The sequence below is a fragment of the Halichoerus grypus genome, chromosome 2, assembly GCF_964656455.1.
Source record: "Halichoerus grypus chromosome 2, mHalGry1.hap1.1, whole genome shotgun sequence".
NCBI lineage: Eukaryota > Metazoa > Chordata > Mammalia > Carnivora > Phocidae > Halichoerus > Halichoerus grypus.
In genome coordinates this window covers 203,264,391-203,319,837 of record NC_135713.1, presented here as the reverse complement: position 1 = coordinate 203,319,837, position 55,447 = coordinate 203,264,391, and the positions used below count along the sequence as shown (strand labels likewise).

Below are 55,447 nucleotides of genomic sequence, written 5' to 3'. Positions count from 1 at the left end.
CCCTCGGGGTACGCACCGCCCCCGCACGCTGCGCATCTTGGGTGGAGGTCAGGGGATCAGGCGATATCAGGACTCCTTCCTCGGGTGCCCCCACCCTTGCAGGCCGCGCTGCCCTCCCTGTCCCCAGACCCGTCGTTCCAGCGCTGGGCGCACATTGCGCTGAATGATCTCGCCCCATCTGTCCCCCCTCCCCCAGTCTGAAGTCAGTGCCGGGCGGGATAAGGCGCGAGTGAGGTCATCGGGTGCCCATCCCCCCTCCCCTCCTCCCCCGCCTCGTCCCCTATATACCATCTGAGTGTGTCCCAGACAACTGTCTGCTCTGAGAGGGGAATTATTTTAGATTCTCACCATCCTCGTGGTCAGGAAGTGCTTCCGCATGCCTACCTCAAATCCCTGCAGTTTAAAACCTCCAGGCCTGCCATCGGTGGAGTGACCTTTAGGGTCCTCCTGTGGCCTCCCCCTTTACTCCTTTAAGACCTCCCTGTGGGGGGCGCCTGGGTGGCTCAGTTGGTTAAGCGACTGCCTTCGGCTCAGGTCATGATCCTGGAGTCCTGGGATCGAGTCCCGCATCTGGCTCCCTGCTCAGTGGGGAGTCTGCTTCTCCCTCTGACCCTCCCCCCTCTCATGTACACACTCTCTCTCTCATTCTGGCTCTCTCAAATAAATAAATAAATAAATAAATAAATAAATAAATAAATCTTAAAAAAAAAAAAGACCTCCCCATGGGGCTACTGAGAGCATTCAGGAAGTGGACACAAGCCAAGTGCTTAGAACAGTGCCTGGGGCATGCGAGCCCTGTTCAGTGTTTGCCTTTCAGATTCTTTTTTTTAAGATTTTATTTATTTATTTGACACAGAGAGAGAGAGGGAGAAGCAGGCTCCCCACAAAGCAGGGAGCCCAATGCAGGACTCGATCCCAGGACACTGAGATCATGACCTGAGCTGAAGGCAGACGTGTAACCGGCTGAGCCACCCAGGCACCCCATCTTTCCCATTATTCTTATTACTACTTTTTTACCTGGAGGATCCATTCCTTGCCTATCACAATCTCTCTTCTGACAGGGCTCCTGAGTTGGGTTGGGGAGACCTGTCCAGGGACCTTACCTTCCTGCTGGAGCGTCCAGGGGGCAGGTGAGGCCCGCAGTTCAAGGCCGGAGCCAGGGGCCTCGGAGACTATGGAGGAGTTCCAAGCACATTTGCTCATGGCCGGCTGCCTGAGCTCCCACTGCATCTTGCTTCCCAGTATCACAGCTTGCAGCCCCACTGCATGGGATCCATCTGCCTCTGGGCAGATTGAGAGCTCCTGGAGGGCAGGAACTCTGGGTGGCCCGTAGCAGGTGCCTGATGAAGGGACAAGTGGATGCTCGAAACAAGTGGTTTCCTTGGCTTTCCTTCTCTCTCTGTCCACTTGCCCCACCTCAAAGGCTCCTAAAAGAACTACACATTGAATCTGAGAAAGAGTTCGTGAAAATGTGTGGCTCCTATTGGCTGAAGTGAACTACCAAAGTGGGTCCACCTTCTGTGACCCAGGAGTTGCTTGTATTCATTCACCCAATAAAGAATTGCTGTGTGTCAGGCCAGTGCTGGGCGCCGGACAGACCCAGTCCCTGCTCGCTTGAAGCTTATATTTCAGGAGAGACAGACATAAACCAAATAAAGAGGCAAAAAGATTTTAAATGATGGTTAAAGTTCTAGTCCACACACATTCCGCTAAAATAACAGCTGGGAATGGGAAATCTCCCAGGGAAAGGGATGTTTGAGATAAAACCCCAAGGATGAGAAAGGGGCAGCCACATGGAGAGTGGGAGGACAGATGTCCCAGGTAGAAGGAACAACCTGCACAGAAAGAGTTCGGAGGGTTTGAGGAAATGAAGGAAGACCTCTGTGTGGTGTGGGTGGAACTTGGGGGCTCAGTGGGGTGGGGTGGGGTGGGGGGGATGCCCAGCACCTGCAGGGCCTTGGAGGTCATGGCGGGGCCCAGCAAAAGCTGTTCCTAACAAAGGGCTCTGAGGTGTTTTCAGTAGGGGATCGTTTTGAGCTGCATTTTATAATGACTTGGGTGTTCCACAGATTAGGAGGGGCAGGATGGAGGCTGCTGCAGGGGGAAGGCGATGGGGGCCCTGGCAAAGTTGGGGGCAGAGGAGATGAGGGAGGTAGAAAATATTTGTGTCTGGGAGATAACATCATTAGGTCTTGGTGATGGATTGGATGTGGGGGTCACAAGAGGAGAGGCACCGAAGGTGACACTGGGTTCTGGGCTTAAGCACCTGGGAGGTGCCATTTCCTCAGATGAGAAGACAGGCAAAGGTCAGGAGAGAGAAGGATCGGGTTTGGGGGGATGAAGCGTGTGGGACAGAATCACCCATGGCAGGGCAGTTTTATTGATTTATTGTTTTTTTTTAAGATTTTTTATTTTTAAGTAATCTCCTCACCCAACATGGGGCCCAAACTTACAACCCCAAGATCAAGAGTCACACCTCTACCAACTGAGCCATCCAGGAGCCCCAGTGTCGCAGTTTTAAACATGGCGCCGACTCCTTTGACACTTCTTCCACTGGGGAGGTGGGTGTAGGTTCCCTCTCCTTGAACCTGATGGGCTTGTGATTGCTTTGACTAATAGAGTATGGTGGAAGTGACTTAAAATGTTATTCCCAGGCTCAGTACTAAATGGCCATGCAGCTTCCTCCTCTTTCTCCCGGGACACGCTCTTTTTGTTTGCACCCTTTGGGACACCATCTCGGAGCTGTGAGAGACCTAAGCCGCATGTAGAAGTTGCATGTTGGGGCTACCATCTTCACCCCCAGCTGAGTCCAGCCTTTGAGTCCTCCCAGCCCAGGCACCAGATATATGAGTAAAGAAGCCTCCAGATGATTCCAGGTCCCAGCTGTTCTGAGTGAACCCTCCCCTACCTCTTCTAGTCTTCTCAGCTGAGGCTGCAGACATCATGGAGCAGACACAAGCCACCTCAGCTGGGTCCTATCTGAATTACTGACCACAGAATTTACAATAAAATGGTTATTGTTGTATATCACGTTTGGTGGGAGGTTGTTACACCTGAAACACACATCAAATTGACAAGCCAGTTCCACGCTTCCACCTGGAGACATCACCTACGTTCTTCCTCTCCATCTCACCTGTGACTGCCTGGCTCAACCCTAGTCATCTCTCACCCCGCCCCCCCCCCAACCCCAGCTGGATTCCCAGTGTTCGGTTCACTTTATCTTTCCTGCAGCAGCTGGAGTGACTTTGCCAAGACATAATGACATCCGACGACATTATTCCCCTGCTTCAGAGGCTCCTCATTGCTCATAGGGGGAGATGAAAACTCTTTAACAGGATGTATGCAGCCCTTTATGGTCTGGTCCTGGCCCGTCTCTCCTGCTTTATCTCTTGTCTCTCTACATTTCAGCCCAAGCTGGTCTTTCTGTTCTCTGGGCAAACCAGGCTCTCTGCACTCCTGGGCCTTCCTTCCGTGTGTTCCTCATACCTGGATATGGGACATGTTCTGTGTGCCTAGTCAGCTCTCTTTCCATCATCTCTATCTGCTCCATGCCCGGAGGCTGAAGCTTTTGCATGCAGCAACAATGGGCTCCCTTGCCCTTTTGCTTTCTGGGAGTCCACTGATGGGAAACACCAGCGGGAAATCGGGGCTCAGGAGAACAGTGAAGGTGGGGTATCCATCCCATGGGTCCCTCCCTTCCAGACCCTGTGAGGTCACTGCTCCTTTCGGCCCTCTCTTACAACTGGGCACTCTTCCTCCAGATTCTGGTAACCATTCCTCCATTCCTTCCCTGCCAGGGCCCTGGACAGACTCCACTCTTGACCCCAAGGCTCTCTCTTGCCTGTATGTTTGCCGTCTCTTGGCAGTAGGAACTTGCCTTTGTAGCTCAGGCCCTAGCACCTTGCAAGGTATGTGGCCCTTAGCAGGTGCTGAGTTAATGTTTCTTGTATAATTGATGGTTGAACTCAGAAAAAGGGGCTCTAGGAACCACAGACAGGGACTCTTCCTTTACACTGGGCATAAAAGGAGGACATACCATGGTTTCCACGTAGGAAATCATAGCTAAGAACCTACTAGGGAATCTCCAAATTAATAAGGATAATTAATTTCTTTAAACTTTCAAAAGCTCTGTTTTACTACTATTTTTCCTATATAAATCCAGTCTTTTATCCTCAAAAATTTTAACTATATAAGTTTTCAAGCACACACACAAAAGTAGAGCACACAGTACAATGAATTTCCACATACTCAACACAGATTCAACAATGACCAAGATTCTGTCACATTTGCCTCATCTTGCCTGTGTGTTCTTTGTCTTGTTTTCTTTGTTATAGTATTTTATTTTTTTATTTTTTTAAGATTATTTATTTACTTATTTACTTATTTGATAGAGAGAGACACAGCGAGAGAGGGAACACAAGCAGGGGGAGTGGGAGAGGGAGTACCAGGCTTCCTGCCGAGCAGGGAGCCCGATGCGCCTGATGCGGGGCTCGATGCGGGGCTTGATGCGGGGCTCGATCCCAGGACCCTGGGATCATGACCTGAGCTGAAGGCAGACACTTAACCAACTGAGCCACCCAGGTGCCCCTTTGCTACAGTATTTTAGAGCAAATTCCAGTCATTAGGCCATCTTCCCTGTATACACTTCAGTAAGCACAAACAATAACCAACAGCATTTAAAAAACAATCGTTGGTGGGATTAGGGAGGATGTTAAGTTTAACTTGGAGACAATAAACAGGTGGTGGGGATAAACGGGTATTTTTCCATTTCCTAGATGTATTAGCAGTCACATTCCTTAAGACGATATTAATATTTTTTCCATCCTATGGGGGCAAGAGTGCCCAGGGACCTTGTAAGATTTCCTGGAGATGGACGCTAAGATTTCCTAAGGAGCAGAATGCCCAGTGAATGGGAGAAGACCATCTGAGGTTGGATGAGGATAAATGGACTCATTTAAATCCATCCCATGAAAGCTGATGGGAAGAGCAAGGTCCACGGATGACCAGTATTATCTCGGTGCCACTTGGAGTTCCTGGTTGCAAATCCCTGAAATGGCTCTGAGTGCAGCACAGGCCAAAGGGCTCACAATTACTCTCTCGAAATGACCAGTTAGCACCTGCTCTTGGTTTTTGTCTTTTTAAAGTCAAAATTATTGAGGTATAGTTTGCATACCATAAAATTCACCCCTCTTAGGTGTATAGTTATATGAACTTCAAACATGACATAGTCATGGGGCGCCTGAGTGGCTCAGTCGTTAAGCATCTGCCTTTGGCTCAGGTCATGATCCCAGGGTCCTGGGATCGAGCCCCACCACGGGCTCCCTGCTCAGTGGGAGGCCTGCTTCTCCCTCTCCCACTCCTCCTGCTTGTGTTCCCTCTCTCGCTGTGTCTGTCAAATAAATAGATAAAATCTTAAAAAAACAAAACATGATACAGTCATGAAACTACCACCACAATCATAGCAGAGACTGTTTTCATCACCCCAAAAAAGTTTCCTCATAACTTTTCATAGTCAATCTCTCATCCTACTCCCCGCCCAAGGCCACCACTTATTTGTTTTCTGTCCCACTGTTTTGTCTTTTCCAGAATGCCACATAAATGATATAATACAGTACACTGCCTTCTGTGTCTGGCACAGTGCTTTTGAGATTCATCCACATTGTTGCTGCTTGTATCAGTAGCTTGTTCCTTTTTGTCACTAAATACTAGTCCCATTGTATGGGTGAACCCCCATCTGTTTATTCACTAGATTTGGGTAGTTTCCACTCTTTGATGATTATAAATGAAATTGCCCTAAGCATTACATAGGGTTTTTGTATGGATAGATGCCTTCATTTTTCCTGGATAAATACCATGACTGGGATTATTGAGATATATGGGAATTGTATATTTAACTTTATAAGAAAATATAAATGCTCCCCATCCTCACCAGTATTTGGTATTGTTGTGTTTTTTTTAACCCATTCTAATAGGTATGTAATAATTTATCACGTTATGGTTTCAATTTGCATTTCCCTGGTGACTAAAATTCTGAATTTTTATTTTTTATTTATTTATTTATTTTTAATTTTTATTTTTTTAAAAGATTTTATTTATTTGACAGAGAGAGCGAGACAGCGAGAGAGGGAACACAAGCAGGGGGAGTGGGAGAGGGAGAAGCAGGCCTCCCGCTGAGCAGGGAACCCGATGTGGGGCTCGATCCCAGGACCCTGGGATCATGACCCGAGCTGAAGGCAGACGCCCAATGACTGAGCCACCCAGGCACCCCTAAAATTCTGAATTTTTAATGTCTCTCTGGCCTGGACTTAGGTTGGGCGATTTGTAGGGTGGACTGGATTTTATTATTATTTTTTTAATGCCAAATAAAGACATTATTCATTTGTTTTCTTGGAGCGATTAGAAAAGCCATGAAGCCTGCCCAGGATTTCATCCAGGGCAGGGAAAACCCACCTCCGGAGCAAGGACAGAGCTATCCTGTGCAGTCTGCTCCTTCAGTGATAGGGCAACATCCCTGCCCCCTCCTCCCTGTCTCCATGCCTGTCCTACCCTGCCCTCCTACCACCCTTTCACTGGATAGATGGTGCACCCCTCGCTTTTCACCTGTGGAATTCCTATTTAAGCTAAATGCCACTTTCTTTTGAAGTGTCTAGGATTGCCAGAAGCTTCCAGACATAGTATGCAAGATGATACTGTGAAAGTGCAGCCGCTTTTGGAGCCAGAGTTGGATTTGCCTTTTTGGTTTTGTTCTTTAGTAGTTGTGTGACTCTGGGCAAGTAACGTAACTGCCTTGAACTTCAGTTTCCCCTGCTGTGAAATGGGATAGTACTTACCTCAGAGGTAGATTTTTGTTGGGCTAGAGATATTGTCCTCATATCATCATCATTAATAATATTAATTTGCTTCTATAAAGACTCACTCGGCTGAAACACGGTTAATTCTTTCCTTGTTTCTTTCCCAAGCTAATGGCTCATCAAGGGCAGGCCTTGTGACTTAAGACCCCTATGTCCCTGTCCTTGACACGGTGTTAGTAAATACCAGTTCCGCAACACATTTGTTGAAATAGATGGACTTAAACGGATTCTCAGGGAAGGTAGGTGGCCAGAAAGGAGTTGTGGGACCCAGAGGGACCTCCCACTCTCATCGGACCACAGGGAGCTGCCTTCCTGGAGCCTGGAGCTTGTGGCTGGAAAAAAACAGCGGGGCTGTCTGGTGATGTGGGTTTGACAGGTCAGTAAAAGGGAACCAAGAAAGCAGATGCTCAGGGGAAAAAAAAAAAGGAATGGGGAGGACAGGGATTGACATGGAAGAAACTCTGAGGGAGAGGGCTGGCTGAGAAAGTGTGGGCCCAGAGTGGCGTGGGGACCAATGGTGGGGATGGGGGCGGGGAACGGGAGGTTGGGAGCGTTGCGGGCCCTGGGGGCTGAGTGGAAATGGGAGAGATGTAACGGGGACAGCACTCCGACGCAGAAGAGAGGGCGCGGAGGCACGGGGTCGAGCTGAGAAGGACGCCTGGCAAGCCGCAGTAGCGGATCCCAGGGGCCGACTCCCGGCGCCTGGGGTGGGCGGTGCGGGGCGCGGCAGGTGCGGGGGCGGAGCCACGTGAGGGCGGAGCCCAGCGGGGGCGGGGCCGACGCCTGGCCGGCAGGCGGGGTACGCCGCTCCTCTTCTGCGAGAGCAGCGGGGGCCGCGGAGCTGGAGCTGGATCCCGAGCCGGGGCCGGGGCGGGAGTCGGGGCCGGGGCCCGGCCAGAGCGGGCTCAAGCGCTATGGGGTCGGCCGACTCTAAGCTGAATTTCCGAAAGGCGGTGATCCAGCTCACCACCAAGACGCAGGTGCGCCTGGGGCCCCGGCCTCCCCACCCACCTGCCGGGCTGGGGGCTGGGCAGGGCCGGCGGGGGTGGGGGGGGGAGCTGCGCGAACTTGGCTCGTGAGGAGATGGGGGACCGACTGGCCTGCAGGGTGACGCTGAAGCCAGGGCCGGAGCGGGACCCGTTGTCCTATACCCCAGGGCTTCATCCCCTAACCCTAGCCCCTCACCCCCAGCCTCCTCTCCCGGGAATATCCCTCTACCCGCAGCCGCTGCTGCCACCTTAGGCTGACGTGTGCCTACTCCCTGAGCCAGCATCGCCGCTGTCCGCCACCTGTCCCGCCGCCTCCCCCCACCTCACCCCCGCTCCCGCCCCTCCAGCCCCGCATCTTCAGCTTCACCCCCACTCCCGCCCCCACCCACCCATCCGCCTCCCTGCTCCCCTCCCTGCCCCTCGGTGCCCGCGATTCCTGGACGCACAGACCCGGCTGATTCAATGCAAACAAAGCCGGGCCGGCGCCTACCGGGTCGGGGAAACAGCTGGTGCGCGGTGGCAGCGGCCTCGCTGGGCCCAGGTCGATGCCCACAGCCAGGGAAGGCCCAGGTCTTCCTGAGAACACGCAAAGAGTGGCGAGCAGCGCTGCAGCCTAGCAAAGGGACCTGTTCCCAGACCCGTGGAATCGATTCTCAGCTGGGGACCACCACTCTATGGGGCTCCTCCTCTGAGGCCCAGCAGTGGGGATGGCTGTGTTTTCAGGCCCCCTCTGTTCTCTGAGTCAGGGCTGAGAACCCTCCAGGTTGTCTTTGACTGGCTGGTGTGGGGCCTGGGGGTGTCATTCAACCAGTACACTCCCCCTGAGTTCACAAGTAGCACAGAGGCCACCTCCTTGCCCCCAACACACAGGACCTGACTCCTTCCCTGTCTACCCCTTCTGTCCTTACCCCAGAACCAGGCTGCTCTGGCCACAGAGATGCCCAGCCCTGACTCTCCAGGTCCCCCACTTTCAAGGGAGTCAGGACCTGCTGCCATCTGGGACTTTCCTCTTACCCTTACCCCCAGGGCTCTCTCTTGCTCTTGGCAGTTAGAGTGGGATTGAGGGATCCGTCCTCCCCCAGCCAGCTGATCACAGCTCCAGAGGCCAGACCTCTCTGGTCCTAACACTCTCTCGTTCCCACAAGAGAAAGGTCAGGTGCCTGGCAAATGCCCAGGGCCTCTGGAGAGTCCAGTCCCAGCTAAGAGGCATTTGATAGAAACAAGACTTTGCTTCTTGCCACTTCCCTAATGGCTCCTGGTTAGTTCTAGTACTTGGCTTTTTTGGGATGGGGCTTCTAGGTCTGTGGGCAGCAGGTGGGCCAGCCACTCAATGTGGGGCCACAGGGAGAGGCAGGAGGGAGGCTCCCATGTTTACCTACCTGGGGAAGGAAACATGTTGTTGGAGGAATGAACTATGGGCTGTTGACTCAGCCGGCAGGGTCCTTTGCCAGGCCAGCAGGATGAGCTCAGTCGGGTCCCAAAGGATCTGGGTGGACTAGATTCCTACCTGTGCTGGCCCTCTCCCCAAAATATGGTGTGTTTCCAGCTTTCCCTGGCTGCAGCCCTGTTATGGAGCTGACTGAGATGGTGCTGTTCCGTTTCCCAGCTGAGGACAGGGAGTTGGCTTGGGTCAACACTGGAACCAGATACCAGGCTGGATCTCCCTCCAGAGACCACAGGGGCCCTGTAGTGGGAAGGGACCTGGGCTGGCTGGAGGGAGAGACCCCGAAGCCTCCTGTCCTGTGTAGTGACCTGGCTTGGGGAGCAGAGGAGTGAAGACCAGATCCCAGATGGTCATTCCAGACCTTGCCACTCAGTGTCTCCAAGGAGATTCAGGCCAGCTGTCCACAGGGTGTCCTCCAGTCTCAGACCCTTAGGGGCTCTGCCACGAACACAGATGTTTGTTCTGGGCAGCAGACAAGCCGACCCAGAACCTTTTCCTATGGCCTGGGCGTGAGCTGCTGCTGCTGGGCCTTCGCCACTGGGCCTTCCCTGCCTTCCTGCACTGCATCCTGTTTTCTTCCTGCCCTGGGCTAGGCCTGACCCTGGTCCTGAGGCTTAGCAGTTTTGGCTGTGTTTCCTGGACCTTTCCTGGGGTGGGTGGGACCCTCTCTTAGATCTGCCTTTTTGGAGACTCTCTGCCATAGGCAGGGGGAGACCTGGTGGGTGCATGTGTACATGTGTGCACATGTATGTGTGTGTGTGAACACTGTGGTGACACCGTGCTCCCGAACAGGTCACCCTTAGCAGGCTAGAGCACTTATGGTCCTCTGCTCCCCCTCACCCCCCAGAAAGTTCAGAAGTTGCAGCTGGGCTCCCAAGCTGGTGGGGGGGTCTGGCCTGAGCAGGTGCTAGCGAAGCTGGGGTAAGAATATCTGTTTCCCCCCAGGGTGGCTCAGTCCCTATGCCCTGGCAGCATGGGCCTTCCGGTCTGCGGCAAAAATACTCTTTTCAAACAAACTGGCTTGGATTTTAGAAGCTTCCTTGGGTTGTGTGGGGCCCAGCTCGGGGAACTGGGACAGGAGTTGAGCCATGTTTCTCCCCTCAGAAGCCCAAGGGGCTCCAGTGACCCTGGCCAACACCTTGGAGCATCAGGCCAGCCTGGGATCACAGCCAGGTGATGGGCACCAAGCTGAAGCGTCCAGGCCACAGTGGGAGCTGGAGGGCTGGGACTCAGCCTGCTTCTCGGCTGGGCTAGCTGGGGGCCTCCTAAGTCTCCTTTTAAGTCTCTCTCCTCGTTTGGAATTCAGTCCCCAGGTGACACTTGCCTGATGAACTAAGCCAGAGGTCAAGTCCACTGGTGCTCAGATGAGTTTCTGCCCCTTTAAGGGGGTAGTGGCTACCGGGGAAGGGGAGGGAAGTGTCAGAGACGGGGAGCTTTCCATAGGTGCTCACAGGTTTTCTAGGATGTCCTTCCGCACACCAGCCCTGGCCCCCCACACTGGCAGGTGGTGCCCCTTGATCCCAGGGACTGTCAGAGGGCTGCCTTGGTTGAGGCTAGAAAACCCTAGCCCTAGGCCCCTCCTTTGGCCTTTGTTCTCCCCTAGCAACTTGCTCTACCAGTTCTGGGACCGAGCAGGCCCTGGTACCAGGCCTGTCCTGGGGGCCATGGCCACTTGCTGCCCTGTAGCTTGGAGGGGGGGCATTGCTTGGGGAGTGGGCGAGGTTACACCCGGACCTCGGCGACACTTTCAAACCCAGCTCTGAGTTTGGACAGCCCCACTGATGCTCAGGCATGCCCAGTGACTGGGTTGAAGGGGTCTCTAGGACGAATGACAACCTTTCCCTGAACAAATATTGGCTGAGAATCTGCCATCTGCCCCGACTGCAGGGTCAGGGAAGAAGGGCCAGTGGGCTAATGGGACCTCGAGGCAAGTGCATCGAGACCCCTGGAGTCAGGGCCAATGTTGAGTGACTGAGGGTGCGGACCAGGATTCCAAGGTGGGAGCAAACCTGTCGGTCCAGAGCTCTGGGAGAATTCTGGGAAGAGGGGGTTCGGAGAACAGAGTTATTATTATTATTTTTAAGATTTTATTTATTTATTTGACAGAGAGAGAGTGAGAGAGCACAAGCTGGGGAAACGGCAGGCAGAGGGAGAGGGGGAAGCAGGCTTTCCGCTGAGCAAGGAGCCCGATTCGGGGCTCGATGCCGGGACCCTGGGATCATGACCTGAGCCGAAGGCGGACGCTTAACTGGCTGAGCCACCCAGGTGCCCCAGAACAGAGTTATTTTTAAACGAGATGTATATTTTTTTCTGATGGTCAGAGTAAAGCACACTGTATGTGGATTTGTGTGGTAGCAGGGCCTGTATGGACCCTTTCAGAGAAGGGAGGAGGCCAGGATGATGGAGCAACTGGGGTCTCCGGCAGGAGCTGCTGTTCGCAAGAGTGCCTTGGGCACCCTGGCCTCTCAGCAGGCGGCTATTCAAAAGGAAAAAATAGTAAATATGCGTCCTTGCAGAAAAATATAAGCAAAAAAATAAAAACCACCCAGAGAGATCATCGCTATGAGTGTCCTGTCATTTTCGTCTAGGCTTTTATTACTATATAATTTAGCAAAGAGTGTGACCATCCTGTAGTTAGTGAGCATTTTTCATTCATTAATAGTCTTTGGCAACATGGCCCTGGTGGTTGAGTAATATTCTATTCTACGAAAGGGACTTAACTTTTTGAGTGTTTCCTGCTTGTTGGTTATTTAGGATCATTCCAATTTCTCACTATTATCAACGATAACACATCGGCGAACCTCCTTATAGGTGCACATCTCTGATCATTTCCTTAGGAAGGATTTCTAGAAGTGGCGCTTATGATTCAGATTGGTTCCCTATGCGACTGCCCGTAGGATTCAAAAGGCACCAGTGTGCTTACAGTGTATGGCCTCCATAGGACTGGTGGGACTTCGGGATTAGAAGGGTGGGCATGCGGGGAAGAGGGGACAGTTGGAGCACAGGCAAAGAGAGGTTGTGACAGTGTTGTGTTGTAGGGGTAGCAAATACAGGTGTGTGCGCGCCCACGGGCAGTGTATGTGTGCATACGTGGCGCACACGTGGGCATGCATGTAGGTATGTTAGGTAAGATCTTGGCTGATGGTCTGGCCCAATCCTGCAGGCAGCGGGGACCCCCAAAGGTCTTTGTAGAGGGAACAGTGCCTTTGGTGCTGTGCCTTGAACATGGGCTCGAGGCGGTGTGCAGGCAGGGTTGAGGTCGTAGATTTGGAGCTGGGGCCCTGGCAAGAGTGGCCTGAACAGCGGCACTAGCAGTGGGCACTGGGAGGGGCGGGTGCGGTCAGAGAGCCGTGGGGGTTGGCTTCTTTAGATCTGGCATCTGTTGGGCGTGCAGGAAGAGGGTAGAAGCTGGGGCTGAGGGGGGGACGGTGAGGCTGGGCTTAGGTGAAATGAGCACACATCCCCTGTCTTCTTCCTTTGGGGAGGGGCACAACCTGGGTCTGGCCCCCGGCACTTGACCTAGCAGCATGGTCTGGGGAGGTCCCCAGGTAGGGAGGCCTGACCAGAGGAGGATGGTGAGTTACCCTGTCCCTTGGGGACTGAGTTAGGCTTTGGCTGCCGAACTCAGTGGTTGGCTGACCTCTGACATCTGTGCCCAGTGTCTCCAGCCTGCCTGTACCAGCGGGAGCTCACAATGGCTGCAGGATGTTCCTCCTCTCCCCCCACCCCCCGCCATGGGAGGGCCCCTGGGCACCAGCAGGGATGGAATAGGGGGGCCGTGGCTTCCCTTTTGGGGCTCCTTTGTCTACAGACTGGGCAAACTGTGGGCCTGTTGACAAGAGATTATATAACAACTGTGGACACACCAAACCGCCCCCCCTCCAGCCTGTGGAAGCCACCGATGATGCCTTTTGGGACCAGTTCTGGGCAGACACGGCCACCTCAGTGCAGGATGTCTTCGCGCTGGTGCCAGCAGCAGAGATCCGGGCTGTGAGGGAGGAGTCACCCTCCAATCTGGCCACTCTGTGCTACAAGGTGAGCTTAAGGTGCTCTGCCCCTCGCTGCCACTCCCTGCTGAGCCGTTCCCCACCCTCCTGGGGAGGCTGAAGCTGGCCCAGCCCTGCGCACCCAGAGAGCAGGCCCCCACGGCACCCCCCCGTCCAGGTCTGGGCAGTCTCGAGGCTGTACCCACGTCTGACCCACTGGCTCTGCGGGGAGGGGATCCTGGCAGCCACCCTCTGTGAAGGCGTCCGCACATCAGCTCGTTCAGCTCACCCTGTGTGGTGGGTCCTGTTAATGTCACCGTTTTACAGATGAGGGAACGGGCTCTGACAGGTGGTCACTTAGCAAGGTCTCAGCCAGTGAGCGGTGGGCTGGGCTCTCCGGTGATGCTCTACGCTGCTCTCTGACCCACTTCCTGTCCCCCCTGGGTGGGATGGCCCTGTCTGCCTCTCCCCCTCTGAAGCCTGGGGTGCCCATCCTGACCCTAAGTGCAAGGTCCCCACGCCCCACCCGTCCAGCGTGCCCCTCTGCCTGTCCCCACAGGCTGTGGAGAAGCTGGTGCAGGGAGCCGAGAGCGGTTGCCATTCGGAGAAGGAGAAGCAGATTGTCCTGAACTGCAGCCGGCTTCTCACCCGCGTGCTGCCCTACATCTTTGAGGACCCCGACTGGAGGGGCTTCTTCTGGTCCACAGTGCCCGGGGCAGGGCGAGCAGGGGTCTGTGGGCCTGGCTGTGGGGCCGGGTGGGAGGTGATGTGGTGACAGGGAGAGAACCCATTCAGGGCCCATCACGTTCCTCCAAATCTCTCGTGGGGTTTGGGAAGTACAGGGGAAGGGGAATGGGGGTTGCTGCTGAGGCAGGGGGTCATCTCCCATACGGATGTCTGCCCCTTCTGCTGGGCAGACATGGGGGCAGGGCTGCTGGGTACTCTGCCTCCCCGCCCTTTCCCTCCCTGGTTTATCTCCAGGCAGCTGGCTGAGGGCAGGACCCCAGTGATTCCAGCAGGGCCGAGGCTCTAGAGTTTTCGGGTCCTGGCCTGGCTCCTTCCAGTCAGTGGGGAGGTTTCTTCCTGGGTCCCAACCCCACTCCTCTTCCTGCCCCCTTCTGCCTTAGGAGGTTTGGGGTGGTTGGGAATCTTCCTTCCTTTTCCTTCAGTCTCTTCCTTCATCCCTCTGCCCATGGGTGCCTGCCTGGGCCCAGATCCAAACCCTTTCCATCCCCCAAGTCCTGGGGCCACCTCTCCTCGGCCAGCGACCACTGAGGCGGCCTGTGTGCTATATCCTGAGCAGGGAGAGGGTGATGATGAGAATGCCCGGCCCCTCGCTGAGTCCCTGCTCCTGGCCATCGCCGACCTCCTCTTCTGTCCAGATTTCACTGTCCAGAGCCACCGAAGGAGCACTGTGGTGAGAGCCCCCCAGTCTCCCACCCCTAGGCTAGGGAGGGCTCTGGTCCTGGGTTGGGGCTGGTTGAAGTTCCCTTGGGCAGGACCCCGCGGGGGCAGGGGCTGCTCTGGAAGAGCTGGGCAGGTCTGGGGAAGGGCCTGTGACCGGCATAGCTGGAGAGGAGCCAGCTGGTGCCTGGCCCTGCCCCCTCTATCCGGGAGTCTGGGCACAAGCACCCATTGTCCTCGCCTGGGCAGTGGATGGGCGTGTGGGGCTTGGACACAGGAGGTCTGGCCTGCTCACTTCCTGTGGGCCCATGGACTCGACCTTTAGTGTTCTCTGTCCCCCAACCCCCAAGCACCACCAGGTGCACCCAATTCCATTCCCCTCCCTTCCTATCTCTCTGTCCCTGCCTCAAGCTGGACTGATCAAGTAAAAGAACCAGAGAAGAAAAATTAGCTTTTAAGAGGTTGAGAACATTAATTTCTTCCCTTGTGCATTATCACCTGGGGCATTTTGAGGGTCTGTCTTTAGGAGAATATGAGGGTCTCTGCCCCCAGGGACGACAGTGGGGGGACTTGGGTTGGCCACCCCCAGCCTGACCGCTCCCGAACCATGTCCCCAGGACTCGGCGGAGGACGTCCACTCCCTGGACAGCTGTGAATACATCTGGGAGGCTGGCGTGGGCTTTGCTCACTCCCCCCAGCCCAACTACATCCATGACGTGAACCGGTGAGTTTTGCTTGGACCCAGAGCCCACAGTGTAGCTGGACTCCAGGCCTGCCCCCCACTCCCCAGCTCGGAGAGGGAACCGTGCGTGGGGTCTTTCAAGGAGACCCTGTCCACTGGTGACCCCACAGCAGCCTGACAGGGATAAAATGAGGTCATTTCTTTTCATGGACTTGAGCTGGGGCGGGGCGGGGCAGGGTGGGCATGCCGTCCTAGAGAAGAATGGAGATCTTCAGGTACTGAACCCCCTGCCATAACCCCCCCACCCAAGGATGGAGCTGTTGAAGCTGCTGCTGACGTGCTTCTCTGAGGCCATGTACCTGCCCCCAGCTCCGGACGGTGGTGGCACCAACCCGTGGGTGCAGTTCTTCTGTTCCACGGAGAACAGGTGAGGGGCCCCTGGCCGGCCTTTCCATTCTCCTCCTTTTCCAGGCAGCCCCGAGCAGAGGCTGCCTGCCAGCCCGGAGTCTTAGTTGAGGGGAGGTGCTTCCCCCTGGTGGCGATGGCTTGTAACTTAACAGCCACACGTTTCGCCCACGCCGTCCAGTGTCCCACTGGGGGGCCCTAGGTGCCTAGGTCCTGGGTCCTCCATCCAGAGCTGTGCTGTCCAGCAGAAATATAATGCAAACCACATATGCTGATGTCAACATAAGTTGAACATTTCTAGTGGTGACGTGAAAAAAGTAAAAAAAAAACGGGTGAAATCAATTGTAATATTTCATTTACCCCAATATACACCTAATAGCAGTATTTAACATGTACTCGATATGCAACATTACCGAGATGTTTTACATTCCCTTTTCAGGCGAAAGGTTCAAAATCCCGTTGTGTAGTTTACAGTCACAACACCTCTCAATTCAGACCAGCCACGTTTTAAGCTCTCAGTGGCCACAAGTGGCTAGTACAGGGTTGTGCGGGTAGAGAGTGGCTGGGGAGACGGCGTAATGAACACCCTGAAGGGGGGGAGGCCTGGCCCACACGGGGGCACTCCTGGGCTCTGGGGGTGCCACATGGGGGGACTGAGGGTGTAAAGAAGCTACGCGAGCTCCCGCTGTGCCCAGGGTTGTGCAGGGAGCGCCCGGGGTTGTGCCCCTGAGGGGGGGTTCCCCTTCTTCCTTCCAGACTCTCATTCCCACATGGCATGCCTTATCCTTCAGGTTTTGCTGGCCTTCTGCCCAACTTTCTTTTCCTCCCCCAGAAGAGAAGGCAAGCCAGGCGACCCCCTCCACCCGCCACAGTCCAAAGCTGGCCAGAGTTTTTTTGTTTTTTTCTCACCAGCATTATCAGGCAAGCGGCCATGCTTTGCCAGTCACGTAACCTCTCTGGGTCTCAGTTTCCTCGCCTGTAAGATAAGGAGCTTGAACCCTGACGTCTTACAGATCTCTGAATGATGTCAGTCTGTGGCCTGGGAACTGGGTGATCGAGCACATGCTCTGCTCCCCGAGGGGAAGCCCACCTCCCTGGGGTACTCCAACTCCTGCTTTGAAGCCCCGAGGGAGGGCACCTGCCCCTCAGATCTGAGGGACATGTCATTATATCGTGCAGCACCACGAATGGACCCCAGTGTAAACTATGGGCTTTGATGGTGGGTCCATGTAGGTCTGTTGATGATAACACATGAGCCGCTCTGCTGTGGGATGTCAGTAGGCGGGGAGGCTGTGCATGGGTGGGAGTGGGGGGGCACGGGGGAATCTCTCTGTTCCTTCCCTCGTGATTTTGCTGTGAACCTAAAACTGCTCTAAACATAGTCTTAATTTTTTTTTAGTAGGCTTTAGCCCTTGGGGGAAAAATCTAAGGGGTGTGGACATGATTTCCCACATAACTGGCCACCCCACTCTTGGTATAAATTCCCCTGCCCTTGGCCTAGCCTGGCCTGGGTCCCGGATGCAGGTCAGGACAAGGAGAGGTCTCTTTTCCTCAGGAAGGGATGAGCCTGGTTCTGCTCTCTGGCTCCCAGCCTGGGGCTAGCACTGAAACACTTGTCGAGTGAGGGGCTGGCTCGACAGACCCTCCCGTGTGGCCACCTGAGGGGTGGACGGAGGCTGGCCGGGCAGTCTCCACAGCCTTGTTCCTCTTCTACTGCAGACACGCCCTCCCCCTGTTTACCTCCCTCCTCAACACCGTGTGTGCCTATGACCCTGTGGGCTACGGGATCCCCTACAACCACCTGCTCTTCTCCGACTACCGGGAGCCCCTGGTGGAGGAGGCTGCCCAGGTGCTCATTGTCACCTTGGACCATGACAGTGCCACCAGCACCAGCCCCACGGTGGATGGCACCACCACGGGCACTGCCATGGACGACACGGACGTAAGGATGGGAGTGGCGGGGAGGGCAGCTGGCCCTGCCAGGCTCTGGGCTCTCTCTTTAGCAGAGCTGGGCAAGGGATACCCAGTGGGCACCTCATGGTGAGCCTGGGGATGTCTGAGGGGGCTCTGCTGCCACCACCTAGGCCCGAGGTAGGGGCAAGGGGTAGAGCCACCTGCTTATCCCAGGCTCCACTCTCGGCAGCCTCCAGGACCCGACAACCTGTTTGTGAACTACCTGTCCCGCATCCATCGTGAGGAGGTGAGTGGAACACTGTTCTTGCTCCAGTGGATTCTCAATGCCCACCTGCCACAATGGTTATGGCTTTGCAGGGGGGTGAGGGGATGGAGATGAGATGGGGTAAGTGGGAGTCCTGACCCCTCCAGGAAGGAACCATGGTCCCCGTGGACTTGGCCACCCAAGTGATATAATGATGGTAGGACTTCAAGGGTTTTGAGATGCAGAAAAGGGCTGTGGCCTCAACTGGATAGGGATAACTGGGCAGTCTTCCAGGAAGAGGTGGCTCTGATGTCAGGTTTTGGAGGGGGGAAGGACAGTGGACTTAAAGGCCAGGCAGACCTGAGTTTGTGTGTCTTGTGACCTTGGGGGAGGTTCTTGTGCTGTGACGTGGGGACAGTAACTGCTTCCTCGCCTTCTTGGGAGGATTACTGGTAGCAGGTACTTAGTAAGTGACAGCTCTTTGAGAATAGTAGAGTGAACCTCTGGTGTGACAGGGTGATGGGGAGGGGGAGGGGGATGGCATCTGTCCACACGGAGTCCAGATGGGCAGGGGCCAGTTCAGGGTGTGGGTGTGTGTGTGGGTCACTAGGAGCAGCCTTGCTCAGGGACGGGGGAACCTGTGGCTGGGGAAGGGGCAGGGGTTCTCTCCAGACCTGCCCTGGGCTCAGCTTCCTGAGGGGCCTGCCTCAGGACAGCAATTGATGACAGAATCTGGGCCTTTCAGGCTCTAGAGGTGGGACCAGGCTCTGGGGGAGTGAGGAGACATTTGTGAGGGAGCTGGACTGGACAGATCCCTGCTGTCCCCCGCTCAGGACTTCCAGTTCATCCTCAAGGGCATAGCCCGGCTGCTCTCCAACCCCCTGCTCCAGACCTACCTGCCCAACTCCACCAAGAAGATCCAGTTCCACCAGGAGCTGCTGGTCCTCTTCTGGAAGCTCTGTGACTTCAATAAGGTGGGCTGGCCTCAGGTCCAGCCTGGCAGGCAGTGGCATGCCCTGAGGTGGGGAGTGGCTATTCTGGATAGCCTAGGGATGGGGACAGCATCTGGGGAGACTCCCGGGATGGGGAGAGGGTGGGGCACAGGTGTCTCCGCTCTGACCCTGCCCACCTGTTCACTCCCTTCCTCCAGAAATTCCTCTTCTTTGTGCTCAAGAGCAGTGATGTGCTGGACATCCTGGTCCCCATCCTCTACTTCCTCAATGATGCCCGAGCGGATCATTGTAAGGCTGGGGTGGGCGTAAGATCCTGGGGGCTTCCTTGTAGAGGGGCGGGTCCCCAGGAGCTCAGGCTCAGGTCTCTGACCTCCCAGGAAGGGCTTCTTCCAGTGCTTCTGAGATGGGTCCCTGCCCTGCACTCCTTCCTCCCGTGCCTACCCCGTGTGGTGACTTCTCCCCTACCCCATGCTGCAGCTCGGGTGGGTCTGATGCACATTGGAGTCTTCATCCTGTTGCTGCTGAGCGGGGAGCGGAACTTTGGGGTGCGGCTGAACAAGCCCTACTCGGTGCGCGTGCCCATGGACATCCCGGTCTTTACCGGTACCCACGCAGACCTGCTCATTGTGGTGAGGCGGCTCCCTCATCCAGGACATAGGGGCATGGGGGACGTCCTTTCGGCTGAATCTGGAGGTGGAGGGGACCCCATGGCCACCCCTCTGCCTCCCGGCACAGGTATTCCACAAGATCATCACCAGCGGTCACCAGCGGCTGCAGCCCCTCTTCGATTGCCTGCTCACCATCGTGGTCAACGGTAGGGGTGCTGGGAGCCCGCCTTCCCCATGCTCACCACCAGGTGGCGCCAGGCCACAGGCTGATCTGCCGCGCCTCCCTGGTTCAAACCTGCCCAGTCCAATAGCAATATGATGGCAGCCGCATATGTACTGGTTAATTTTTGAGGCATATTAAGGAAGGAAGGAAGGAAGGAAGGAAGGAAGGAAGGAAGGGAAAGAGAGAAAGAAAGAGGTGACAGTAATTTTATAATACATTTTATGTGATCCACGCTATCCAAAATATCAACATATAACCCCCATTAAAAATTATTGGGATATTTTACATTCTTTTTCACACCTAGTCTTCAAAATCTTGTGTGTTTCATACATGCAGCACATCTCAGTTAGAACTAGCTATGTTTCAAGCGTTGGATGGCCACAGGTGGCTCGTGGCTGCTGCATTGGACAGCGTGGGTTTGGAAGGCGTGGTCTCAGGGTGCCAGGAGGTGGCCTACCCTCCAGCGAGGACTGGGGACAGCTGCCTCCGAGGGGAGGGGCTCAGGCTGGCTGGCGTGCTGGGCCCAGCAAGGTGGGTGGCCGTGGGCTGAGGCAGGATGACTGCAGCGTGGCCATCTTTTGGAGAGGACAGCCCTGGGTGGGAGTGGTTCGGACTCCAGAGTTGGTGGGACAGAGCTCTAGCTGCGCTGTGAGCTCTGGGGCCAGAACCCTGCCTTCCCTTCCTGGTTTGCTTGCTGGGTCCGACTCACACATTTTAACTGAACACTGGTTAAGTGTAGCTGGCTCTGAGAATGCACTTTTGAGCAGGAAAGCTGCTGTCTCTGCCCCAGCCTGGGCAGGGAGGGAGACGTGAGACAAGGAAGCGCATGGATCCCTTTGTGACTTCAGGCCGTCCACACACGTCTCATCTCAGGTTCCCCCTCTCAGACTCTGCCAAAAAATAAGTTTCTGATTATGTGTGGAGTATTGTGATCCCAGTTTGATATTCCAGAAAGACTTTTAAAGATCCGGAGTTTGTCTCCCTGCCCATTTTATAACTGGGAACTCTGGGCAAGTTTACAAACCTGTCTGAGTCTCAGTTTCTTCGTCTATGAAATGGGGCTGGTTCCCTCTGCGCCCGGCCCCCCTTTCAGAAGTGTGGGGAGGAGTGGGCAAGATGCTGTGTGTGAGTGGCTCAGTAAACGGTTCGGCTGTCCACATGGTGGCGGGACGAGGGTGGGGCCCACATGGCTTCCTGGAGCTCTGCAGAGCATGGCCCATGTGGCCTCAGCCTCTGAGGGTTTGGTGTTCCGGGCTTTGTGGGGGATTTTACAAGCACGGGGCAGGGAAGGTTTGGCAGCGGGAGCATCGTGTCCTGCGTAAGTCAAGGGTGTGCAGGGATGGCTGGGTGGGTGGGGGGAGCCCCAGGAGTGAGCTGGCTCCTCCCCTGCAGTGTCCCCCTACCTCAAGAGCCTATCCATGGTGGCTGCCAATAAGCTGCTGCACCTGCTGGAGGCCTTCTCCACCACCTGGTTCCTCTTCTCCGCTGCCCAGAACCACCACCTGGTCTTCTTCCTCCTGGAGGCCTTCAACAACATCATCCAGTACCAGTTCGATGGTGAGGCGGCAGCCCGAGCCCTGGTCTGGCCTCAGGGGCGGGAATCAGGACGGGCCGTGTGCAAGGACACCTTCCCGTCCGCCTGAGGAGGGCAGGAACCTCTGCGTTGCCCCCCACAACCCCGTTTGTTCAACATGCATTTATTGAGCATCTGCATACCCAGGCCAGTGCTGGGTGCAGGGCATAGAGGGGAGAGCAAAGCAGGATGCTCCCTGCCCGTGCAGCTCACAGCTGGGGATTAAGACACAGAGGGAGGCTTTAAACAGATGGTCACCCAGACAGGTCACCTTAAATCTGGTGAAAGGGAAGCTCAGAGCGGTAGGACCCTGATGGGTGTTGTCAATGCCACACTGCCTGGTGAGGGTCTTGCCACTTGGTAGCTCCGTGACTGTGGGCACATAACCTCTCTGAGCGGTAGTGTCTTCGGCTGGAAGACAGTCATAATAATAGTGCTGGAGTCCTTACGTCTGAGGGTGTTGGGAGGATTAAGTAATCACCCACAAAAAGCATTTAGCACAGTGTCTGGTGACTTAGATATTAGCAGTTACTATTATTTCCAAAATAAGTAATATTTCCACTGATCTGTGAGGGATGAATGGAGGTGGGGTGGGGCAGAAAAAGCATTGTATGGTGTGTGTGGGGGCAACATATGCAAAGGCCCTGGGGTGAGATGTTGAACTAGGAGCAGGACAGTGTGGCGAGAGGCAGGACCAGATTGTTGGATGGGGCCTTGAAGGCCCGGGGCCGACGGAAGTCAGCGTGGGGCATGGACCGTGTTGTCCATCCTCCCTGGTGACCTGGCTCAGGGACACAGTCAAAGTAAAGAAAAGCTGGCTTGGTGTGGACTCTGACGTGCTGGGCCTGCCCCACTTTGCCAGTGTTACCCCTTAGTGGGCCGGGTTGCGAGGGGGTCTGGAAGGTACTGGGGAGCGGCACCAGGGGAGCTCAGCCCAGGAGCTCCTCTCCAGCGATGTAATGCCCTGGGGTAACCATAGCTGCACATGCCGCCAGGTGCCGCCCTTCTCCAGCCCCCTCTCTTGGGCGCCCTGTACCATCTCCTACCCCTGGGTTACACACCCGCCTGTCCTCTAAACTCCCCCTCCCAGAAACCTGCCCAGGTGGAGAAAGAGGCAAGGGGGCCTCCCTGACGTGTGGCCTGCTCCCTCCCTACAGGCAACTCCAACCTGGTCTACGCCATCATCCGAAAACGCAGCATCTTCCACCAGCTGGCCAGCCTGCCCGCCGACCCCCCTGCTCTCCACAAGGCCTTGCAAAGGCGTCGGCGGGCACCTGAGCCCTTGTCCCGAACTGGCTCACAGGAGGGCGCCTCCATGGAGGGCTCCCACCCTGCTGCCCCCGCTGAGCCTGGCACTCTCAAGACCAGCCTGGTGGCCACCCCAGGTCTGGCCTGGCAAGTGGCAGGGGCGAGTGTGGATGCCAGCATGGTTCGGGGATGGGCAGGGTCTCTGGGATGTTATCCCATCTCTGGCAGAGGGCATGGACTGAGGTGGGAAGCTGAGGGGATAGGGAGGGGGTATTGGGAGGCCCAGGAAGGTTAGCTTGGTGCAGGGTAGGGGCGGGATTGGGGGGATCACGCATAGCATGCTGAAGTGGGTGGAGGAAAGAGGGGGCCCTCGTGGGGTCCAGTGCGGATGCTTTCTCAGAGGGGCCCTGTGGCAGGTGTTCTCACACCCACCCACCCCCACTCCCAGGCATTGACAAGCTGACAGAGAAGTCCCAGGTGTCAGAGGATGGCACCTTGCGATCCCTGGAGCCCACGTCCCAGCAGAGCTCGGCAGATGGCAGCCCGGCCACGGAGGTGGGCGACGGGGACTCCTGCAGTGGGGTGACATTGGGACTTCCCTTTCTCCCTGGCCTCTGTGAGCTGGGCCAGTGCCCTCTGGGGTCACCTGCAGCAGAGGGCAGGAACCCTGTGTCCAGGACATCCTGGGGCTGCTTTCACAGACCTCTCCCTTGTTTACTAGTCCCAGGCTTAAGCCCTTGGCCTTCAGACTCCTCATCCATCAGCCTTATCTCAGCTGACTGGCCTTTACCCGACCAGCCCAGTCAGCCCCTGGCCCTAAACCTGTCATCAGGCTGGGCTGGGTCGGGCAGGGCCTGGGGCCCAGGGCAAAGGGTGCTGGGCCGGGCTGTCCCCTCTGTTGGGAGTGAGCCCCCCACCAACATGAGCCAGTAGAGAGGCCTCATTGCCCCCTGGATTCCAGGCTATGGGAGGGACTGGGAAGAAGGGCTGCTCCTCTGCCCTCCGCCTCCACTCTGTGCCCACTCCTTCCACCCCTCACTCCCATCCCTTCTCTGGGACCAGGAGCCCGACCAGGAGTGGCGGGAGCAGCGGCGACTGTCCAGCGCGTCAGCCAGTGGGCAGTGGAACCCAACATCGGAATGGGTGAGGGTTTGGGCAGATGGCTCTGAGTGGGGGCGGACAGGGGTGCCTGGCCTAGTTAAGCTCAGTTAAGGCTTGGATGGGAATGTGTCCAAATCCCAAAACCAGCCTGGGAGCCGGGCTCTGGGTCACTCCTTCCGGCTGGCTGGGTGACCTTGGCCACTCTGGGCCAGTTGCTTCCCCCGTCTACACTGTCCCAGAGTTCTGCTGCAGAGTTGAGCTTCAGCTGCTCACGGTGCTAGCTTTCTTACTGAGCTTTCCTTTCCAGCTTCTTTCCCCAAGTCGCTTGTCCACTCCCTTCTGTGTGTCCTGTGATCACTACTGATTGCACTTCCCTGGGGATAAACATCCTACTTGATCATGCCATTGTGAGGCTCCAAGGGGAGAGTTGTTGGCACGTAGTGTATGCTCAGTGAGAGGCTCTTACCATGAATAACAGTCACTGTTCGTGGGCACTGCTCTGTGCCAGGCCCTTGCTGTGGTGAGCGGGGACACTTCCTGCCTTGGGGAGCCTATGGTTCTGGGTCAGGGGTCAGGCCTATCCCATTGCCCATGGGGGCTGCTTTCCCAGCCCCAGGAACCCCGGTCCCTCCCTCAGGTTCTCTCTTGGAAGTCAAAGCTGCCGCTGCAGACCATCATGAGGCTGCTCCAAGTGCTGGTTCCCCAGGTGGAAAAGATCTGCATTGACAAGTGAGCCTGGGGGTGGCAGTGGGGGGGTGGGGGTGGGGGATGGGGGTGGCGGGCGGGAGTGGCAGGTGGGCTCTGAGGCGGGGCAAGCCCAGGCTTGGGTGGGATGTGGCTGGGAGCATGGGGCCCATGCTCCCCTTGACTTTCAGAGTGGGTTTTCCCCATGTGAGCACATGGGAAACCACCCCCTCTTCCTGGCAGGGGCCTGACAGATGAGTCAGAGATCCTGAGGTTCCTGCAGCATGGCACCCTGGTGGGGCTGCTCCCTGTGCCCCACCCCATCCTCATCCGCAAGTACCAGGCCAACTCGGGCACGGCAATGTGGTTCCGCACCTACATGTGGGGGGTCATCTATCTGAGGTGGGTCCGGTGTTCCCCTGAGGGTCTGCCCAGGGGGGCCTCGGCTCTGGGTCCCACCATGGTAGTGGGGTTCATGTCAACATAGTCAACCAGGATGGTCTTGTCTAGAGGGTAGGCACCCACTGCTTGGGGTGGGACATCAGGTTGGAAGGGGTTTGGGTTGGATGACCCTTTAGCTCCTCCCCAGTCTTTTCTGCAAGGTCTCGCAGCACTCCCTGCCCACTCCCTCCGCAGGAATGTGGACCCACCTGTCTGGTACGACACGGATGTGAAGCTGTTTGAGATCCAGCGGGTGTGAGGATGGAAGCCTACCGGGGGATGGGACTGGGGAGGGTGGGGATCCTGGTCCCCTGATGCTCCCCTGACCCACTGTTCTAGGCTTTAAATTACCACAACCAACCGGGGCTGGCAGAGGGGCTGAGTCCTGGGTGGCAGGCCCTAAAGGCCCCTGGTGGCTGGGATGATGGGGACAGGTACTGATCACCCCCACTGAGGGCTGGACTCACAGAAGCCTCCCATCTCCAGCACTGCAGGCCCTGGCCAGAGCCCCCACCTCACTCTGGCTCTCCCTCAGGACCCGTTTCTCTGCTGCCTATCATCCCCAGAGGCTACCAGGTCACTGAGCCCTCATGCCTTGCCCAACAAGGGAGCTGTGGGCTGTCCCTTGAGGCACCTGGGCAGGGGCGGGGGGGGGCCCTTCCATGCCTCCTAGCCTGAAACCACCTGGTCCAGGCCCAGCTTGCTGCCAGGGCCCGAAGGAGGAAGGGGGGTGGCCAGGCTGCTTGAGGAGACTGGGGGCTGGTAGACTGCAGAAGCCAGAATGGGAGACCTCATGCATTTTAGGGGTTTGGAGCGGGGTGTTGAGGGTCTCCTGCTGTATTCTTCCTGGTCAATGGATATAACCTGACTCCCTGTTATCCAGTATGGGGGCGGGAGAAGAGTGTGGAGGGAGCTGTTCAATCCTCCCTGCCTGGATGACTGGGGCCAGAGGGGGCAGGGTGCCCCCCCTCCATCCTCCAGCTCCGGCCTCTGGGTCTCCCTGACCCTACCTGTGTCCGTACAATCTTTGCTCTCTACAATCGGCCTCTTTACACAATAAACCACCCTCTCCACGTCCTGGCTCTTTGTGCTTGGAGGGGAGGGGCTGGGGTCATGGCTCTTGTCTTCAGGGGAGCTGGGGCCTCTGCTTCCCAGAATCAGTCCCCAGAGGGCCCTCGGCATTGGCCCAGGAACCAGAACTTGTCATTCTCTTGGGTGGGAAAATGGAGGATTGTACTCTCTCACCCAGGGCGTGGCCCCCTGGGCTATGGCCATCCAGAGAAAGAGCCCATGCAGGAGAGGAGAGAGGCTGGCCTCCCAGCCTTCTACAGGGCCCCTGAGGGGGCTCTGCTGGCCCCAGGAAGCCACCGAAACAGTACTGGGGGTCCCTGGGGCTTGCCAGTGCCCAGCTTCATGGGGAGGGGCCCAGAGGCATGTGAAGACTGGGCTGCTCCCCCTGAGCCACACCCGGGGCCTCAGCCGGGGCTCAGCTCACTGTTTGCACTGGGCTCAGGGAGATGGATGGGCTGTCAGTCCCCGCCCTCTCTACCCGATAGCTCCGAGGATACAGCAGGCATGGGGACCAGACAGCCAGAGGCTGCAGTCCCCGTGGTAAGCCAGCTGCAGAAAGTCACCTGGGGCTCTGTTCCAGAGAGAAGCGTGCTAGTGAGGGGTGGGGGCATGTGAGAGCCCCAGCCCCTCTCCTCACCTCCTCCCATGAATCAGACAAGGGAAGAACTGTTTTAGACCCCTCCTGGCTCAGAAACGGACTGTCCCAGCCCTCACCAGGAGGACTGTCCCTTCCCACCATACTTGGAGTGGCAGCTCTGTCCCTGGGAACAAATGTCACGAAGCCTGAATGTAATCGATCAAACAAACAGGGTTTATGGCAGCAGGAGAGAGCTGTTGAACCCTGCCTGGTAGCTAATTAATGAGCTCATTAGGAGACAGAGTACGTGGGGAGGGAGGGCCAGGCCTGCCTTCGGGGCTGCAAGCTTCTGGGATGTCCTGGGCTGAGCTCGGACCAAGTGCCCTCGCACAGAAGGAGGCAGACCCCTGAGGCTGGCCGGGCTGGGTGGCGGCACCCCTCCTCGACTCAGGCTTCTCGGGGTGTACCCTGGGCTGTACTGATTGTGGTGGTGAGCAGGGGCAGGCACGTCCCAGGCATGGGCATCAGAAGCTCAGTGTCCAGGGCCTGCCCTTGGTCTTGGGTTGCAGACGGTGCCCCCCACCTCAGTGAGGATCTGGGGAGGGGGAGGCTATGGGGAACCCAGTCTGGTCTAGGCGCCCCTCCTCAGAGGCCCTGGGCTACCTTCTCCCCAGCCTTGGCATTTTGGAGTTCTGCTGGGGGTTGGTCTTTGGGCAGCCTCAGGCCTCCAAGTAGACCTCCACCAGCCCCCCCACGGAGTGCATGCGGTAGAAGACCCCCAGAGGCAGGCCGAAGTTGACAATGGTGAACCACGTCCGGTAGCCATAGAAGTCCTGTTCCAGCCCGTTCTCAAACTCCGGGTGTATGCCAAATGCGGGCATCATCCACAGCTGGGGAGGAGAGGAGGGTGATGAGTAGGGGAGAGGGCTTTCCGTGCCCCAGGGGACTCCTCTCGCGGGGTGGGGGGCAGACCCTCACCCTAATATCCCCTCAGCCCTGGGCTTTCAAAGCCAGCTGTCCCCCCCACCCCATATCACAGCCACCTCCCCGGCTTCCCAGCCTGAACTCCAGGTGCACCATGAGGCCCCACTGCCACCAGCCATGGCCCAGCCTGCTCTATCAAGCTGGGCTCCCCTGTGCCCTGACCTCAACCACCTTCTTGACTCTCTCTGCTCCCTCCGCCCGGCCCTGTCTTCTGTCCAAATTCTGCCCCTTTCTCAAGACCCAGACTCAACCTTCGTGAGGCCTTCCTTGGCCCCTTGGGCCCGCACTTCCTTCTCTGAGCTCCTACTGCACTTTCGGGCCAGGTTATGGCGTGTGGTCTGCCTGTGGCGGGGGCTTCACCACCTGAGGTGTTTCCAGCGCGACGCACCTGGGTTGTGGTGTTCAAACATGCCCTCAGACCGCCCTGGTTGTCCCGGCGCTGCCACTGACAGGCTGTGGGACCACCTAAGCCTCGGTTTCCCCATCTGCCAAACAGAGGCAGTGATGGTGCCTAATGGGGCCTGCTGCACGGGGCTAGCGTGCCGAATCAGTGAGCTGCTGAGGGACAGCATGGAGAGGTGGACGTGCGACCTCAGTTGCCTCACACCCAGCACTCATCGTTAACTCCTCCCGCTAGAGAGTTTTTAGAAAACCAGGCACTTTATGATCTCTTCCTTTGGCCAAATTCAGTGGATGATCAATTATTTGGTGTCCCCGGTGTCTCTCCAACTAGAGGGTAAACTTGCTGAGGGTGGAAGTCTTACACGTTTGTTTGTAAAGAGCACTTAGCAACATGCATGGCACATTCGCTCATGCCAGGCACCTTGCAGGATGCTGGGGGGCCGCTGATCTCAAGCAGCATGGGGCTAGTTGGGAAGAGGCAGTTGTCCTTGACAATACAAGGGACAGGCCAGTTGCCCTTGGGATGGTCAACGCTCCGTGAATGCGCATGGCCAGCTCCGCCCCCCCGCCCCGCCCCCGCCCCGCCCCCCAGCTCCTCTCCACTCACCGTGATGTTGCAGAGGATGAGGAAGAGCGAGATCTCCTTGAGTGCCCGCCTCTTCCAGTTGAGGTGGCTGTAGGAGTGGATGTAGGCCAGCGAGGCCCGCCGCAGGTCCTGGCCCAGCTCCAGCAGGGAGCCCCGGCGGGGTGGCTCAGCCTCTGGCTTCTCCGCCAGGCCCTCGGGCGCCGTCTCCCAGAGCGGACGCCGGTGCAGGCCCTCGATGATGAAGAGGTTCTGAACGATGTGCTGCAGGATGAGCAGCAGGGAGTAGGCCAGGATGAGGCGGTCGAGCAGCTTATGGGGGCGAGTGGCCACGATGGCCACGATGGAAGAGTAGGCGATGCCCATCTGGCCCAGCGCGGCGCCCATCAGCAGCACCACGTCCAGGCTGCGGGTGGGGTTCTTGAGCGTGTCCAGCTCTCGTTCCTCCAGCCCGTGGATGGCCGTGCCCGCCAGGCATGCCAGGCTCATGGTGGGCAGCAGGGCTATGTAGAAGGCGTAGTAGAGGGTGAAGTACTGGCGTGCGATGGTGGGGCCACTGGCTTCGATCTGGAAGAGCACGAAGATGCACACGCCTGCCACCAGTGCCAGCAGGCCCAGCAGTGGCCCGAAGATGGCCCCGTGCAGGCGGAAGGGAGGGGTTTTGGGGCGGGCGCCTGTGTGGGGTGCCAGGCGGCGGCCCACATTCTTCCACATGACAAAGAGCACAGCGCAGCCGGTGAGGCAGTACTCGGTGCTGAAGGGGTAGAGCATCAGGTAGCCCTTCCGGAAGACCTCGCACACCGTGGCATTGAGACAGAGGCAGGTGTTGGTATCATTGCCTGGCAGGGGCAGGGCGGGAAGGGAGAGTCACTCAGGTGGGCCTTGCTTGGAGGAAACCAGCTGCACAAATCAGCCCCATCCCCCTGGAGTATGCCAGAGATGGATGGGACCCAGCCGCCCATTTTTACAGACATGGAAACTGAGGCCCAGAGATAGAAAATCAGAAATCACAGGATGGTCATTTCTTTGCAAAAGGATTCCAGGCTTCAGGCGCCAAGCTTTCCTAAAGCATTCAACACATGGTGTCTCTTTGGGGCCAAATGTCACCTCTACAGATCACTGTTCGGGCACAAGGGAGGATCTACAACTTTATAACCTGAACGTGCAGCAGCATGCACTGTGGGGTAATCAGGCATCTTGCCTCGCCATGAGGTGCCTTGCAAAGCACGCAGCATCACCTGTGGAACGCTGGTGCCCAGAGCGTTTAACTGGAATCTAATCAAGACTTTGGTCCGTACTTGCAGTTTGCAGGTAAAGCAGGGAAGAGGAGCACAAGTCAAATGACACCACTAGGCAGCCGCCTGACAAACCTCAATGCTATTAGGAAAACAGAGACTCAAGGGATGGAACAACCAAATGCATTGCGTGTTTGAACACACCATTGTAGAAGACACTTCATAGGCTGGTTGGAGAAAGTTGAATATAGATCGTTGGAGAGGATGGGGATGATGTTGAGGAATTCTGTTAGAAATTATAAGAGCATTGGGGTAGTGTAAGGAAATATACTTATTTTAAAGGGATGTGCACTAAAATGTTTTGAGATGAAATGCTGTGATCTCCATAATGTAATTCAGCAAAAAATTGAAATAAATATGGCAAAATGTTAATAATTATTACATCTAGGTGACAGGTGTATCCTCTTCTCTTACTCATCTGTATGTTCAAATTTTTTTTTAATAATAAAAGAATCGTGACGTCACTTGCCAAAAAAATTCTCTTTGCACAGCTCTTCTGAAAAATGTGTCTGAGTGTAAAGAATGTCCACAGTACACAGGCGGGTCATGACTTTGGCAGTGGGTGTGTAAATGCGTGAATGTGCTGGGAAGGCTTGGCTGTACACAGCTCAGGATGGTGATGCCACCTGGGGGGGGTGCTTTATACGTGCAGGTATGGCTGTGTCCCACATGTAGGGTTATGGGATACAGCCTCTAAGGGCAGAATGGACAGGTAGGGGATTGGGCACATGGAACTCTCTGAGTTCTTTCTGCCCTGAAATCTTCTGTCCCTCCTGATATGTCCAGGTATCTGCAATTGTGTTCGGAAGACACTCCTTTCAGTCCTGAAGCCTTTTTAGTTTCTTGCAAGTAAAATGCAAATACTAGGGGTGGGGCGCACACCTGGACTTAGCAGTGAATAGCTCAGCCAGGATTAGTGGCTACCTTGCTGATAGGGAGGCGGACGCCTGGAGCAGGGCTGTAGGGTGCTAGCACCCGATGGGACAGGCACAGAATGAGGGCAGGATGTCTACCAGTGTTTCGTTGTCATCTGGCCTCCAGAGTTTGCTCCCACTTTGGGAGGGAGTGTAGCGTGTGTGTGTGTGTGTGTGTGTGTGTGTGTGTGTGTGTGCATTCGGGGCTGGGGGATCATGTCTCCTCCGTACCTGAGAAGTTTTCCATGAGGGCGTTGAGCTCAGCCTCGATCTCGCGGTGCATGGAGTCGTTGGTGACAGCCAGAACCCACAGCAGCAGGTCTGTGGCCAGGGTCAGCATTAGGCCACACCTGGAAGAGGTGCCACACTCTCTGCTCACACAGCCTGGCCGGCTGCCCAGGTGCCCCGCCCTCATCATCACTGCCTTTGGGGTGACCACCCTTTCCCAAAGCCAGATCCCATCCGGCATGAGGACTACAGGGGAGGCAGCCCTAGGAGCCACCTGGAACCCCTTCCCAGACTAACCCATTACCCCAGGGACATCATGTCCAAAGAAGTTGTGAGAACAGGCACTAGTGGGGGACAGGGAGCTCCAGGAGTTGGAGGGAGAGAAGGTGCCCCGTCTTACCTAGTGAAATTGGTCTGGACCTGAACGCAGTCCTTACAGTGTTTCCAGAGCACCCAGGTCTGAAAGAGATGGGGCCTTGAGCCCAGGGGCTGGGGGTAGTGGTGGTAGAACCGTGGGGTGTGTGCCCCAATTGCGTGTGTGTATTTACAACAGACATGACAGTGAGGAAGTCTGGATTGGAATCCTGGCTCTGCTATTTCCTTGCTGGGTCATCTTGGGCCAGCGGCCGAATACTTCAGAGCCTCAGTCTCCTTGGCTCTAAAATGAAGCTAAAATGCCTACCCCTCAGGGGAATGCCTACTTACTGGGGAGATGGGAAGGATGATGCAAAGAAATGCCTAGCACAATGCTCAGGAGTGCAAGTAGTAGTAGTAAGTACCCCTTACTAAGAGTAGCTCTGTGTAACTGGGTGGGGGTTGGGGGGTGTAGATTTAGTTATATGCAGGTATGCACGGGCAGATGTATTTATACGTGTCTGCATTTCAGTGACACATTGGGTGTGCCGATGCAGTACACGTAGGTGTGCGTGGATGTGGGCACGTGGAGGCAGACATTAGTGGGGGGCTGTGGTATGTGTGTACCTCCCCCCGGGCCCTGTATGTATTTGCCTGTGTTTGGGTTTCTAGGCAAAGGTAGGGTGTGTGTGCACGAGGCATGGGGATGGGAGCCGTCTGTCACCTGGACGCCGATGAAGATCATCTCGATGACAGGGAAGATGAGTTCCAGCTGCGACTTGCAATGGATGTGGCTCGTGTCATAGCCCACCCGGAAGATGTTGAGGCAGATGGTGCAGCTGCCGAAGAGCACCAGGGAGCCTGGCCGGGCCAGGTGGCCGTTGGCACCTCCCCTGGACCTGGCTCTCCCTCCCCACCCCTCTCCATCCACCCAGTGGCTCAATACTCACCCCGCACCCAGACGGGTCCCGCGTGAGGGTCATGGTAGAGCACAGCGTGTGGGTGGCGGGCGGTGCAGGCGGCAAAGTAGAGGAGCCAGAGGAGGGACAGGGCCTTCAGTGTGGCCAGCAGGATCCACACATCGCCCAGCGTGACGGCCACGTTGTTGAAGATCATGCTGCAGATGAAGGCTCCACCCAGGAACACCACATTGAGGGCCAGGAGCGCCGAGAAGAGCTGCCCCGCCTTCTGGGCCTGCCTGTCCCTCCGCAACAGCAGGGAGAAATGCTGCACCAGCCAGGACTGCTGGCGGGGCGAGGCGGGAGCTCCTATTTTCTCGGTCCCCACGTCCATTTGGTTCCCCTCGGCCGGGGCTGCTCCAGTCTCCTGTGCTTCCAGGGAGGCCATGGATGGAGCCTGAGAAGGGGCTGGGGAGAGAGGGTCCTGGTGGGCTGCCAGGCTGTCCTGGCTTCAGTTAGGGAACTGCTGTGTGACCTAGGGCAAGCTATGCAACCTCCCTGGTCGGACATTGGAAATAACAGCAGCTGCCCTATCTACTTTACAGGACCTGAGGAGGTTCAAACAGACCAGGGGATATGGAAATTCTCTGTGCTCCAAATAAACATCGGGATTATTTTGATTGGCTGGAGGAATACCTCTCTCCCAACCCCCTGCAGGGCTATCCCACTTTCTGCCTCAGTGACTGATCTTGAGATGGAAAATAACGTCTGCCAAGGGAGCCAAGGGCATTTGCATCATGTCTGGATGCTGGACGTTTTCCAGGGTTGTGACTTTTCACCACGAGAAGGCAGCTCGTGTTCTGCTGATGTCTGGGAGGAATTTCCCTCCTGAAGGCAGGGAGAGCAAGTAGATGTCCTCTCTTGTTCTGACTCTGGTTAGTTGGGTAATGGTTGCCTAGCATGCTCTGTTGAGCAGGATCCTGAGGCTGAGTGTGGGCTTGGTGGGAAAGAATGTTGTCATTGAAATAATACCCTATTATGGGTATATATGGGCATATATAAAATTACCCATATAAAAGGTCTAGAAGACACCCACCAGCTTCACAACAGGAGTTTCTTCTGGGAAAGGGAGGAAGGTACTAGGGTTGGGAGTGGTTTAATGCTCTAGATTTTAAAAGCACATTGTTTATGTGATTAAAATTAATTTTATTTTATTTTATTTTTTTTTAAGATTTTTTATTTATTTATTTGAGAGAGAGAGAATGAGAGAGAGCAAGCACATGAGAGGGGGGAGGGTCAGAGGGAGAAGCAGACTCCCTGCCGAGCAGGGAGCCTGATGCGGGACTCAATCCTGGGACTCCAGGATCATGACCTGAGCCGAAGGCAGTCGCTTAACCAACTGAGCCACCCAGGCGCCCTAAAATTAATTTTAAAGCATATTACGGTTTAGGAGGGAAATTTCTGGGATTGATTCGCAATGTCTGCTGTGAACAAGGGACAGGTTGGGATCAGCATGCATGCTATGCCCCAGACTTGGACAGAACTGACTTCTATATGCACTATCCCCCCAACCCTGACTCCCGGATGACCTATGAATGCCAAGCACAACATGGGGAACACCATCCTTCCCTTTTTCTCTTTCCCTGAATGTCTCCTGCTACTTCCTCACCTTCCTCAAGCTTTCACTCAGGCCAACTCTTCGTCATGCCTCTCCTGGGGCCAAATATTTGGTCACCCCATACCTGCAGCTCAGGGCCCCAGCCTGGAGTCCAGCACGCTCCCCTGTGGGCCCTTCGGGTACCCATTCCTTGTGGGACTGAAGCTGCACTAGAGAGTGGGGATGCCCTGGGCTTCTCCTCAGCTGACCTGGGAGACTCTCTCACCATCCCCAGCCACCTCTGGTGCTCTCCCTTGGGGCTGCCACTGCCCTTACATGCTTGGTGCTCCGGGCCCAGGATTCCAAGGGCTCTCTGTCCCCATCCTCCAGGCTGTAGGAAGCCTGCACTATCTCAGCGAGTGGTGTCTTCATCCCCACCTCTCCCAGCAGGTAGCTGGGCACACTCCTTGTCTCTCCCCTCAACCCTCCATCTCTCAGGTCCAAACCTGTCCATTCTAGTCCACAAGTCTCCCTCAGATTTTTCTTGACTTCAACCTCTACCCTAGTCCAGGGCCCCCTCCTCTCTCTCCTGGACTGTCTCCTTATCCACTGTGACTCTCCCCTACTTCGAGCCCAACAAAGGCAACCAATTGCTGGGACTTATTTCAATAAGTCACTCAGAGAAAGACAAATACCACAATTTCACTCATATATGGAATTTAAGGAACAAATGAACAAAGAAAAAGGAGACACGAGAAATCAGACTCTTAAACATAGAGAACAAACTGGTGGTTACAGAGGGGAAGTGGGTGGGGGGTGGGTCAAGTACATGATGTGGATTAAGAACACACTTATCGTGATGAGCACTGACGAATGTATAGAATTGTTGAATCACTATATGGTACACCTGAAACTAATATAACACTGTATGTTAATTATACTTGGGTTAGAATAATAAATTTTTAAAAAGGCAAACAATTGCCCTCAGTATAAAGTCCAAACTACCTCGCATGGCCTGCATAACCTTTCAAAACGAAACCAGGCAGTGCATGTTTAGCCTGGGCTTGGAGGCTAGCTTCTGTTGCTTCCCGGTCTGCCCTTGGCTTACCTCTCTAGCACAGTCCTCAGACCCCACTCCCTGCTGTGGACTGTGTCATCTTGCTGCAGCTCCCAGAATGTGCTGGCTTTTTCTCGCCTCCCTGTCTACCCACATCCCATCCTTTGCCCATAATGCCCACCCCCTTGCCCTTTGGCTGATTGCATCTTAGAGCAGAACTCCACCTCCTCTAAGCAGCCTTCCCTGAACTCCATGCCAAGGCTGCACGAGGTATCTCCACTGCACCCCATGCCTGTTGCTGGAGCATCACCTATCATGCTCGCTCCGTTTTAACTCACTGTGCTTTGTTCTGTCTTTGCCTTTGGACTCTGAGCTTCAGAAGCTTTAGCCTTTTCCTCTCTGTAACTGCCAAAAGACCCTCACCACATTTAGTTTTAAAATATAGCCTCTCCAGCCCCCACACTCCCATGTGAACTTGCTCAGTATTTATACCTTCTTTGGTTCTCTTATGGCAAATAGAATAAGAAAACTCAGTCCTCTCTTTAAGATTCTACAAATGATTTTGTCCCCCTTTCCCAGTCCTCTCTGCATCTTTGCTCCAGTTTTCCCCACTCCCTGTCCGACCCTTCTGTCAAACTCGGACACCTGCCATCATGTTGATCCACGCCTAGCCAGAGGGCTCCAGGGCTCCACATTTCTTGTGTGGCTTCCTGCCTCCCCCTTCACTCCCGGAGCCTGCTGTTCCCCTGTCTTGCCTGCTACCCTCCACCAACGGCTCTTGCCCATCCTCACGACCTACCTTAAGCACCTCTCCTGGGAAGCATTCTCTCCCTGCCCAAGCATCTATTGAAAGTGGGTGTGCTGTGGGCATGGCTGGCTCCCCTCAAAGCCAGGAGCTCCTCCAGGGTGGAGACCAGGTCCTGCTTAACTTGAACTCTCCAAACCTAGCACAGGCAAGACACTCTCACTGACTGATTGTGCCATTTTCTGGGGGAGATTTCAGCACCCGAGGCGTGGACAGAAACCCTTCCTTTTATGTGCTTTCCATCCTGGCCCAGCCCAGGAAAGATGATCTTTGTCTTTCCTCCCAGGCTCCCCCCCCAAACTGAGCAAGCATAAGGCTCATAGGGACACCTCCTTGCTCCTTTTCTCCCAACTCTAACTGCTCCTTTTCGGCCTTCCCCAGAATCTCCCTCGTCTTCCCAGGGCAGTATAACCTAATAATTAAGAGCCCAGATTCTGGGGGCTCTTGGGTGGCTCAGCCTGTTAAGTGTCTGCTTTTGGCTCAGGTCATGATCCCAGAATCCTGGGATTGAGCTCCAGGTTGGGCTGCCTGCTCTGCAGGGAGTCTTCTTCCCCTTTCCCTCTGCCCCTCCACACCCGACCCCAGCTCGTGTGCTCTCTTTCTGCTTTCTCTCTCTATCAAATAAATAAATAAATAAATAAAATAATCTTAAAAAAAAAAGAGTCCAGATTCTGGCACTTACTACCTCTGTGATCTTGGATAAGCTACTTAGACTCTCTGTGCCTCAGTTTCCCATGATGTAAAATGGATATACAACTATGGAATAGTACCTGGTACATAGAAGATGCTCAGTAAAGATTTCTCAAATGAACACACGAAGGACTTAATGCATAATACCTACCTCATAGGGGTTTTGTAAAAATTAAATGATTTAATGCATGTAAACGTACATAGAGCCTGTTAGCTATTTGTGCATTTCCTTCCAGTTCGGCCGAGGTCCTGGAGAGGCTGGAAGGGTCAGGATTACTGGTGAATCTCAGGGGCGGTTTTTGCTTGGGCTGCAGGCCTAGAGGGGACACTGGAGGACAAGATTCTGGGTCCACTCTCTCCAGGGTCCTCGCCCTATCTTCCTTATCCTCCCCACCCCAATCCAACCCTCCAACGGTCGCTAGAGGGAGCCCTGAAAGTGGCGAATTCGGTCCGCTGCGGGGAGGGTTACAGGGTGGGGCACGTAGGGGTCTCGGGGAAGAGGGGCAGGGCACCCAGGACTGACAAGGAAGAATCCGCCGCCGTCTGGCCCTTCCCTCGGCGCGACGCCAGTCCAAGGGAGGGCAGGAACACCAAACTAGTTTGTGGGTCCGGTTGAGAGACAGGTGATGAAAGCGGCGCAGCAGTCGGGGCGCAGCGCCTGGCTAGGAGCGCAGGGCCAGCTCTGGGGGAGGCTGCTGAGCCGGGGCTGGGAGCTTGGGGATTTCTCTACGAGCCACTCGAGGGGCTGCGGGGCCTGGGGGCAGCCGCTACACATATGCCTCAGACTGGGCGTCCAGGCAGTCCCAACCCCACACCCTTTTACCCAGCCGTCCAGGTTTTTGCTTCTTTCTGGCCTCGGCACCCACCTTTGCCTGTGCGACCGGCTGGGATGGGGCACGCCCTGCTGACTTTTGTGCGCTCCATCCGCGGAAAGGAGGTGCGGCGCGGGGCTAGAGTTGGGGTAGGGGGCAGAGAGGGGCCGGTTCTCCGGTCTCCAGGTGTTGGCCTCCGCCCAGTCATCCCTCCCTCCCTCCCCTCTCCCTGCAGCCCCTTGTCTTTGAACCCAGTTTTGGGGGCGGAGTAGGTGTGAATGTCAAGGGTGGGCCCGCCGGGAATGTCCCGCCAGCAGTCCAAGGGCGCTCCTTGTGCCCAGCCGGGCCGCCAGGAGCCTTCCTTACCTGAGGCCTGGGCGGGCATCGCGGCCGGCTGCCCACCGACTGCGAGCGCAGCGCCGATCGTCAGTCCAGGTGAGGCCCCCGCACCCGCACGGATACCCCCGACGCCCTCCCCTCGCGGGACTGCGCAGCCGCTGCTCGGGCTCCTCGGCCCATCGATTTTTCTGTTGACTTTGGGGATCTCATTAATCCTTCGTCAATTACCCCGCCAGGGGCTCCAGCCCGGACCGTGCAGCCAATAGCGAGGCGGTTAGGCGGGCGGGCGGGGCGGGAGGCGGTGCAGGCTTGCGGCCTCAGGGTCAGAGGGCCCGCGACCAACCGCCTCCCTGGTGGGGTGGGGTGCAACGTCCTTAAGCCGCAGCAAAGGGGTTCAGGCCACACTTTCCTTTGGTGGCCAAGCAGGGAACAGACTGGACCCCCTCCCCGCCCAGTTCTGGTGTCTTCTTTTCCTGGAGCCCACCCAGCACCCGGGAGGGGTGCGGTCTCGCAGCAACCTCGCCACTCCACTCTCTCTCCCTAAATCGAACGTGAACTTGGGGCGCACAAGAGGCGGGTGGGGAGGGAAGTCGCCGCCTCTGGCCCTCCTCACTCTTCGCACAGCCTCTGAGACCTGCCCCCCTCATTCTGCTGGCAGGGTCCAGGCGCGTCCTCCTCTCAAGTCCCCAGTGCTCCAGGTGCTGCTCCTCCCACCTCTCCCACCCCAGCCCCTACCCCGACCGCCACTCTAGCCTGTCCCCCCTTCACCTGACTGTGGCTGGCCACGGATTCTTCCTCCTCTTCTAGTCGGCAGGGCCTCCTCTTCAATGTCTGCCTGGCTTTTTCAGGTTCTGTCCCTGCTAAATCCATCTCATGCCTCTCCTGGATTAGAAGCCCCAGAGCTTTGCCTCGGGGACCCCCAGGGAGTGGGGGTGGTGGGTAAGAGGAGGCCCCCTGAAGTAAGGTTCGGTGCCCCCCAACACCTCTTAAACTAGAGCAGTGCTTTTTGTGTTATAAACTTGGGTTCCTGAAATATTTTATTTAAAGAAAAAGAAGTTCTGCTGTTCGAAAATTATTATTCTTAGTAGAAAGGCTCTGGCTCTCTTTAGCTCTGTGACCTTGGGCAAGTCACTTTACCTCTCTGGGCCTCAGTTTCCTTCGTAAAATGGTAGTTGGGCTAGGGCAGTCTTTCCTAACCTTTCATGCTTCACGGAACACATATACAAATGTATTTGTCATTTGAGGGTAAGGAGAAAAGGAAGATGGCAGCCTGCGTACTCTGTCCAGCCCCTCCCAGCCACCTAGGTACTGACTGGTCTGTAACCATCTGTAACTCAGATTTGGCTCACCCACTGAAAAGCTTGAGACCTGAAAATCTCCAGGGTTACTTCCAGCTCTGACCCCCGAGATCCTCTCCTGCAATCGTCTCAGATGGGGCAGCTGAGATAAGAAGTGGGGGGCAGGGGGGTGAACTGCAGGTGGTCCCAGCTCCAGGCAGCAGTCCTGGCCAGGCTTCAGGGCTGGGATCAGGGGTGGTGCCAGAGCCGTGGACAGTTCCAGATCTTGCCTGGTCCTAGATACTGTAGGGATAGGTCTCCCCCTCCCTGGTCACTCCATACTCCAGGATCAAGCTGGGGTGGGTGGGTATGTTCTGACTGTGATGTAAAAACTCACCCTGGAAAAATAACTTTGGTGCAAATTCTACCCTGGGCCCCCCCGGGGTGGGGGTGGGGGGTGGAGGATGGTGGGTAATGTGGCACAGGGACTGCCAGCTTGGGGTTCTTTCCTGGGGGTCTCTGAGTGGGCACATGAGGCGAGCTGCACCCCTACATGTCTCTGTCGGGGGCTTCAGGACAACACATAGACCTCCAGCAGGCTGGAGACAGCATGCATACGGTAGAAGATGCCGAAGGGCAGGCAGATGTTGACGATGGCTGCCCAGAGCGAGTAGCCATAGAAGTCCACCTCCACAGTGTTGCTGAAGTGAGGGCGGGCTCCGAAGGCAGGCATGATCCACAGCTGTGAGGAGACAGGGCCGCGTCAGGACCGGGCCGGGACTGGCCACTTGCAGGTCATTGCTGTGGGCTTTGCTGGGGGGTGAGAGGATGGGGGCATCCCAGCCCTCTGGGGTGGTGAGTGGGGAACCTCAGAATCTTGGGCAGGGTTTGGCATTCACTAAGGAGCTCAGAAAATGTGCCAAACTGAACTTGCCCACCCCCAGGCTAAGGCTCCCCCTGCAATTACCTCATCTACCCTGTTATTATGGCTCATTTGTCAGATGGGGAGAAGGGGAAGATAGATGATGTGAGAATTTGGTACAAACGGCTAAATCAGCAGCTCTCCAGGAGAGAGGTGTGCAGGGTGGTGGTAGAATCAGACAGGCCCAGGGCAGGGGTGTCAGGATCCAGCCAGAAGTGTACCCCACCACCACCCTCCATAAGTTCTGTTCTCCAGCTCCGCTCCTTTCCCAGGTCTGGGAGGATGTTAATGATGGAATCCTGCTTCATCTCTGGCTGGAGCTCAGACGGTTCAGGTGTGGGGTATGAGGCAAAGAACAATGGCTTCTAGGCCAGCCCCACCCTCCCCAACCCAAGTTAACTGTGTCCTTGGGCACACACAGCTCTTTTCTGAGCCTGTTTCTGTCCTATGAAATGGAGTTGGAGATGATGCTCCTAGAGTTGACCCAGGAACAGATACCTGGAGCAAAAACATCCTCCCACATGGTGGATCCCAGCCTGCAGGAGGGGCTCTGGGTGGGGGTGGGGGTGGGGGAGGTGAGGGTGGGGCCAGGCTGGGGACAGGCTCCCAGACTGGCCCAAGATATAAGGAGGTCAGAGATTGATGATTACTTTTTTTTTTTTTTAAACAGATTACCTGCAGGTTGGGCAATATTCACAGGGGGAACACACTAAGAATGCACCCAAGTAAGGGCTGTTGGTGTATTTCATGTAGTGTGCACTGGGCTGGGATCACTCTGGAGACGTGCTCTACATTGGGATAGACCCACATTAAGGGTGTTTGTTTGTATATTAGGGATATTTTTCTTTTGGAGGTTATAGCTGAAAGGGCCATTTTTATATTGAGTGAAACTTCAGTAGAGCTGTGTTCTTTATTTGGGATGTACTCACATGGGTCCATGATTGCATATTAGAAATTTCTCCCCTGAGGATTTTATCTACACTGGAGCATTTCTCTATTGGGTTGTAGCCACAGGAGGGGTATTCCTTTACGGGGGCGGGGGGGGGGGCTGTCTTCATGGGGAGTGTGTCTGCCCTGGGGCGAAGTCTGTTGCTAACACACTGAATTTCTCTTCCTAAGCGGTTCTGCTGAATTAGCAGGGAGGGGGTGCTGTTGTGAACGCCCCCCTTCCAGGCCAGCCCACTGCAGCACTCTGCTAAGAGAATGCTCACACTTATGCTGGTCTCTGCTACTTCCTGATGCTGCTCCAATTATTCTGAGAAGCAGGCTGGTCACAAGTTCCCAGGAGCAGTCACACCTTCCACCTAGGGGCAAGGGCACCCTCCCTCTACATCACTTCACAGCTCCCTCTCACTTCTGCCCAGCCCCCATGTCAGCATTCCCTGGGACCCCTCCTGTTCCATCTGCAGCCTAGATGCCAGAAGGCTGGGATTTCATTCTCTCTCTCTGTGCCCTGAGATGCTGTTTGCCCAGGGGCTGCCTCTGACCCTCTCTGAACCTGCTTCTCTCCTAGAGAAGAGTGGGCTGGGGGCAAGACAGAGAAGGCCAAGTGAATAAACCTGAAAGAGCATCCTTCCTTGGCCTTCTCTTCCTCTCAGCCCATTCCCATCTCTGCACCTCCCTGCCCCCCCTCCCCCCGCAACCCCCAGTTACTCACAATGACATTGCAGAGCAGGAGAAACAGAGAAATGTCCTTCAGGCACCGGCGTCTCCAGTGGCCCCTGGGGGCCAAGATGATGGCCATTGCTTCCTGAGGGCCCACTGGGTTGGTGCCAACCAGCCTGGGAGTGGGTGGGCAGGCAGGCAAGGTGTGGAGGGCATCCACGTTGGCAAAGGTAAGGCCATGGCAGGACTCTTTGGGGGTGGTATCATGAGGTTCAGCCCCGGGTGGTCCCCGGTGGAGGCTCTCGATGATGAATACATTCTGGAAGGTGTGCTGGGCAATCATGAGCAGAGCGTGGGCTAGGTTGAGCCCCCCCAGTAGGTCCCTGGGTGTGCCCACCACCACGGCTACGATAGAGTAGTAGGAGATCACATACTGGCCCAGGGCAGCACCCATCAGCAGTGCCACATCCAGTGTTCGAGTGGGGTTCTTATGGTGATCCATGGCCCGGCGATCAAAACGGTAGATGACTGAGCCACTCAAGCTGACCAAGGTCATGAGCCCCAGACAGATGATGTTGAAGCTGTAGTAGATGACCAGGGCCTGCTGGGTGCGGCCCCCCTCCCCACTCACTTGGACCTCATAGATGATGAAGACGGCCAGCCCCACCACGAAGAGCATCAGGCCCAGGATCGGGCCACCGAAAAGGGTCTCCCGGAAGAGGCTGACCCGGGATGGCGTGTGGCCGTGGCCGTGGCCGTGGCCGTGGGTGGAGGAGGCCAGCAGCCTGCCCACATTCTTCCACATGACATACAGCATGGTGGAAGCAAACAGGCTATACTCAATGTTGAAGGGATACAGGTAGAAGTAGCCCTGCTGGAAGATCTGGCAGATGGCTGTGTTGCAGGAACAGTCTCCTCCCACCGAGGTGCCTGCTCGCTCCGCTGTGGGGAGAGAGGCAGAGAGCTGGACCTCCCTCCCGCCTTCCTGGAGAAGAACATCACCTCTCGACTGTGACTTTTGTTAGGGTGGAATCACTGTCTGCCACATTCACCACCGTGACCTGAAATGCCTACGCAGGGCCCGGCGCACATTCATTCCACAAGTATTTACTGAGCACCTGCTATGCGCCAGAGGCTGGGACACATCAGGAAACAGCCAGTGCTCAGTAAACAAAAATCAGAACCGCAGATTCTGCCCGCTTCATCCCATTCCATTCCTGCAGGCAGACATTTCCAATCCTTCCCAACCAGTAACCACACTTGGCTTCCCAAGATAGGCAAGGTTCCTGATAGATGGTGCCCCTCTTGGGAACCCTGAGTTCACGCTTCCTCGCAGCTCTCCCCGGCATCTGACTCAGCCCAGAATGTGAGCTGCTTTGGCCAAGTGTCTCCCGTGACCCCCCCCATCATTTTAGTTTGTAACACACCTATAGGAATCTTGTCCTGTGTCCAGACTGTGCTTTATTGAATGCCTTGGATCTTGGCAAACATCTCTTTGGATCCCCAGAACTATTCCCACTGGTTTTGCAGATGCAGAAACTGAGGCTCACTGAGGTAAAGTGGCTTGTAATGGCAGATCTATTGACCTGGCTCGCAACCCCAGGGCAGGTACCTTCCTAGTACACCTCTCGGCACCCCAGGGCCCCAGCATGTTAAGTTGGCCACCTCTCCAGGTTGTTTTTTTGGTTTTGTTTTGTTTTAGAGAGAGAGAGCATGCGTGTGCGCAGGGGGAGGGGCAGAGGGAGAGGAAGAGAGAATCTTAAGCAGGCTCCACACCCACCCAGCTCAGAGCCCAATGCGGGGCTCAATCTCATGACCCTGAGATCATGACCTGAGCCAAAATCAAGAGTCCGACACTTAACCGACTGAGCCATCCAGGCACCCCCTCCGGGTTGGTTTTAACCATCCTCAGGAACCCTTTGTATGTGCAACATGGCCCTTTATCAGTCCCGATGGGCTGGGGTCTCCTGCTCCATGCTTTCTGTTCCTGGACCCTTCCATACTGGGAGTGAGTGTGTCTTCAGGCAAAATCCAGATGGACTTAGTCATCTAGTCTGGTCCTGGTTAGTTGGGGGGGCCCTACAGAAGTCCAGAGAATTAGGACCAGGGGGCCTGTTGATCCTATTCTTCTTCAGTATAGGATATTGGTTCAGAGCAAAGATGGATCTCAACACTAGTTCTCCCAATTTCAAGCTCTATTTAACCTTTTATGCCTTAGTTTCTGTATCTGTAAAATGGGAATATTAATAGCACTCATCTTGGGGCTCAGTTGATTAAGCCTCTGACTCTTGATTTCGGCTCAGGTCATGATCTCAGGGTTGTGAGATCAAGGCCTGCGCCAGGCTCTGGGCTCAGTGAGGAGTCTGCTTAAGATTCTCTTCCTCCCTCTGCCCCCCCCCCTCCTGCTCTCTCTCTCTTTTTCTAAAAAAAAAAAAAAAAAAAAATTGTACCCATCTCATTGGGAAGTTGTGAGGGTTAAGTAAGGTAGAGTGTTTAGGACACTTAGCACAGCACCTGACACATGGAGCTCAGTAAAGTGTCACTATTGTCATTGTGATGATTATTTCTACCTTCTCCTTGACAGACTCTGTCCCATGCTTCCACCATTGAGCTATTCTGCCTCCCTTTTCTGCCCTTCACTTTGATCACCCTCACCCTTTCATTCTGGAGCCCAAATCCCTTCTTTGGTGGGATGGAGACCTGAACAGTGAGGCCAAGGCTGCATCCTCCAGAAAGAGAAGATGCCCCCTGACACCCTCCCTCTGGTGTCACCTACACCTATACTTCTTCAGAGGCAGAGCCTGGGGCAGGAGGAGGCTCTCCTCTCTCGTGAGGGGAAGGGAGACAAGCACCCCACCCAGGCTAAGGCCTGGAAGTCCCTGGACCAGGTTTAATCTGGAGTGGACACTCACGGTCAGGAGCGAGGCGAAGGTGGCTAGTGTTGCTGTGGGAACTATCATAGGAGTGGGACTGGTGCACGGACTCGTCCACTACGGCTGCCATCCAGATGGCCAGGTTGGTGGTGAGGGTGAACATGAGACCACACCTGTTTGGGGAGGGGGAGCAAAGAGGCCAGTGAGAGGCTGGCCCATCGTGGGTCCCTGGGGAGATGGAGAGCTAGGGAGCTATGCTGGGAGATGATGTTGGGAAGCAAGAAAACAGTCAGGCCCCTGTGTGAATAGAGAGGCTGAGTTTGGAAGGAACACTTAGTCTGGCCAGGATGCCACCCAAGAGAGGGCCAGGGGGTGTCCAGGGGCTCAGACCACTGCTGCTCCCTCTCCTAGAGGAAAGCACATACAGTGCGCTACATAACCCATGCACCCAAACACACAGGTATGAGTTGTAGGCACACACATACACACACCACAGCACAGAGTGGTGGGATCAGGCTGACAGAGCAAAGGGGCCTTGGCTGAAACCCCATGCAGGGTGCAGAAAGAGGCCCCAGGCCCCAGGTTGGAAAGCTCATCCCCAGGGGGGCAAGGATGTTGAGCTGTGGAGCCGGCACTCACCGGGTCAGATCCAGATGGACGTGAATGCAGTCTTTAGAGGAGACCCAGAGAAAGTAAGTCTGTGTTGAGAGAGAGTGGGGGAGGTCATTCACTGTGCAGACAGGCTAAACTCTGGAGAGCCTATGTCCAAACCCAGCAGTATGTTCCCTCCACCTCAAGAGCCCCCATACTAACCTACCAAGTTTATTTTAGCTTTACAAAATGAGTCAGGAGCTTTCTCTCTGTCTCTGGAACAATTTGTATAAAATAGTTCTCTGTTCCTTCAGAGTTTGCAAAATGTTACCTGTAAGCTCTTGGTGTTTTGTTTTGTTTTGTTTTGTCTTCAGGTAGAGTTTTGACTGTCTAGTTACTTATTCCTGGGAGCAAGGCCAGCCTGAGCCTGGGTCTTGTCCAAAGTAGAGAGAATCTCTGGTGCCTTCTCGCCTTCCTTTGGCAACATCCCCTGCCCCAACCCCATCCTTTGTTGTCCTGCAATCCTCCCCTGGTTGCTAACAAATCCTTGTCATGGTATTTGTTGATGTGTGGGTGTCTGTATTTTCATATTACCTGAGAATTCTTCAAATCCGTAAACTGAAAAAGGGTAAAACTATTATAAGTACCAAAGTCATAAATGTGTTGAATTGTGGAAATCTGCACAGCAGGGGTAATGTTTCAGGAGAGGGAACCCTACATGTAGTCATTCTGGTCATGGTGCAGGGATGAGATCTGTTGTGGTCCCAGGTAAGACCAGTCCTGCCTCAGCTCAATCAGATCTTTCAGCGTGTTATGTACGCAACAAATAAAAATATATATACTTGAACTTGTTTGAAAAATCCCAGGTACAGGATACCTATTTCCTGAACAAATACAGAACATATGGGCTGTAGCTGAGGCCAAACCGGCCATGCCCACAGCAGGACCCTGGGCTGAGATTGGTGCCCTCTACAGGCACCTAGGGAGGGCGAGCCAGGTTCTAGGAGACATGGCAGCTGTCACAACTCACACATCTTAGATGTTAATACTGGCACTGCTTGCGTTGAAATGAAATCACAGGGCCCCTAAGTAGGAGCTCACATTTGGATATTACTTCATTACCAAGTGCTTCCAGATTTATGGACTCATGTGATCCACACTACAGTCCTATCCCCACCTTACTTGATTGCTCAGGGTAGAAGAGTAGAGATCTTCTGACCTCATGCCAGGTGTTGGCTCCTTTCCACCACACTCAAGAACACTCCTCCTACCTACCTGGACGACGACAAACACAGCCTGGGTGAGAGGGTGCAGGATCTTGATGGCCGACTGGCACTCAAAGAAACTGGAGTAGTAGCCAGTCTTGAAGACATCCATGACAAGAGTGCAGATCCCAAACAGCACCAGTCCACCTGGGAATGAGGGGTGGGGGATGGGTAAGAGAGGATGGTTTATAGATCTGAGGATGGATGGCTAGATGGGTGGTTGGTTGGATGGTTGGGTGGATGGATGGAGAGATGAATACGGTAGGTGGGAGGATCAATGGACAGATGAATGGGGTGGGTGAGAGGATGGATAAATGGCTGGCTGGCTGGATGTAAGGATGGATGGATGGATGGATGGATGGACAGGTGGATAGTTGGATGATGGATGGACGGATAGGTGGGTGGGTGAATGGATGGATTGAAAGATGAATGGGTGGATGGAGGATGAGTATAGGATTGAGTGGGTGGATGGATGGATGGATATCTTATTGAGCTCCTATCTCTTTGGGGCTGCATGGATTGGGGGGAGAATGGCCCTAGGTGGGCTCTTTCAGTTGCAGCTGTCATCTGTTCTCTGCTCTCCATCAAAGGGCTCTCCCATGACCACCCCTTTTCAATCTTTAGGAAGAGCAAAGAAGTTCCCCTCCATCCCTCACTTCATTTTTCTTCCAAGACTGTTTCCCTTCCGCTTCTCTTTCAACCGCAGCCCATTTCATCTTCAGCCACATCTGCCCCCCCCACCCCGGGAATTTCTCAGCCCCCTACCTTGATGCGCACTCCACAATTCCTCTGAGAGTCCCAGGCTCTGGCTCCTCTCCTACCCCCTCCCCACCCCCCCACCTCCCCTGGCACCTCGGAGCCAGACGGGGCCGGCGTGCGCGTCCCGGTAGGGGACGGCGTCGGGGCAGCGCACGGTCCGGAGGAGGTAGAAGAGGATCCAGAGGGAGGCGAGCAGCATCATGCTGGTGAGCAGCGCGAACACGTCGGTGTCATACACCGCTACCTTGTTGAAGGCGCCGCCACTGATGAGCGTGCAGGCGAGAAGCAGCACGTTCACGGCCAGCAGCACGGATAGCAGGCGGCCGCCCTTCTTCCACACCTCGCGGGAGCCTGCCTGCCGCGCAGCCGGCGGGCTCTCCTTGGGGCCCGGGGCCGACTCCTCGGACATGGCAGGGGTGACTGGGGGAGGTTGGACGGATCACTGTGGAGGAGAAGCGGACAGGACCCCAGGTCAACCCCGAGGGCTCTCCTTCTCCCATCTTCTCCCTGGATTTAGGAACTGAGAAGTTCCTCACCCGGAGGGTGGTGGCTGCGGGTGGTGGAGGAAGCGCTGGGGAAAGGGGAGAGAAAAGCCGACCCTTCGGGTCCCTAGCTCGACGACTGAAGGAAGAAGAAGCGGCGGCAGCCCCGTCGGACCCCGTCCAACGTCCCCACTCCCCAGTCCGTCGACCATCTGGTCCGGGCAACCCACCTGGCTGGGCCGGGACCCCGCGCTGAGCTGGGGGTCAGGGGGCGACGAGCGTCTCCTCTCTCCCACACCGGGCTGGACGGGCACTTTATACCGGGGAGGGCAGGGTGATTTACAGCCGCGGGAGCTCAGCTCCATAAATCTCTCAGTCCCACTCACATGATCCATCTTTTCTCCGAGCTGAATTTAGGGAACAGAGAGCGGGAGCCAGATAAGGTAAGATTTATATTTACCCGTTAAGAGGCGCCCCCTCCCCTGCCGTCCCGTCACCTTGGCGCGGCCAGGCTTGGGCGCAGCCCTGCACTGCGGCACCCAGAGGGCACCCCGCCCCCGGCGCCCACCGCGCCCTCGCGTCCCGCGGTCCCCGCCGTCCAGAGCCCCGAGTGCTGATGCTCAATAGACTCCCCAAAGGCCCGCAGGCACCCCGACGCCCTTCCAGCCCCGGCGCACCCTATACCTTCCTGCTCCTCAGTTGCTGCCCCAAGATCGGGACCCCAGTGCCCCTTTCCCCGACACCCTCACAGTGATCGAAGTTCCTTCTTCCTCTCTCCCTCCCCGCAGTCTTCTGCTCCGCTGGAAGCTGCGAAGTCGGGCTTGGGTAGGAAGTTCGCCAGCGGCGCGCGGAGTCCGCGTGCAGGCTTCTAGCGCCCCCTGCTGGAGCGCGGCTCGCCGACCCCCGCGCGGGCGAGGGGCAGCCAGGACTGCCCGGCGCTCCTCGCTGTCTGGGCGTCAGTCCTCCTACCCGTCCTAGGCCCACGGTCCTAGGGATCCAGACTGCCCGCAGACACCCCTCCCCAGCCCTTGGCCCTTCCTTCGACGGGTGGAGACATCGGGAGCCGCAGAGCCGGGGATCCAGTGAGGACAGACCTCGTACTGTCCCCAGACTGGGCCTCATGGGGCGGGGCGCTGGGGTCACCACTTTTGGAGCGAGGGCAGGGCCTCGCGTGGGTCACCCCTGTGCGCTCGGGAGCAGGGTGTTTAGGACCCAGGGGCAACCCGGGGGCGGCTCTCTGGGCAGCGGGAGATCCTTCCCCCCCGCCCTTCCCGGGGTGAGCGGCTCAGATGTCCGAGTAACTGCGGCTGCGGCGCGCTCCGCAACCTCCGTCAGCGGCAGCGGGGGCCCCCTTCCCCAACCCCATGCCTCAGCCCTAACTCCGCCGCCCTCCCCCGCGGGGGGCATTTCCCCGCGCCCCCTGCCCACCCGGTTCAAGTCAGGCGCCATGAACGACCAGTACCACCGGGCGGCCCGGGACGGCTACCTGGAGCTCCTCAAAGAGGCCACCAGGAAGGAGCTGAACGCCCCGGATGAGGATGGCATGACTCCCACCCTCTGGGCTGCCTACCATGGCAATCTGGAGTCGCTGCGTCTCATCGTGAGCCGAGGGTGAGTACCCACCTTGTCCCTGCCTAAGCCCCCCAGTGGAGGCGAAAGAGAGTGTTCAGGCCCCTCCGGCCCCTGAGACAACTCCCCAAGACTCCAAGGTATCTTCCCCCTCTCTCCTCTGAGCTGCCCTCTTCTCTATCGGACTGACCCTAAGGTGGGACCCTGGAGCCTGGCAGTTGTGGGAGGGGGACACAACTCGAGGCATATGACATTTGTGACCTGGCTGTGGGGCTAGGAGGGGAGGGACTGGGTTTGGGGGCCCATGATTATGGGAGGGGCTGCAGAGTGAGCGGAAGGTGGGAGAGGTCTCCTGGGTGGGGGGTGGCACCTGGAAGCAAGAGTGGGGAGGGAAGAGAAGGGGCATAGGCCTCTCGAGGAGAGGCTCCTTAGTGCCCACTCCCCAGCCTGCGGTCTGAGGGGTGCTGCACCTCCCCGCAGGCTGGAGCTCTCCCAGCTCTCTCCCAGCTCATTCTTGGGATTTATGGGCACTGTCCCCGACACCAAATGTCAGTGGGTGTAGCCGCCTCATTAACTCCCTCTGTGCCCCTCCCCCAAAGCAGGCTCACTCTGCCTCCTTTAGGAGTTGTCTGGGGGGAGGAGTGGGCCTAGAGTCCAGGTGTCAGGGCCAGGGAAGGGATTTGAAGGTAGCAATGAAGGAATTCAGGGACCAGGGCCGCTGATGTGGGCTCCCGGGGCTGAATGACACTGTGGACAACTTCGCCAGCCTCCACAGTTTTATACAGAGAGGTCACCTGGTTGAACTGGACACCTGGGCAGCTGGACAGGGAAAAGGAGTGGAAGACATGCCCGAGGACGGTTCATAGGAACATCATAGGAACATAGGAACATAGGCCCTGGGAAATCATGGCGGAGGGAAAGGGGCCCAACTGGCCCTGGTGCCAGATGCTGCCTGTGGCCTGAACATGTGGTGGGTGGCAAACCCCTTACCCTCCCTCTGAGGCTGCTCCTCAGGCCAGCAGCAGGTGGGAGCAGCCCCTAAAACCAGGCTGCTGAGCCACGTTCTGAGAAGCCCAGGCTGGCCCCTTCCCACACCGAGAGCACGCAGTGATCCTGCCATCCTGCCCCCCATCAGAGAGGTCCATGGGAAGAAGGGCAAAGAGTGCCTTCCTGGTGCACCAAATCCCCCAACTCATACAGAGAGCAAGCGTTGGTGCCGGATGGGGTGTGGGCCAGATGCCAAACTGCTCCTTGCCACATTGTCCTGCAAAACTTGGCGACCAGTAGGGGAAGTGAGGAGGGGGTTGTGGGGGCAGCTGTTGAGACAAGGGGGTGATTCTTCCTCCAGCCCTGTGGGGTGGCCTCGTGGCCTCATTAGTGGGAGGCAGAGGTGCTGGGCCAGGCCCCTGTGGGAAGGGAGAGCTTGGAGGAGCCAGCCGAAGCATGCCCAAGGGGGCACAATCTGGTGTGGAGGGTGTTGGAGGGTGCTGGGTGGGTCCCCGGGGCAGGCACACGCCAGGCTGCCTGACAAAGCTCCCAAAGATGGGGCAGCCCCGGGGAAGGGAGGGCCGCTGGGCCCAGGTTGCCCGCTTGCCTCCTCCTCCCCTTTGGTCCTGGCTGCCCCCGCGCTCCCCTCCCAGCGCAGGCCAAGACCCGACACCTGCTCTCACACGCAGCCTTGCCAGGCCTGGCCCTGCTCCCCGCAGACGTGGCCTCGCCTGCCGACACGCAGGCACACACCCTCACACACACTCACCCAGGGCTCAGGCTCCGCACCCACCACTCTCTTGTGTCCTCTTTTAGGGTGACCCCTGCACCCACAGCCACACGCACCACCACGCCTGCCTAGAGACCCAGACTCGGCCCTGGCCCACCACCTCTCTGGGCCAGCTCCCCGCTGGGCTCCATCAATAATTCATTCCTTTCTCTCTGGGCATCAAATATTTATCCCCTGAGATTCCCAGCCATCAGTTCTCTTGGGGAAGGCCCCGCCCTGGCCCCGCCTTTTCTGCCGCCCCACCCCCTGCAGGCCTGGGGCCATTTCCGCCTCCGCCCCCTCCCCCCCTCCCCAGGTCCGTCTGGCATCTTCTGGAGTCGGAGGAGACGTCTCAGGCCCTCGGGTCGCGCCGGTGTGCCCGTGGGGCATCACCCGCAGCCAGTGCCGTCTGCCCGCCCGAAACTGCGTTGGCTCATCACCCCTCCTTGCGTGTCCTCCCTGCAGGGGTGACCCAGACAAGTGCGACATCTGGGGCAACACGCCCCTGCACCTGGCAGCTTCCAACGGCCACCTGCACTGCCTCTCCTTCCTGGTGTCCTTCGGGGCCAACATCTGGTGCCTGGACAACGACTACCACACGCCGCTGGACATGGCCGCCATGAAGGGCCACATGGAGTGCGTGCGCTACCTGGACTCCATCGCGGCCAAGCAGAGCAGCCTCAACCCCAAGCTGGTGGGCAAGCTGAAGGACAAGGCCTTCCGCGAGGCGGAGCGGCGCATCCGCGAGTGCGCCAAGATGCAGCGCAAGCACCACGAGCGCATGGAGCGGCGCTACCGCCGCGAGCTGGCCGAGCGCTCGGACGCGCTCAGCTTCTCCAGCCTCACGTCCAGCACCCTGAGCCGCCGGCTGCAGCACCTGGCGCTGGGCAGCCACCTGCCCTACTCGCAGGCCACGCTGCACGGCACGGCCCGGGGCAAGGCCAAGATCCAGCGGAAGCTGGAGCGGCGCAAGCAGGGCGGCGAGGGCACCTTCAAGATCTCCGAGGACGGCCGCAAGAGCGTGCGCTCGCTCTCGGGCCTGCAGCTGGGCAGCGACGTGATGTTCGTGCGCCAGGGCACCTACGCCAACCCCAAGGAGTGGGGCCGCTCCCCGCTCCGGGACATGTTCCTCTCGGACGAGGACAGCGTCTCCCGTGCCACGCTGGCGGCCGAGCCGGCCCACTCGGAAGTCAGCACCGACTCAGGCCACGACTCCCTGTTTACCCGCCCCGGCCTGGGCACCATGGTGTTCCGCAGGAACTACCTGAGCAGCGGGCTGCTCGGCCTGGGCCGCGAGGACGGGGCGCTGGACGGCGGCGGCGCCCCGCGAGGCCGGCGGCAGAGCTCCCCCAGCCTGGACGACGACAGCCTGGGCAGTGCCAGCAGCCTGCAGGACCGCAGCTGCGGGAAGGAGCTGCCCTGGGACGAGCTGGACTTGGGCCTGGATGAGGACCTGGAGCCCGAGACGAGCCCGCTGGAGGCCTTCCTGGCTTCCCTGCACATGGAGGACTTCGCCTCCCTCCTGCGGCAGGAGAAGATTGACCTGGAGGCCCTGATGCTGTGCTCCGACCTTGACCTCCGCAGCATCAGCGTCCCCCTGGGGCCCCGCAAGAAGCTTCTGGGGGCCGTGAGGAGGAGGAGGCGGGCGCTAGAGCGCCCGCCCGCCCTGGAAGACACTGAGTTGTGAGTGCCCCGAGCCTTGGGGGGATGGGGAGATAGGGGCCTGGAAAGCCTTGGGGAGCCATGGAGGGGAGGATCTGCCTTTTAAGGAGTGTGTGTGTGTGTGTGTGTGTGTGTGTGTGTGTGTGTGTGTGTGTGTGTAGGGGGCTAATACCGTATTTCGTAAAATCTAAGCCCCCATCAATAACAAGAGGCCCCACTTAATTTGTTTACCCCCAATTCTGAAAAAGAAGCTGCCAATTTAATGAGGACAGGAGGCCTTCTTATCATAGCTAATGTAAAATAAAATGCACCTCAGTTTTGGAGGTACCAAAATGCCCCCAAATGGGTGTTTCAGTGTGGAGAGTGCCATACAATAGAGTAGTCACAGACAGGACGCCTTGAGCCCTCCCATCTCCTGGGTGCTAGAGATGCCCCTGCTCGTGCCCTCTTACTGAGTCCTCCCCAGCTTCCATGTGCAGGGGCTGTACCATCCCCATTTTCCAGGAGAGCAAGTGGAGGCTCAGAGGGTTCCAGCCGCTCACCCCAAGGTCCTGCTGCTGCTTAGTGCAGAGCCTGGGCTTGATCCCTGGTCTGTGTGGCTCTAGGGCCTGCTGACTCCCATGGGAGGACAGTTGTCACATTCAGAAGCGGTCAGGAGGAGCCCAAGTCTGCTACCACGCTGGTGGCCTGGCCCTGCCCCGACCCCTTTCTCGTGGTGTCCCATGAGCCCAGCAAATGCTGCCGCCTCCTTTTGGTGTCTATGGCCTTTACCCTGCATGGCTGGGCAGGGGTGGGTGTGGGGAGACAGTCTGGTTTAGAGTTTAGGGGATGGGGAGGACACCCCCTGGCCAGTGGCCCCATCCCTGACCTGTCAGGGTTAGTTGTTCAAAAGGCTGGTCTTGGTTTAAAATGATATCTTGAAGGCCCTTACCTGAAATCTGTTTCTGTGTCTTTCTCTACAGATAACAGAGCACTCCTCTCTCCAGACCAAAATGAATTGCAAGTTGCCACAACCCACCGTGGGGCCATGAGGTCCTCACAGTCGCCAGCCCTGAAGCCCCCCCACCCCTCCCCAGGAGCAAAGACCATGTGGGTCATCTCCTTTGAAAGCCTGGCCACACTCCACAGCAGAGGTGTAGCCTGGAAGTACCAGCAAGGGGTCCCGGAGCCCTTGAGCCCCGCCCATCTGAATGGCCCCCAAGGACTTGTGGATTCGAGGGAAGCCAGCCCCAGAGGAAGGGCGGGGTGGGGGGGGGACCCCTGGGGCCCCAGGGAATAGATGACAGGCTCATTAGAGCTGAATGGGAGTGTGAGGGGCGGGCATGGCCAGTCCCAGGGGCCACTGTCTCTCCCCACCCCTCCTCCGAGGGTCCTGCTGTTGTGCTCAGGCTGGAGACTTGCTCACTTCCTACATTTTTGTGAAGGGAAGAGTTTGGGCTGCCTCCCCTCCCCCCATACACCCTAGAGAGGAGGTTTCTGGCTAGACTCTTCAGCCAAATGTCCTGACTTTAATCCCCACCCTGTCCCAAGCACAGCCAGCCCCCTTCTCCTTCACCTATTGGCCAAGCCACTCCACCAAGGGAGGTGGAGTGCCAGGCTGGGGTGGGGGGCGGGGGTGACTGGCACCCTTACCGGCTCACCTTGTGGTGTGGCCCAGCCTGACTCTGCCCTCCTCACCATGCCCTCCTCCACCCTGCCTCCAGCCCAGTCCCTCCAGGGACCCCAGAGGGTCCGGGCAATAGATGCAAGGTGCTAGAGCGATGCGCCGCAGTATTATGGCCCCTCGGCCTGGTGGGCGTGCTCTGGGCTGGAGAAAGGCAGCGGCCAACTGCCTCAGCGTCTCCCAGGCCAGAGACAGGCAGAGACTGGGCATGGCTGGGGGTCTAGCCTCTTTGTGGGCCAGTCGTGCGATATGGACATGGAAGAGCCTGAGGACGTGGATAATCTAAGCTGCTGACTGTCCCCGGGTCCCCAGGGCTCTGTGCATGCGTGTCGGTGCGGAGGGCTGGTTGGTGGATTTGCCTCCAGGGGTGGAGGCGGCCGGGCAGCTGCACGGTTCTGCGGGGGAGCGCGCCAGCGAGAGCTCAGCAGCGTCCCTGCTCTGAGGGCGGTGAGCCCAGGGGAAAGGCCAGCCCCGGGGGGCCCTCAGACATGTGTCCTGAGGCATGTGTCCTCGGTTTTCCAATCAGCCTGAGGTCACGGCTGCGGGAGAGCTACTCAGGGGTGCTCTCACATGTGTGTGCACGTGCACCCCCCACACGTGTGTGCCCTTCCTGCTCTTTCAGCAGCGGACCCCCGTCCCTGACCCTCAGCTTGGGAAGCGGCTCCCACTGGGAGCACTGCCACAACGCCCATCTCTTTCCTGGGCCCCCTTGGCCGGGTCAGGGGACTAGAGAACCCCCAGAAAATGCCACAGGCTTCCCTCTGGGGCTTCTGTGTCTGTGCCCAGAGCGGGGGCCATGGTGGAGGTGGTTTCTGTTCCCACATGCGGGCTTGGCCGCCTGCCACTGCCACCCTGAGCCCACCCCAGTCCTCTTCCCTGTTCTCTGGGCCTGGGGCCACCCCCAAATGCTGACTCGACTTTCTCAGAGCCCCAGGTGCTGCCCTTTCTCTTCTGTCCCCTGTCTGTGTCCTGCCTCAGCCTCCTCCCGGTTCTCCCAGTGCTGGGGTGGGGCAGGCTCTGGGATTCCCACTGCCCTACAAAGTACCCCTCCCACAGGCTCATTATAACTTTTGTAGAGAATGTTCTGTATCATTGTCATGCCTGTGTCTCATTCTTTAATCACTTGGGGGTGGGAGAGGGAGAAGGTCTTTTTGTACCTAAGAGGACTTGGTCCTCATGGACCCCCTGGAGGAGGTCGAGGGAGGGATGGTTGGTCATGCCCCCCTCATGCATCCCTGCAGGGCCTTCCCTCATCCCTGGGCCTTCACCCTGCTCTTTCTCAGCCCAGAATTCGGAGCTGATGGAGAGGGAGCATTCAGAAGAACCGGGACAGGAGAGCCAGAAGCTGAGTGAGGAGGATGATCTGCGCTCCAGCCCTGTTCCCAGGTCCTGCAGCTGCTGAGGGCAGGAGGACACTTTCCCCCTTCCCACCAGGGCCTGCCTGGCCTTCTCCAGACATGGGCAGAAGCTGTACCCAAGGAGGCTGCCACCCACCTCCCAGGCCCCATGAGCCCTCATCTCAAGGCCCCCGCCCATCCTGGGAGGCCACCAGTGTCGTCCCCATTTCCCTCATCACCCCAGGCAGCTCTTGGGGCAGACCTATTTAGAACCCTCCTTTCTCCCCGGGAGGTAAGGCTTCCCCTTAAGCTGGAGGACAATAGCCTCT

General features: G+C 56.8%; 4 protein-coding genes across 6 annotated transcripts; 2 read left to right on the top strand and 2 right to left on the bottom strand.

Moving 5' to 3' along the window:
* The first annotated feature begins 7,660 nt into the window (after nucleotides 1-7,660).
* Nucleotides 7,661-25,823, top strand: HID1 (HID1 domain containing). Of its 2 annotated transcripts, none has more exons than XM_036088518.2 (19): nucleotides 7,661-7,831; nucleotides 13,170-13,319; nucleotides 13,830-14,000; nucleotides 14,574-14,684; nucleotides 15,292-15,398; nucleotides 15,667-15,783; nucleotides 17,481-17,703; nucleotides 17,905-17,961; nucleotides 18,753-18,893; nucleotides 19,070-19,160; nucleotides 19,350-19,501; nucleotides 19,608-19,686; nucleotides 21,096-21,260; nucleotides 22,434-22,661; nucleotides 22,973-23,079; nucleotides 23,587-23,667; nucleotides 24,263-24,354; nucleotides 24,553-24,711; nucleotides 24,946-25,823. In XM_036088518.2, exons 1-19 carry the CDS (start codon nucleotides 7,766-7,768, stop codon nucleotides 25,007-25,009), a joined length of 2,361 nt encoding a protein of 786 aa, XP_035944411.1. In that variant the 5' UTR covers nucleotides 7,661-7,765; the 3' UTR covers nucleotides 25,010-25,823. The 2 variants fall into 2 exon arrangements, with proteins under 2 accessions (XP_035944411.1, XP_035944410.1); XM_036088517.2 differs by having other exon boundaries at nucleotides 7,662-7,831; nucleotides 14,574-14,687.
* Nucleotides 25,824-27,073: 1,250 nt separating this feature from the next.
* On the bottom strand, nucleotides 27,074-32,505 carry OTOP3 (otopetrin 3). Its single transcript, XM_036088745.2, has 6 exons — nucleotides 32,109-32,505; nucleotides 31,883-32,019; nucleotides 31,205-31,263; nucleotides 30,808-30,926; nucleotides 28,392-29,206; nucleotides 27,074-27,288 (listed from the first exon to the last, which is right to left on the bottom strand). The coding sequence occupies exons 1-6, from the start codon at nucleotides 32,503-32,505 to the stop codon at nucleotides 27,118-27,120; spliced, it is 1,698 nt and encodes a 565-aa protein (XP_035944638.2). The 3' UTR covers nucleotides 27,074-27,117.
* Nucleotides 32,506-39,205: 6,700 nt separating this feature from the next.
* Nucleotides 39,206-47,058, bottom strand: OTOP2 (otopetrin 2). The gene is made up of 6 exons (XM_036088749.2): nucleotides 46,743-47,058; nucleotides 45,901-46,037; nucleotides 44,674-44,732; nucleotides 44,068-44,207; nucleotides 41,214-42,094; nucleotides 39,206-39,376 (listed from the first exon to the last, which is right to left on the bottom strand). The coding sequence occupies exons 1-6, from the start codon at nucleotides 47,056-47,058 to the stop codon at nucleotides 39,206-39,208; spliced, it is 1,704 nt and encodes a 567-aa protein (XP_035944642.2).
* Nucleotides 47,059-48,554: 1,496 nt separating this feature from the next.
* USH1G (USH1 protein network component sans) lies at nucleotides 48,555-54,848 on the top strand. 2 transcript variants are annotated; one of them, XM_036088750.2, is made up of 3 exons: nucleotides 48,555-48,742; nucleotides 50,922-52,139; nucleotides 53,081-54,848. In XM_036088750.2, the coding sequence occupies exons 1-3, from the start codon at nucleotides 48,579-48,581 to the stop codon at nucleotides 53,082-53,084; spliced, it is 1,386 nt and encodes a 461-aa protein (XP_035944643.2). In that variant the 5' UTR covers nucleotides 48,555-48,578; the 3' UTR covers nucleotides 53,085-54,848. The 2 variants fall into 2 exon arrangements, with proteins under 2 accessions (XP_035944643.2, XP_035944644.2); XM_036088751.2 differs by lacking the exon at nucleotides 53,081-54,848 and having other exon boundaries at nucleotides 50,922-52,143.
* Nucleotides 54,849-55,447: the final 599 nt, after the last annotated feature.

Bases quoted from the DNA above. Each gene is read 5' to 3' on its own strand.
- OTOP3 (XM_036088745.2), bottom strand. From the start codon at position 32,505: ATGGCCTCCCTGGAAGCACAGGAGACTGGAGCAGCCCCGGCCGAGGGG. The intron at 29,207-30,807 runs GTACGGAGGAGA...TGCCCCTGCCAG, and splicing joins CCTCATGGAAAACTTCTCAG to GCAATGATACCAACACCTGC. The intron at 27,289-28,391 runs GTGAGTGGAGAG...TCTCCTCCCCAG, and splicing joins TCATCCTCTGCAACATCACG to CTGTGGATGATGCCCGCATT.
- USH1G (XM_036088750.2), top strand. From the start codon at position 48,579: ATGAACGACCAGTACCACCGGGCGGCCCGGGACGGCTACCTGGAGCTC. The intron at 48,743-50,921 runs GTGAGTACCCAC...TCCTCCCTGCAG, and splicing joins CGTCTCATCGTGAGCCGAGG to GGGTGACCCAGACAAGTGCG.
- HID1 (XM_036088517.2), top strand. From the start codon at position 7,766: ATGGGGTCGGCCGACTCTAAGCTGAATTTCCGAAAGGCGGTGATCCAG. The intron at 19,502-19,607 runs GTGAGGCGGCTC...CTCCCGGCACAG, and splicing joins ACGCAGACCTGCTCATTGTG to GTATTCCACAAGATCATCAC. The intron at 24,712-24,945 runs GTGGGTCCGGTG...CTCCCTCCGCAG, and splicing joins TGGGGGGTCATCTATCTGAG to GAATGTGGACCCACCTGTCT.
- OTOP2 (XM_036088749.2), bottom strand. From the start codon at position 47,058: ATGTCCGAGGAGTCGGCCCCGGGCCCCAAGGAGAGCCCGCCGGCTGCG. The intron at 42,095-44,067 runs GTCCACTCCAGA...CAGCGGAGCGAG, and splicing joins CCTCGCTCCTGACCGTGAGT to CAGGCACCTCGGTGGGAGGA. The intron at 39,377-41,213 runs GTGAGTAACTGG...GTCTCCTCACAG, and splicing joins TCCTGCTCTGCAATGTCATT to CTGTGGATCATGCCTGCCTT.